The sequence below is a fragment of the Haliotis rufescens genome, unplaced genomic scaffold, assembly GCF_023055435.1.
Source record: "Haliotis rufescens isolate VD_foot unplaced genomic scaffold, xgHalRufe1.0.p SCAF_10, whole genome shotgun sequence".
Lineage (NCBI taxonomy): Eukaryota > Metazoa > Mollusca > Gastropoda > Lepetellida > Haliotidae > Haliotis > Haliotis rufescens.
The window spans coordinates 36744133-36816221 of NW_025963780.1; the positions used below are offsets into that span (position 1 = coordinate 36744133).

The 72089-nt window shown below is 41.9% G+C and overlaps 2 protein-coding genes across 2 annotated transcripts; one reads left to right on the forward strand and one right to left on the reverse strand.

Moving 5' to 3' along the window:
• Positions 1–6586: 6586 nt before the first annotated feature.
• LOC124131065 (sodium/potassium/calcium exchanger 3-like) lies at positions 6587–33777 on the reverse strand. The gene is made up of 9 exons (XM_046494150.2): positions 33462–33777; positions 26182–26358; positions 25223–25306; positions 24259–24362; positions 14076–14176; positions 12728–12993; positions 9186–9395; positions 7463–7564; positions 6587–7114 (listed from the first exon to the last, which is right to left on the reverse strand). Exons 1-9 carry the CDS (start codon positions 33679–33681, stop codon positions 6783–6785), a joined length of 1596 nt encoding a protein of 531 aa, XP_046350106.2. The 5' UTR covers positions 33682–33777; the 3' UTR covers positions 6587–6782.
• Positions 33778–36781: 3004 nt separating this feature from the next.
• On the forward strand, positions 36782–59166 carry LOC124131066 (sodium/potassium/calcium exchanger 3-like). The gene is made up of 9 exons (XM_046494151.2): positions 36782–37282; positions 41400–41579; positions 42258–42341; positions 43903–44006; positions 45925–46025; positions 46380–46684; positions 47677–47892; positions 52009–52110; positions 58143–59166. Exons 1-9 carry the CDS (start codon positions 37093–37095, stop codon positions 58466–58468), a joined length of 1608 nt encoding a protein of 535 aa, XP_046350107.2. The 5' UTR covers positions 36782–37092; the 3' UTR covers positions 58469–59166.
• The last annotated feature ends 12923 nt before the right edge of the window (positions 59167–72089 follow it).

Here is a 72089-nt window from a genome sequence, read left to right on the forward strand (position 1 = left end):
TTACAGTACATTGTCTCGGGCGTGTTACAAATTCATACAATTTCTTAGTTTCATAGCATGATAAATTAACAGAAATAAATTTCTCATAATTTCTGCCCAATCACATGTCATAAATTTACAAAATTTGTTACCATTTGGGTTGTGGTGGAAATAGTTATTAAGATATTTTGCTCTTAAATCCTTATACACTGGACAAACACATAAAAAGGGAGATTCCTTTTCAATACAATCAGTTTTACAAACCCTACAAAGCCTTTGTTCTCTTGTAATACCTACATATCTGCCTGTATCAATGAATAGATCATGTGAGCTGCAACGAATTCGAGAAAAAGCTGTTCTAAACTTATGTGATGGTGTTAGTGATTTGTGTTTAACGCCGCTTTTAACAATATTCCACTTATATCACGGCGTGTCAGCTTAATGTGGGAGGAAAGCCCGAAGTGATCTTATACGTTTACCACTTCGGTGAAACCCACGAGCACGGGTATGTTGCTGACAAACCTAGAAACATAATCGGGGCGAACCGGGATTCGAACCCACAATCATAGGTTTCTGGCGAGCCCAAGGGACGCAACTCTGCACAGCCAATCGCGGCGCCTTAGACGACTGGGACACCCGTGCCCCTCTAAACTAATGTAAACTTACAGTTAATAGATAAGGTTCTAGTATTATGGTAGTCTTACGTGTAATGCGGTAATTTGCATTTCTAGAACTGTACAAGGAACTGTGCCATTTTTGGACGAACATATCTTTTAAGGTCTGTGTCAAACGACTGAAAAAATGCTGTGGCATGTCTACATGTTGCTGTTACAAAATATATCCATATCCACATTTGTATAACATATTTTGAACTTTTGACGCCCAATATTGTTTCCCATGGCTGCCTAGAGAAGCATCATATTATACCATTTTCATGGATATCTTGAAGATGGCATATTTAATAACTTGACCCAGTATTTGATAACCTTTAAATAACTATAGATATAAATGGAAACCTTCCGCATTAACCATATTGCCCTCGCGTGTTTTACCTGCATATAAATGTATCTTTTCAGTGTTCAATGCCCCAATGTTCAGAACCATGCAATAGAATCGGGCTTAATTTTTTATCAACTATTTTAAAGTTAACATCATATGCAGTATTGTTCAAAACTCAAAGACATTGTAATATGCCTACAAAAAAATCTTTGGCTAGGTTAATTTACTTGTAAAACACACACATTACATGAAAAAATTTCTACAGGTTTCCCTCTATAATGCCGTTTTCTTATCTAGGTACGTTACCACCAATTTGTAAAAACTACAACTTTGCTTGTTTTTTTCCATATTTACACAAAATTTCGACCTGTCACAATAACTGTCTAATACAAATAAAATGTGTTTGCTTTTGTAAGCAAGGTATTGAGGTCGAGAACCGCTCATGACGGAGATCAGTTTATGGTTAACGTAAATAGAAAAGAGCTTAATATACACCCTTGTCTGACGCCCATGCTACTAAGGAAATTATCCGATATAGCGCCATTGTTCAAAACGCACACCTTCACATTCGTAGATAAAGAACACAATAACTTTCCAATTATGCTACTTAGCCCATGCCTTTGAAAGAGGGACCGCAAGTTAACCATGCCATCGTTTCTCAATTGTATGGATCGATTCTCATGATGTCAGTCACTGGATTGCCTGGTCCAGACTCGGTTATTTACAGACCACCGTCATATAGCTGCAGTATTGATGAGTGCGGGGTAGAACAACAAACAAACAAACAAACAAACAAAGAATGGGCACAAAAGGCAAAATAGTGGTGAAAAGTATATGAAGGAATCACTGAAAGTCAGTGAGTGAGTGAGTTGGGTTTAAAGCCGCTTTTAACAGTATTCCAGTCATATCACGGCGTCAGCTTAATGTGGGAGGAAAGCCCGAAGTGATGTAAGTCTCAGGTGTTTACCACTTCGGTGAAACCCACGAGCACGGGTATGGTGCTGACAAACCTAGAAACATAATCGGGGCGAACCGGGATTCGAACCCACAATCATAGGTTTCTGGCGTGCCTAAGGGACGTAACTCTGCACAGCGAATCGCGGCGCCTAAGACGACTGGGCTACCCGTGTCCCCGAAAACCAGTGATAACATCAGGTGTTTGCGTAAAGTGAAAGCCTGATTTTTGTTCTGCTCTACCGGTAGAACTCGCCACACCAAGTATTGGTATAATAGTAAGTGTCTGTAATAGTAGTATATGATGCCTGACGCCACACAGCAGTCCTCTTGCTCGTAAACAACCAAAGGAACCATGGCTATGGGAAGGGTTTTGTCGCTTTTATTGAGCTAAAGAGTTGGCGCGGTGCATATACATGTTACTGCAATCAGCTAATAGAGTAACTTCTTTGAGTGGCATTTAGAAGTTGGTGTTATGAAGTAAGTGCATAATTGTAATAAAGAAGTTGTTCATCCATAGAACTCGTCTTACTTCAGCTAATGGAGTGTATATTTAGACATTTCAAAACGAAAAGCAGCCAGAGAGACTATTGAAATGTTCTTTTGACGATAGTCATGAGTAATGTCAAGATGAGCTGAAAGCACACGGGGACCTATTGATGATGGTCTGAGAACATTTTATCACAATTTAATTTAATTTAATTTGGGTAATAATTGTGTCATTAAAAGTGTTTAAATTTTTACAATTTCGACATTTTTTTATATGGTTTCTGGTATCCGTGATTTAACCATTTGGAAATTTTACAAATACAACCCACATATAGTACTTGTCCTTGAATTCCGTAAATGTCTGAATGAATAAGAAAGTGTTTTACCTCTGTCGAAGACCTGTGTTGAAGCACTCGAAACTTGATTCGTCATGTCAACAGTCTGCTTGTCGTATAAATAACACTCCGCATCACCGCCATCACCTAAAGACACCGTGGTCACACAGTTACTGATATATAAACAATTTTCAATGCACTTTAAAGTAGTTGTCCTTTGAGTGAACCAAATAGGAGCATCCAAAAACATCCTATTTGCCATGTCCCCGCACCTTCTGAAATCGACACGCTTAATTTCACCCTGAACATATTCTCCAAGAAGAATAAGCAGTAAATTCCAAATGAAATTGACCATGGTGTTATTCTTAAGTAAACTTTGCTTCAGTCTGTCAGCACGTGCACGGGAGTCGCGTGGAAGTCTCGTGCTGCGCGAGCTAAGACTGTTGCGGCAGGTGAAACGAGTTACAATATCTACACTTCAGCTGAAAGTGAAATCGATGCAGCAGAGAGAGAATTCGCTTTCTGAGAATCAATAGTCAGTGAGGCATATTGTTGTTGTTTTTAGAGTTTATTTCGTTTGAAATAGTATACATGTAGCGTGTAACTGTTATAAAATAGAACTCATACATTTTTTCTTGATAAACAATATTGATATGTGTCAAGTGAAGAACACTTTCAGCAAGAATGGTTTTGTTTGTTGGCTGTTTGACGCCACCGAACATTTCAGCTACACATTAATGACTGTGGTCTGTAAATAATCGAGTCTGGACCAGACAATCCAGTGATTGATAATAAGAGCTATGATCCTCGTCTCCAGGGTGCGATGGCATGCAATCAACCAAGTCACCGAGACTGACCACCCGATCCATTAAGTCCCCTCGACAGACAAACTTGCTGACAGGCGTTAAAAGATAATCAGTCAGTCCGCGAAAAATTCTGCAGCTTAAATTCCGGCCGCCATGAACGTCCTATTGATATAAAAGCGTTGAGCTCCTTGTTTCAGAGATAGGAAAAAAACCTATGTCGGACGTTGTGTTTGACTGCATAGGGGAGGTCGATATATTTGTCGGTGGCAACGTACTGATGTGTCAGTAATCCTGAATCAGAAAAAACCCTTTCTTCCAAAATAATCACAGATCTTAAGAAGCTCGCAAAATTCCTCTCAATCATAGACAAAAATGTGAAATAAATAACTAATTTATTCATACTCATGCATTCCTTTATAGTGTAAGAACTGATGTGTTCCCATGTGCACTATATTAAAGTTTCTTATGATTTATTGGTATATACTGTAAATAATCATGTGGGTGCATTATTATGTGTGAATGATCATTCAACGTATTCATGTCTTTGATATACAAATGTGTGATATTTTATTTAAATATATATTTATGTAATCTTGCTTATCCTATTTTACTGAAATTTACAACTTTTCTCTTCTACCACCATTGGAGTTTTTTTTCGGAGAATAAACTAGAGTTGAGTTCAGCAATATATTGCTTATGCGCTTCTGGTCGAGTGGGCTATTGTTTCCCAATGCTTGATTCGTACTCTCATTTAGTGAATAAGACGCTAATATGATATTGAGTCTCATTACCTTAAATGTGTATCGTGTTTTTTTAAATGTCCTCATAATGGACATAGTGTCCATTTTTGTCCAGTGTGCAATATGGCATAACTCATCAAGCATTTAGATGTGCAGTAAATGTGTGCTCACCACACACCAAAATGGTGTTATGCGTTTGTGATTAGGAGTCACACAGGCGGACTAATCACACACAAAAATGGTGTTATGCGTTTGTGAGTAGGAGTCACACAGGCGTGCCAATCACACACCCAAATGATGTTATGCGTTTGTGATTAGAAGTCACACAGGCGTGCTAATCACACACCAAAATGATGTTATGCGTGTGTGAGTAGGAGTCACACAGGCGGACTAATCACACACCCAAATGATGTTATGTGTTTGTGATTAAGAGTCACACAGGCTTTCCAAGCACACACCAAAATGATGTTATTCGTTTGTGATAATGTGTCACACAGGCGTGCGGATCACACATCAAAATGATGTTATTCGTTTGTGATTAGGAGTCACACAGGCTTTCCAAGCACACACCAAAATGATGTTATTCGTTTGTGATTATGTGTCACACAGGCGTGCGGATCACACATCAAAATGATGTTATGTGTTTGTGATTAAGAGTCACACAGGCTTTCCAAGCACACACCAAAATGATGTTATTCGTTTGTGATAATGTGTCACACAGGCGTGCGGATCACACATCAAAATGATGTTATTCGTTTGTGATTAGGAGTCACACAGGCTTTCCAAGCACACACCAAAATGATGTTATTCGTTTGTGATTATGTGTCACACAGGCGTGCGGATCACACATCAAAATGATGTTATGTGTTTGTGATTAAGAGTCACACAGGCTTTCCAAGCACACACCAAAATGATGTTATTCGTTTGTGATAATGTGTCACACAGGCGTGCGGATCACACATCAAAATGATGTTATTCGTTTGTGATTAGGAGTCACACAGGCTTTCCAAGCACACACCAAAATTATGTTATTCGTTTGTGATAATGTGTCACACAGGCGTGCGGAACACACACCAAAATGATGTTATTTGTTTGTGATTAGGAGTCACACAGGCTTTCCAAGCACACACAAAAATGATGTTATTCGTTTGTGATAATGTGTCACACAGGCGTGCGGATCACACATCAAAATGATGTTATTCGTTTGTGATTAGGAGTCACACAGGCTTTCCAAGCACACACCAAAATGATGTTATTCGTTTGTGATTATGTGTCACACAGGCGTGCGGATCACACATCAAAATGATGTTATTCGTTTGTGATTATGTGTCACACATGCGTGCGGATCACACACCAAAATGATGTTATGTGTTTGTGATTATGTGTCACACAGTCGATGTCATGTGAGGACATAAAAATGCCTGTTTTGAGTTTGTTGCCAACTTAGATTTAAAGGGTCAGTGTTGCTATACACTGGGGACAAAAGGAAGTATACCCCATGTTTTGGGCAATGTATTTGATACGGGTATCACTGTTGTGTTTTGGACCTAATATTTGCAGTATCTCGACGACTGTTTTCAGCCTAAATTAGTAACGTTTTGATGACGTTTTTAATTTGTTGGTCAATCCAATTTTCAAGTGTATACCTGCCCGGGAGTTTATTGCGCCAGCAGATCCACGCGGGGATGCCAGGGTAGAACAGATCCCCAGTACCCAATAGTGTGGTCCTGATTTTGTTTATTGTACCCAAATGTGACCGCTGCCATGTCAGATACCTCAAGGGGGCACGGGTGGCCAAGACGTCTAAGGCACCGCGATTCGCTGTGCAGAGTTGCGTCCTTTGGGCACGCCAGAAACCTGTGATTGTGGGTTCGAATCCCGGTTCCCCCCGATTATGTTTCTGGGTTTGTCAGCACCATACCCATGCTCGTGGGTTTCATCGAAGTGGTAAACGTCTGAGACCTGCATCACTTCGGGCTTTCCTCCCACATTAGGCTGACACGCCGTGATATAACTAGAATATTGTTAAAAGCGGCGTTAAACCCAACTCACTCACTCACTCATCACACGTTTCCCTTAGTATGGCTGTATGGTATGGATAATTTCGAACATCTTAATGGAGGGTTGGTCAAAAGTAAATAATTTGCCTGCCAAGGCAAAAGATATCTTACTGGACCTTCACTCAGCAACACTTCAAAAACCGTCACGTATCAAAAGCCAGGGTCGATTATATGAAGTCATATTCATAGAGAAAAATGTTTGCTTGAACTTTCTAATATCACAGTTATACAACACATATGAACTTTATTCATGCACAATGATATCGTTCACCGCGGCACAGAAGTATCTATACTCATTTCTTTTTTCATTGATTTTGTCCAATGACATTGCATCATTTTATGCACTGCAACACTTCAATCTCAGACAACATGGCGGGCAGAATGCGATCTCTTTCATCCAATAGAATCGCAGCGTTTAAGTCACTCTGGTCTGGGACAAGATGGCGGGTTGAGGTCTCCAAACACATTGAGCTCGTACAAGCAGGTTAGAGCCATGACAATGACATACACAACGAGGTAGACGACACCAAGGGGTTTGTTAAGTCGCCATCCGTTGATTGTGAGGGACACGATCAAAAAGACCACAGTTCCTAGCAAGGTCAAGGACGAGTACACAAGCCCGCTGCTGGAGATTGATAACGATTCGCCCGGGGTGACAGCGGCTGTTTGGAGTAACCATGGCAACCCCAGGCAAATAAGGATGTCGAACACGTTGCTTCCGATGGAGTTGGAGACAGCCATGTCCCCCCAGCCTGGAAATAAAAAGACGTTTACATGTCACTGACATAATAATACCTTGAGATCTGGTTTGTGAATTATTAAATTTTATATTTACAACTGTGGGATCGCGATGGGATCTCCGCGATATGATGGCCTTTTTTTCTTTTTTACTTTTTTTTTTTTGGGGGGGGGGAGGGGGGGGGGGACCATTGCAATCTCTTTAAAATGAAATATTTTACTCAGATGCAACACCTACGCGACAAGATAACGGCATTACGATGTTCACGTAACGTAAAAGGCGATAGTTTTCATTATAATAAAAAATTACGTCTAGCAGACCCGATATGCAGCAGGAAAGCGTCATTGTGACGTTCACGTACCGTCCCTGGCGACAAAGACGCTGGACAGACAGTCGGGGACGCTGGTGCCAGCAGCGAGGATGGTGAGCCCCATGACGGTGTCGGGGATGTTAAGGGCGTCCCCTGTAGTGACGAAACAGCATAAAAAAGTGAGTACGTGACAACCCTAGCTAAAACATAATACTTTTTGTTTTTATAAGAATGTCTTGAATGTATAGTTTTGCCCTTCTGTAACAGTTGTTCATGTATACATGCGTCATGTAGCAGACAAGGAGTAGGAATGTTGTGCCTCATCTTATTTGTAGATATGATGGATGAAGTAACAAATATTCCAGAACATTCAGGTAGCTGCAGGGCCTCGTGGCGCCAGGTGAAGCGCAAGGTGAAGTGCCTGTGTTAAGAGTGAGTGAGTATGGTTTTATGCCGCTTTAAGCAATATTCCAGCAATATCACGACGGGGGACACCGGAAATGGGCTTCACACGTTGTACCCATGTCGGTAATCGAACCCGGGTCTTCGGCGTGACGAGCGAACGTTTTATCCAGAAGGCTACCCGACCGTCCCTGTGTTTAGATCAATAACGCAAACACGTCTCAATCATCCTCAGCCTTCTGCATTTGCATGGGGCCAGATTAGTTCATTTTCTCAAAAAGTATATTTATAAGTAAGTGACTGAGTATGGTTTTACGCCGCTTTTAAAATATCTAAGCAATATCACGGCGGGGGACACCAGAAATGGGCTTCACACATTGTACCCATGGGGAGAATCGAACCCCACCGCCCCTATATTCTAAAATGCCAACTGAAGTCAAGGGTAAGTTCAGTCGTCTGTCCACATGGCCCAAGCTTAACATGTTTTAGTCACGTGTTTATCTTATATTAACACAGAAATATATCTTATGATATTAATCTCTTTGGAATTAAACAGGTTATTTCGAATGGGGTAAATATTTGGATCTTAACATTGAATAACTTCTTTGCAAATGAACATAAAATGGTATTCATCACCTCTAACACCTCGGTGACAAGTTGTACATAAAGAATTTGATTAATCTACTGTCTAACATCAGATTCTACATTTTCAATAAGACTCTTGTAACGCTAACATAGATTGTAAACATAAAATGGGTTATCGTCGTGCCAAATTTGATAAAATTTGAAAAGAAAAGGAAACACCGGGCGTTTTTCATTTGAAGTTTATGTTGTTGAAATTATGGACGAAAATAGAATAAATGTTGAAGTCGATGTTTCCAGAGAGCTTGTTTGTGTAAACAGTTTTTCAGTTATTAATCTGCGCATCAGTTAAATCAGCACTGCGACAGACAAGGCCTTAGAGCTCATGTATTTCAAACCTAATTATTTAAAGGAATAGAATTTTATGATTGCCAACTTCTTTATTGTGAAGTACACGTTTAGTATATGCTTCCTCCTTCATCAGGTGAATGAATGCTATGAGGCAGATAGCATACATATGTACATGAAAGAACAACAAAAGTAATAAGATAACAAAAGGCGGAAACTTAACAAGGAAAGTCAACAGATAATTGGCGCTGATAGGTGAATAGCAATAGACAATACCCCAGATCAAGTTGACATCCATAAAATTCTCTGCCTTATGTGTATCAGTTCTAAATGCCTTTCAAAGACTATTATGTAAAGCAAAACTGTTTTGAAATGTTGTCAGGCACCGAAACGTATTTGCTGTCGTTGTCATGGTGACGGTCACCATGTTAACCATTATTACCTGCGATTGTTACCATCCACACCATGACGTAAGAGAAGGCGGCAATCCACACTATGGACAAGGTGAAGGTCAGGGGGTACGTCTTCCGCCACTTCCCGGGACGTCGACAGTCAGGCACCGTGAAGTGAAGCAGACATCGGATTGGTACCATGGCAAACCAGTAGATCCGGTGGACCACCCCATTAGGTACGGTCCAAGGAGATTCGTACTCTGAGGGAAAAGGTTGATTTTGATTTTGATTTTTGAATTTCAGGCAAAGCTTGTTCTAAAGAGAGATATCCTCCAAAATCTGACGCCAGTGTTTGGTCTAGATATTAGTCCCCTGAGTGCAACTGTTAAAGAAATAATTGTTTTCTGCTGGATTAATGACAAAAACATACTCTGAGCTGACAGATACCAGTGAACACCTTGAACACACTCGCTGGGGCTCCAAATACACCGGAGTCATAATTCTATTTCAAACCTTGAGATCGATAATAACAAAGCAAGTTAGATTTATGTTAACCGTTCAGTTGTCGTTGAAGATGTGTTTTGTATGAGACCTATTTGATTGCAAATAATCAATATTTTTTAGGTGTCAATGTAGACTTTCAACGCATTTGAACGTTCAGCCGTGCGTATGGGGCCAACCAGTGCGCTTCAATATTCACGAATACGACTCTTTTGGTAGATAAGTCCATGGTTACTATGCTTTTATTAACATTCGACTAATGAGAATCGATTTGTTGCAATATGTCATATGGTACCCAAAATCAACGTTTGGAAATTCATTGGCCTCTTTTTTCATTAATCCCCATAGCGTCCAGACTCCAATATTTACAGGCTGCCATCAAATAAATGGAATATTAAAGAACGAAGAAACCAAAACCAATGCAAACTTTATAATTTCACACCTTCCCCCGTGGGGATTTCGATCCAGTATACGAGGTTTCAGGATCAACACCTAATGTGTCTTGAGAGTCCGTTAAAATGTGTATCTCCCTCAGGATACAATTGGTCTCTGGAACCTAGCGTCCGTAATCGTCTAGTATACCCGTATAAATCCGGGCCCAGTGACGAATCCAGTTAGAATATTGCTCTTTATCATTCTATGTCCGTCGTAAGAGGCGACTGACGGGATCACGTGGTCAGACTGTCTTTGTTGATGTATATCATCGTTTCCCAATTGCGTAGATCGATGCTCATGGTGTCAATCACTAAATTGTCATGTCCAGACTCGATTATTTACAGACTGCCGTCATATAGCTTAAATATTGCTGAGTGTGGCGTTACACAACAACAACAGCAACAACAACAAAATGTTACTGTCAAAGCGACCGGTTCATGACAACGTTTGTCTGATTGGACATTAAATGCCAAAGGTGAAATATTTTATAGGTATTTAGAAATTGGATGAACATGAGGGGGAGGGGCAGGAAGTCGCCCTGAAACGTCGTTACAAACAATAAAGAAGCTGAAATCCATAAACACGTGCTTTTCATTCTTATCACCATTGTATTGTATTCTGCGCCATTCTGCTTGTAACGTGTTGGCCAGTTGTGGGCGTGGCTGTGGCGTGTTCTGACGTTGACGTACACGTCGATCGAGTTCATCCCAGAGGTGTTCGATTGGGTTGAGATCTGGAGATCTCGACGGCCAGGGCAAGACGTTGATGTTGGCATTATGGACGTTGTCTACCATGACACGAGCTGTGTGCGGTGGAGCGTTGTTCTGTTGAAACAGCTCCCTCTGGCGGTCAATGATTGGAAGAAGGTGAGGTTGAAGAATTTGATTAATGTAGCGATTCGCTGCCAAATTTCCCTGAACCACAACCAAGTCAGATCTCGTGGTGTACGATATGGCCCCCTACACCATGACACTACCGCAACCGAAATTGTCGAATTCAAGTACACAGTGTGGGGCAAAACGCTCATTTCGACGACGATAAACACGTTGTCTTCCATCTCGCCTGTGAAGAAGAAATCGTGATTCACACCCGTCTCCTGTTTCTCAAATTCCAAGGCTGTAAGGTATGGCACCAACGCAAGCGTCGCTGTCGATGAAATCTGTTGCAAAACAGGGACGATAACTTGTCTCCTTGGTCGGATTCAAGCCTCGCGAATATGGTTCCTGACAGTCTGGTCCGATATCCTCCTCAAACCAGGGATGCGTCCTGCAGGCATCGTAGCTGTGGCATGGCGATGACGTAGGTGGAACAGCCGAATGTAGCGATCCTGTGCAGGGGTGGTAACTCTTGGACGGCCGGTTCTCGGGAGGTCTGCAGTGGAATTGAACTGTGTGTATCGGTCCCAAAGGCGGCAAATGGCGCTGTGGTGGACGCTGAAATGGCGTGCAACAGAAGACTGCGGTTCCCCTCTTTGGATACGTCCTGTGGCGATGTTCCGATCGGCAGTGCTGAGTCTCGGCATTTTCGAACTTGTTGGCAATTGAATGACAAATTATTGGCTTATGCTTGCCTTTTTATAGCCACTACCACGAGTTACGAATGCCATAGCTTGCACGTGCATTTTGCTTTACTGTTTTCCTCCATGACATTTTTTAACAAGTGTGAAAACAATGATGTTTAAGACATTGCAAATCGACAATGGCTGCGTTTTGACGCACCGTTTGTCGAATATCAGGCCACCAACATTTTCCAATAACATATATCCAATTAATGTACCGGATTTTTTGTGTTGTCAGGTTCAATGAACTACATACTACCTATATGGTTCTTTTTTTGAAGAGTGTATATACCTTATTGCCCGTTTAGTTTCTTTACAGACCATCGCCAAGCACCTTGAATATACATGTGTACGGCGTTAAACAGCAAACGTACAAACAAACAGTTATGGATCGCGTGGTATGGGTCCGTGACTTGGCTGATTGTGTGTCATCAGACCCCCTTTTTTAATGACCGCCGCTATATAAACTGGGGATCAAAAGAAAGTATACCGAATCTGTTTTTTATGTATTTGAAATTTGAAAGAACTGTTCTTTAGAATTTGATTATGTCTATTTAAGCATCTCTCACACCTGCAACAGTTTCTATAAAGTGGCTGGGTAATTTTGTGTTAAAATAAATTGCTTAAATGAAGACTGGGGTAAGAAATGAATCTACATGATCGTAAAATGTACATTTGTGCCGAAAAAAAAAGTTTTCAATTTTCAAAGATAACATGTCTATGATACCCAGCAGCAGTTGTGTAGTGTATTATGCGATCTTTTTTAATTCGTAAATGTTTTAAAGCAAATAATATGTGTAAACATAATAGAAAATAGAAGTATTCTTTGAGTGCTGACTAAGCGCCAGTTCAGTACATTTTTGGATATAATATTATAAAACTTAAGATATTTTCAATTGAAAATCAAACACATGATCAAATCAACTGAGAGGTATAGTTTCTTTTGCTCCTCGCTGTAGCTGCAACATTTACGGCTTAAAAAACAATACCACGTCTCTTATAATGTGTGCTGTAATGCGGCGGAAAACAACGTTAACTCACACATTGGTACGTAATATATTGGTACTATGACTTCTGCATTTATATTTTTTGTGGAACCTTTTTCGTGGTGTTGGTCCTCGAGTGACTGGCACATGGGGTCGTCATTGAAGGCTGTTTCTGCTTCTCCGTTATTTTCCGCCTTTTTCTGCGGTGCCGCTTTTCCGCCAATCAGAGGCTGTTTTACATCCGTCTTGGGATATTTCTTCCTCCACCATTGGCGGAACTTCTCGAAGTGAACTTCCGCTCTTGTCTCCAGGGGTCGGTTGAAGTACATGATGATGATGTAGAGGGCGTACATGATCAGCATCGCCATCCCCTCGTACCTGAAACATACAGGACGAATAGTGGAGTTGTGGTAACAGTAGTAGAAGTAGTAGCAGTAGTTGTAGTGGATGTGGATGTGGTAGTAGTAACCATAGTTGTAGTATCAGTAGTAGAAGTAGTAGCTGCAGTAGTATTAGCAGTGATAGTAGTTGCAGTGGTATCAGCAATGGTAGTAGTAGTACTAGTGTAGTAGTAGTAGTAGAAAACATGGTCGTATTATTATTACTATTATTATTATTACTATTAAGTAGTAGTAGTTGAAGTTGTATGAATAACAGCTTCTTTTATTCTTTGTAGGTGATGAAGGGGCATGAAGTAGGTCTGAAACGTCGTACAAAGAAAAAAAGAAGTTGCTTTCCATAAACATGTCATGTATTCATGTTCTCCCAACTTCTAAATGTCTATCAAGGATTCAGTTGAAGTTGTAGTAGCAGCAGTTGTGGCTGTAGCGGTGGTGTTAATAGAAAAAGAGGTAGTAGTAGTAGTAGTAGTAGTAGTAGAAGAAGTAGTAGTAGCAGCAGAAGCAGCAGCAGCAGTATCATTTGCAGTAATAGTAGTGGTGGCAGTATTATTTGCAGTAGTATTAGTATTTACAGCAGCAGCAGCAGTAGTAGTAGTAGCAGTAGTGGTGGTAGTGGTAGTAGCAGTAGCAGTAGCAGTGGTAGTGGTAGTGGTAGTGGTAGTAGTAGCAGTAGTGGTAGTAGTAGTAGTAGTAGTGGTAGAAGTAGCAGTAGTGGTAGTGGTAGTGGTAGTGGTAGTGGTAGTAGTAGTGGTAGTGGTAGTGGTAGTAGTAGTGGTAGTGGTAGTGGTAGAAGTAGTGGTAGTGGTAGTAGTAGTGGTAGTGGTAGTGGTAGTAGTAGTGGTAGTGGTAGTGGTAGAAGTAGTAGTAGTAGTAGTAGTAGTGGTAGTAGTAGTGGTAGTGGTAGTGGTAGTAGTAGTGGTAGTAGTAGTGGTAGTGGTAGTGGTAGTGGTAGAAGTAGTAGTAGTAGTAGTAGTAGTGGTAGTAGTAGTGGTAGTAGTAGTGGTAGTGGTAGTAATAGTGGTAGTGGTAGTGGTAGTAGCAACAGGAAGTGTGACTCACCAGTAGACCTCGGTGTCGTTGATGACGATGACGAGGGCGAGTACAGACAGGAGGTAGAACCCGGTGTCTCTGATGACCGGCCACCAGGTGAGATGGATCACCTACAACAGACAGGGGCATAAGGGGCGTCAACAGTTACACACACAAGGTCTACATTCTCACAACAAAAAACAACACGACAGAGATAAATGTTGTCTCAGCCGTCCGATGTTTGGTGTACTAACCACAAACAAAACTTAACGACCACATGATTCTTTCATATTTCAGTCGTCTAAGGCGCCGCGATTCGCTGTGCAGAGTTGCGTCCCTTGGGCATGCCAGATAACCTATGATTGTGCGTTCGAATCCCGGTTCGCCCCGATTATGTTTCTAGGTTTGTCAGCACCATACCCGTTAATTGGGTGAAAAGTTAACGCGGCATCGGCTATATTTCAACTTTAACCATTAAACTATTTCATCGATAGCCCAGACCCTTTTAGATATGCATAAACTTAAAAAGGTATGCCATATACCCCACGATGCCAAAACGGGTACTCCTAAAGCTTATGTGTACAACTGACGTTATGCCAAAATGTTTCCCACTATTTTTAAATTGATTTCAATACCTTCCAAGGACGTGAATTAGTAATGGGACCTTTTCAGTAGGAAGAGCTTTTCATTTGACAACAATAATACATAACATGTTCCAAACTCTAAACCATACTTAAACCATAATTACTTAATAAAAGTTTCATGCTGAACGGGTTATGCTCTGGAAACGTCACGTGACAAACATACGGAACCCGGTTCTAAATTTCCTTCTTTTTTTTCTTTTTTTTTTTTTGGGGGGGGGGGGGGGGTTAACGGCATGTCTTTTAATGTGAGGGAGGACTAGTTGAATACAGTTCTAGCAAACTGAATATTCCAGCCACACCATGACCCTGGGCACTAAGAACTGGCTTCACACATTGTTTTGTTTGTTTGTTTGTTTACCGCCGCACTCAACAATATTCCAGCTATATGACGGTGGTCTGTAAATAGTCTGGACCAGACAATCCAGTGATTGACATCATGAACATCGATCCACGCAGTTGGGATCAATGACATGCTTCACACATTGGGGAGATCAAACCGGGCGTTCGGCGTGACGAGCCAGTTTGTAATATTAGTAGACTAACATAGACCAACACAGGAGTGTTCATATGTCGAATATGGATTAGTCACTTTGCGACCAACAATTTAATATTCTAGGGGTGGGGAGGGGTTGTGGATGGGATTTTGTATCGACATTAGATATTTTATTATGAGTTGAATACGGTAAGAGTTTACCTGCCGCAGCCAGACACATTGCACGTGAATGTGGTGTCACGAAGTCACGTGAGCAAGGTGACGTGTAGTGTTCACTGACTGTGTTGAACCATTCGAGGTCTTCGCATTACACAGGCGAGCAGATTTGACATCTTGCTAAATATTGGCTCAAGAATTTGAGCTCACAAAGTATTGGAGTGTTTAGCCGATGGGCAAAGTTGAGCCGTAGGACAGATCCTTTTATTTGAGTGGTACGATGCGTTAGGTGTGATATGGGAAGTTGCTGGTAAAGTTACAATTGGCATCCAAAACTGAGCCAAGGAAAACGGAAGACTGAGTGAGTGAGTCATTATGGTTTCACGCCGCTTTTAGCAATATTCCAGCAATATCACGGCGGGGGACACCAGAAATGGGCTCCACACATTCTACCCATGTCGGGAATCGAACCCGGGTCTTCGGCGTGACGAGCGAACCGTTTAACCACTAAGCTACCCCACCGCCCCTAAAAACGGATGAAAAAGCAGTCACAGAGGGAGAGTATTTTAAGATAAATTTATTATGGTTATAATTTCAAACATTTCTGAATAACAACTGCAAAACTTGTTACATCATTTTTGCTTTGGCCACAATTTTATTTGGAATTGTATATTTCAGGTTACTGAAAACGGACGCGGTTTTGACAGATTCGTGGATTCGACTTGAAAGACTGTTTACGAGTTTGACGAGTGTATTTATTTGTGATTGTTACTAAACCTGCTCGCTTGTCAGCTGCGGTAGGCCTAACCCTTGAGATGCGTATGTTGTACATGGTAAATATTTTATGTTCGTTTGAACGAAGCGAATAAGAACATGATATCAAAATGTCGGCCCTTGTCTCCCACGACGTTCATCTAGGTTCATCCGAGGTGACTACCTTTCTGTCAACCTGGGTTGACTGGATTCAACCTGTGGTCAATCAAGGATAACAGGACAGTACCCGAAATAAAATGCAACCTTAGATACAATTCAACGTGGCTTCCAGGAGAAGAAGAAACACAATATCCATGTGTAATGCTCCAACACATGAGAGGCTACAGGTGTTCCTTGATTGACAAAGCTGCCATTGTACCTGAGGTACATAATGCATGTGAAACGAGAAAGTTCAAAATAACGCGCAGAACATCAATCGGAGAGTAAAGTCATGATCAAGGTGCAGTATTAATGGCCATAATGAAACTCATTGGCTTTAACTGTGGCGTTAAGTTATACACGACTTAACTTCATTGAAGTATTATGTAAATCGATGATTGACATGAGCCAAATGGTCACACATGATTAACTTGGGTGACAGCTTGGTCAATGGGTTCACCACGGTCGACAATGGTTGTGAAATCGAACGTAAGTACTGGTCCTCCGTTTGTTTCAGAAGGCCATAACAGCCATATCATATGGAAACGTATTCGTGCCACAGTCTAAAAAAAATTATAATCTGCGTAGATAATACTTTCATCTACGCGAATGATACCTACATATACGTAGATATAATAATAACATCTACGTAGATGATACTTTCATCTCCGTATGTAATATTATAATCGTACTTATCATTACTCAGACAGTGTACCCGTGAATATCCGGGGTAGAATTGGTCTTCAGCAACCCATGCTTGCCGTAAGAGGCGACTAACGGGATCGGGTGGTCGGGCTCACTGACTTGGTTGATGCATGTCATCGATTGTTTGGTCCAGACTCGATTATTTACCGACCGCCGTCATATAGCTGGAATATTGGTGAGAGCGGCGTTAAACAATAAACAAACAAACAAACAGTGATGTTGTCTTGTGCAGTTGCGACCCTAGTTGGATACAAACATTCATATTTTTAATAAAGGTGATTACTGAATTGCTGTTAATTTAATTAAATGTTTGGGAGCATGTGGGATTGTTTTTTTAACGTGTCAATCTATTAGCGCTAAAATAAAAACACAAACTGCAGAATTGTACCTTCAGTGTCTTATAGGATGATGACGAGTATTGGTTTGATATAGGTTTATAGTTTGAGTGATTCTCATGATCATCGCTTAATGTTCACGTTTTATCTCTTAAACCTAATTTCCGTTATGGAGTGAGTGAGTGAGTATGGTTTTACGCCGCTTTTAGCAATATTCCAGCAATATCACGGCGGGGGACACCTGAAATGGGCTTCACACATTGTACCCATGTCGGGAATCGAACCCGGGTCTTCGGCGTGACGAGCGAACGCTTTAACCACTAGGCTACCCGACCGCTCTTCCGTTATGGAGAAATCCTGAGGATCAACATATTCCTCCGGCTTTACCATGATCTGGTTGATAAATACTTTCGCTAAAATGTTGAATAATGACCTATAGCTGTTTATTTGTTTGTAGTTTGGAGAACAGTTTATGAGAGAGTGTGGCGTGTGTCATTCTCCAGTAACTTCGATCGAAGATAATACCTCAGTAAAGACATGTCAAGGTAGAAAGTCAAACAAATTGGCCATTAATAATCAAGCCAGTGGTTATATATCTAACCCGACCCGGAAGTAGTGTTGATTACTCGAGAAAATATTGATACCTGGATGAAAGTATCTCCTACGTTGATGGTGTTTTTAGTCTCTGGCACTAATACGCTTCCATAATATCACATTTTTCTTTCTTGTAAAATAAGTATATAGATTACTACAAGAATGCCTGTCAGATACCATTTATCTTACAACTCGTTAGATACGTTTTGAAACAACAAGTTGTAAGATAAATGGCATCTGACAGGCACAAGTGCAGTAATCTGTTTCTTACACACCCTAAAATAGCACGGTGGGACACCTTTTTAGCATCGAATCGATACATTTTGTCTGTTCTCATGATCGCAGTGGCGCATTGATACATAACACAATGGTCATGAGTGATTTTCATTCGACGTACTGCTTATGATGTAACCCTACAGCTAAACCTAAAAACGTTCCGCCATCTGTGGATTATCAAGGCGATGATGATAGTAAACAATTAGATAGGATCAAAGAACCCGCATGATGCCGAGTTAAAAAAAATCACCTCAAAGAATTTACCAAATATGTACAACAATGTTTACTACCGTATGACATCACTGCCGGTGACCGACTTCTACAAAATGGCGTGTTCACTTACACCAGTACGCGGGATCTTCAGAGGAGGATTTTCGTTGATTGACGGATGGTATTTACATAAATGTGCCATGTAAAAGAAAAAAGGTTGATTATGAAATGTCTGTCTCTGAAGAAACTGTAAAAGCTTCAAAAAGTAAAGATTGTAAATTAATTTGGAAAACAATTAAGAAATATTGCTACAGACGTGAGTTGGGATCGTCATCCATCACTGCTGATGATTGGTATGTCTACTTCAGAGAACTTTTAAATCCGCAAGTAAAACCAAATCACTCTTTTGATAAAGATGTCGCAGATTTCCTAGAAAACCATTTTACTGTAGACTGTGATGACTGTAGAAACTGCGATGAACTGATCAGTGGGGAAATATCAGACCGTAAAATAATATATGCTATACAGCATTTGAAAACTGGAAACCTGTTCCCTATTGTTACCCTTCTATAAAGGTCTTTTTAACCATATTCTTGAGGCAGGTCAATTCCCGGAATCATGGAATCTTGGACTTATTGTCCCATTACATAAATCCGGCTCGAAGGATAAGGCAAATTACTACAGAGGCATTGCCATGTTAGACATTATAAGTAAAATATTCATATCAATTATTGAATCTCGAATAAATTTTCGGGTCTCCGCACAACAGATACTGTCAGAATGCCAAGCAGGGGTTAGAGAAGATTACTCAACGACTGATCACATATTTACTTTATATTCACTGACACATAAATATTTTTGAAAGAAGCGTGGAAAATTTTACTGTACTTTTGTTGACTTCAAAAAAGCATTTGACACCGTGGATCGAAATAAACTTTTATATACGTTGCTCGTTAAAGGTATACATGGTAAGATAAGTACACTACTAAGAAGTATATATATAAATGTAAAAGCAGATGTAAGATGCAGTAAAAATACTATGACTGATGTATTCAATGCAAGTGCAGGTGTAAGACAGGTATGTATATTATCACCACTCCTCTTTATCGTGTACATTGACGAACTTGTGAAGGATATCGTGAACGCTGATTGTAGTGGAATTTTTGTAGACGAAGTTGTACAGGCATAATCGATTTTACTATTTACGGATGATGTTGTAGTAATTGCAGATTGTGGTCTAAATTTACAGTAAAGATAGATGTTCTTTATAAATATTGTGCTAAGTGGGGAGTATCTGTAAATTCTAACAAAACTAAAGTTGTTGTTTTCAAGAAAGGGGGAAAGATACCTAAACATGAGGAATGGTTCTTCGGTCCAGAAAGACTAGAAGTAGTATCATACTTGATTCTAAATTGTAGGAGGAATTCAGGGGTGCATGTTTCGCAGCTGAGTTTGAAATGTACGTAAACTTATAGGCGTTTCATAACCCGCATACGTGAAACGTGATTTTTGTCAACACTATCCAATATGGCGGAAAGTGCACTTCGGTGTTCGTGTTTTGGTATTTTCCAAAACATTCTAAACGATTCCAGGCTCCGCGGCGGCATTTCAGAATTATCATTGGTGTTTTGGTGAAAAACAGATTCCCGTGATCACTAATGTGCTGTTTTTTAAATTCAATCCTTCGACTAAATATCCGATATTTAGATTTCAAAACACACAGTAATTTTGCTTTGCCTAAAATGACAGTGGATGCTATCACAGAATTCAACACTTTTAGTGTGCGTGATGTATTTCGAATTTTAGCCGACTTCGAAGTGAGGGTTGAAGAGAAGAGACATATATATCGTCGGATCATATGTTTTCGGGCATCAAATGTTTTCAGACGGCCATGTTTATCGCGAATTACCCCCGCTATAACGAGGGTTGTGGTGTAAACAGACATTGTAAAAACTCAGATGATGGCTTGAATTTAAGATAAAGCTGTCTTTGATCAAGAATGAGATGTTTTACGGTTCTTGTGATTAGCGAATGTTTCTTAAGCGTCCGATAACCCATTACACAGGAATGTATCTATTTATACTCTAAAAACATTACGTTAGACGCCGGTGGACATTCGACTGAAGCACGTGCAACTTATCAATAACTTACGATCTGGAAAGTAGTCCGTCATAATCTGACCTCAGGTCATCACCATGGAGTATCACTGGCCTGGAAGTTGATCTCACACACATGTTTGATACCAGTTATCTCAAATGGGTTTCACACCCACAGGTGTGTAAGAAACTAAAATATGGGCTTCTGTAATTTGCCGAGTAAATGCCCGCGTTATAACAAATAACATTTTGACCTATACAGATGCAGCTATCACGCGGTGAATCAAGGCTGCCGGTGTTACGATCTCATTCGTGACCAACTCGTGTTATTCCGGGACAAGCCGAATAGCGACTCGTGCCCCTCTCGTGGCCATTTTTGCGACCGGGATCCGTCTTAGCGCAAACGGGCATACCTAAAACAATTGTCAACTCGTTGCGTAAGGGTTTACATATATTTCCCCATATATTATATATATTTCAGATGCAATTTAAAGCACATCGGGACGTGCGGAATTATACAGTATGATTGAACACATTTAAATGTGTCTTGGGTATAATTTTAGATGCAAGACATATGTCAAATCAAAAATTATTTCTGAGGGATTATTTGACAAAGAACTCGAAATCATACGCGCATTCTGATTGGTTTGTCGTATTTTCGCACACAACATTCATCGATAGGGGGACGAGTCTTCTTGCAGGTTACGGAAAGGGGCGAGTGGTGACGAATGTTACGATCCATACATATATTTTATGGCCGTTTCATTGGGAATATTTCTCAACTGTCGGACAAAAAAGAGGATTGCCATGTATGATACTTGAAAACGGATGATGATATTGTTGATACTCTCCTTATGCTGACCCCAAGTGATGAACTCAGTGGCCAAATAATTTCAGCATTGGCCAGATTTGTATGTACTGTCTACTATCCAAAAGGCCTCTCTGTGACAGATATTCCAGAGCTCAGATGGAATCTCCTCTGCAAACATATGGCAGAGAGTGACAAGCAATCACCAACACGCCGTAAAAGGCGACTATGGTTGTCGTAAAAAGGCGACTATGGTTGTCGTAAAAAGGCGACTATGGTTGTCGTAAAAAGGCGACTATGGTTGTCGTAACAGTAGACTATGGTTGTCGTAAAAGGCGACTAACGGGATCGGGTGGTCAGGCTCGCTGACTTGGTTGATACATGTCACCAATCCCAATTGCGTGGGTCGATGCTCATGATGTCAATCACTGGATTGTCTGGTGCAGGCTTGATTATTTTTTAAGACCGCCGTTATATAGCTGGAATATTGCTGAGTGCGGCGTTAAACAACAAACAAACAAACAAACAAACAAACAAACAAACACTGGGTGCTCTAAAGCAGCATATTCTGAGGGTTCATATTCAAGCGTATGTGTGGGGTCAAACCAATTTGGCCCATCAGATCCAATTAGATCCACTGGAAACGTGGATTCCATAAGGACAAAGATAACCGGATCAAACCAGCAACAATGGATGTTCTCCCAGCCCCAAAGCTATTATTGAGATGGTGAGGTGTCAGTGTAGGAAAGACTGTTTGACCCAAAGATGTACATGTCGATCAAACAACTTGTCATGTACAGAACTCTGCCTCTGCACCTCAGTGTGTGAGAACGACGATGATTGAGTGAGTGAGTTAGAATGGTTTTACGCCGCTTCTAGCAATATTCCAGCAATATCACGGCGGGGGACACCAGAAATGGGCTTCACACATTGTACCCATGTCGGGAATCGAACCCGGGTCTTCGACGTGACGAGCGAACGCTTAAACCACTAGGCTACCCGACCGCCCGAGAACGACGATGACGCAAATATGTCAACTAATGATGGTGATGACAGCAATGACATGTTTGATGACTCTCTGTGAATATGACGTCAAGATACATATCACGAATTGTGATTTTATTATTCAAGACTTCAAGGGACCCTTTTGGTGTAATTTGACTATGACAATTCTATTTGACATTTTGAAAATTTAAATGCCAAGGCATGGATACAGATGGCTCTTTTGTTAGAACTCTTATGTTGCTGAGTTGCTGGAGAAACATATAACCATAGGTAATTATTGGATATATGACAGTTTTTAAGTGGTCATATTATAATTAAGGTACAATATATTCTTTAACAATTTTACTTTGTGATAGACAGTTGTAACGTGTATAGGATTCCATCCACACTACTGATAATATTGCAAATTCCAACTAAGATATTAGAAAAGTTGAGGTAGTTATTTGTTAAGAATGTTAAATCATTACCTTAAGCATGTCTTTATTACATATGAGTAGGCATAGTATCACATATAAACAATCAAATGACAAAACAAATACCTCAGAAACCTTAGACTTGACAAATAAGGGCAAAAATGGCCGCCATCTTGAAATCCAAGATGGCCGCCAAATTAATGATGGGAAAATTTGGAAACATTGGTTTTCATCATCTGTACATTGAAAGCTTTCAGAATATCTCCAATTGTTTACAAAAGAACAGGAGGAACTGGACTAGTGGTTAAAAATGAACTATACAAGAAATGAATATTCGATGGTGAATGTATTTGATACCAGTATCACGTTTTGGACCTTAAGTTTGCAGTGTTTCGGCGACTATTCTCAGAGTTGTAACGTTTTCATAACGTTCGTAATATCTTGGTCAATTCCAATTTTCAAGTGCATACTTTCTTTTGCCCGACAGGTTAGGTTCTGTTGCCATGGCTGCATTTCACACCACCATCACTAACTGTGCGGCTCACTGTTTATTGCTGTTTTGTTTGTTTGTTGTGTTTGTTGTAGCAATATCCCAGCTATATAACGGCGGTCTGTAAATGATAGAGTCTGGACCAGACAATCGAGTGATTGACATCATGAGCATCCATCCACGCAATTGGGATACGATGACATGCATCAACCAAGTCAGTGAGGCTGACCGCCCAATCCCGTTAGTCACCTCTTACGACAAGCATGGGTTGCAGAAGACCTATTCTCTACCCGGATCTTCACGGGTCGTTTATGGCTGTACAGTATGATAATGATAATAAAAAACAGTTTTCTCATGACATTTAACAATTCGATAAAGGCTTTGATTTTGAATGTAGTTCTATGCCAAACTCGTATTCAGAAGCACCAATTTGATTGGTTGTTCATTTTAGGCTCATGCACGAGAAAAGGTAACGACACTTCCAAAACGAGGCTAAGGTGGGAATGGGTCGAGGGTATTGATAAAAAAGAATGGAGTGTGATACACTGGATAATGGAAGACGAAGAACGCCATTCGTCTTGAACCGAGTGTTCACGAAGTGGAGACCACAGGATAAGTGGGTGAGTATGATTTCAGCAATACCTTAGCAATGTCCATTTAGGGAATCCAACCCGGTTTTCGCGCGACGGATGAGCGGTCAAGCCTACGGATGTGTTGGACAATTTACGATATTAAGATAAATAAAGATAAATAAACATGAGCTTCAACAGTTATGCTTCATTAATTTGAGGGCACGTGTGCTCCTGTCCTTTTCGACGCATCATTTCGCTGTGCTGAGTTGCGTTAAGGCGTGCCATTATAATGATTATTGGTTCGCCAGCACCATACCCGTGCTCGTGGGTTTCACCGACGTAGTAAATGCCTAAGACCTGCATCACTTCGGGCTTTCCTCCCACATCAAGCTGACACGCCGCGATACAACTGGAATACTGTTCACAACAACGTCAAACCTCACTCCATACACTACTTCCGTCTCCTAAACTCAGTACAAAGCCTCCTGTGTAAGCGCTACCTACCATACCGGCCAGGAGCCCGCAGACACCAATAATGAACAGCAAGTTGAAGACTGCCGACCCCACAATGGTGCCAACACCGACGTCACTTTTGGCGAAGAATACACCTGAAATGACAAAAAAAACATTGCTTTAATTCCCCACTTGCCTGCTTTGTTCGTTTGTTGTTTAACGCCTCACTCAGCAATATTATAGCTATTTGACAGCGGTCTGTAAACAATCGAGTCTGGATCAGACGATCTAGTGATTGATATTATGAGCAACGACCGGGGTACGACGACACGCTTTCAACCAGTCCCCAGGATCCGGGGTAGAATAGGTCGTCGGCAGCCCATGCTTGCGGTAAAAGGCGACTATGCTTGTCGTAAGAGGCGACTAACGGGATCGGGTGGTCAAGCTCGCTGACTTGGTTGATGCATGTTATCGTATTACAAATGTGCAGAACGATGCTCATGATATCAATCACTGGCTTGTCTGCTACAAACTCGATCATTCACAGACTGCCGTCACATAACGGGAATATTGCTGAGTGCGGCAATTAACAACAAACACACAAACAACATTCCACTAGCAACACTTTCTTCAACAAAACGTTTATGGTCAGATTAAAAAAATCGATAATATCATTGAGATTTGGAAATGTCAAACAAACTTATCACTAAGTGAAAATGACCCATGAAGATCCGGGGTAGAATAGGTCTTCAGCAACCCATGCTTGCCGTAAAAAGCGACTATGCTTGACGTAAGAGGCGGCTAACGGGATCGGGTGGTCAGGCTCGGTGACTTGGTTGATGCATGTCATCAACGCTCTCCGTGCGGATGCTCTACCACTAGACCACGGAGGCGATCTGATTCATGGTAACCATAGCGGTAACTATTGAATCATGCATCGCATGCTTATGGAATTTGGGGGTGGATTTGGCGCATAATAAATAAGCACATTGTTCGTATTAATGTTGCGACTGACCGATGACTGACGTGAAGAGCTCTGGGGCGGAACTCCCTGCGGCCATGAATGTGGCCCCCGCCACGTCTTCTTGCAGACCCAGATCTGGGGACAGAAGCACTCGACCTTAGATACAGTGCAGTTACAAAAGTCTGTCTCTTCTATTGTCTACAAATCAAAACACTTTTATACAGCATAACCTTAAAACCTTAGGGGGCACGGGTGGTCCAGTCGTCTAAGGCGCCGCGATTCGCTGTGCAGACTTGCGTCCCTTGGGCATGCCAGAAACCTATGATTGTGACTTCGAATCCCGGTTCGCCCCGATTATGTTTCTAGGTTTGTCAGCACCATACCCGTGCTCGTGGGTTTCTCCGAAGTGGTAAACGTCTGAGACCTGCATCACTTCGGGCTTTCCTCCCACATTAAGCTGACACGCCGCGATATAACTGGAATACTGTTAAAAGCGGCGTTAAATCCAACTCTTTCACTTAAAACCTTACCTGCATCTAAGTACACATTTTATCATTCGAAAGTAGACTTTGAATAACAACTGGTTATTTCACTTACATGCAAAACGCGCGTGCATGCGTATGTGCTTATACTTGCCGGACTGGTGCCGCTTTTATAGTGCGAGCCCACTGTGGTACCATGCCTCATTTTATCATGTATACCCCATCCAGACACAGTGTCTGGCCGACCAGGCCTTTGTTTTATCCCTTTAACGCTGAACGCCAGGCAGGGTAACAACAAATACCATTTTTCAACGTCTTTTGGTATGACGCGGCCGGGGATCGAACCACCGACCTTCCGCTTTCCTTTGAACCACGGAGGCGGTCTGCATATATTTAACCACCTTAAGAGCAGCATCCATGTTGTTGTCATTACTTAACATGTATTTCGAATCATATCATGTGCTTTAAACAAATTATATATAAGGAATGACAAAAATGCCTTCTTGACCTGATTACAATGTCACCTACTCTCACAGATGAGCTCCAGCGAGGCGACGAAGTAGTCGTCACAGATGATGGCGAGAGACGCGAAGAGATAAATGGCAATAAAAAGATGGAGCACAAAGCCGCCATCTTGAGTTTGCTCCAACGTAAAGAAGTTCCCAAAGAAATTGTCCACCGATCTCGGAGTGCAGTTTCTTTCCTCTGTAAGTGAAAGAAAATATTCTGATCATTTAAACGAGACGGTAGATTGGGTAGTTTCATCTGTCACGTGACTTCAGAGTGAAGAAATGCTGTTTTCGAGACGCAGCCATCAAGTGGAGAGTGCATCCCATTTTGAAACATTTCACACATTTATACACTGGAAACTCTCAAGGGTGATCGTGTATACTCCATGTTATATCACAACATTATAAATTACTTCATCAAATAACTCTTTGGTGCTGTGCTTTCTACAAAATAATACGACTACAATACGGTTTTTTCACTTCCATTAGTTTTACATGTTTTCAGCTTGTGGTCATAAAATACGCCCCTCATTTAAAAAAAGCTGTATACAAGCTGTTAACGTTGTCAGTATTATTCCAGCTGTTCCGAAAATAAGCATATGTCAGATGTCAACCTAATACATACTAATCACAAATAGAATAGTTGGCAATTCATTCATTCAGGGGGCACGGGTGGCCCAGTCGTTTTAGGCGCCGCGATTCGCTGTGCAGAGTTCCGTCCCTTGGGCATGCCAGAAACCTATGATTGTGACTTCGAATCCTGATTCGCCCCGATTATGTTTCTAGGTTTGTCGGCACCATACCCGTGCTCGTGGGTTTCACCGAAGTGGTAAACGTCTGAGACCTGCATCACTTAGGGCTTCTCCCACATTAAGCTGACACGCCGCGATATAACTGGAATACTGTTTAAAGCGGCGCTAAACCCAGTTCATTAATTAACTAACTAATTTATTCATTCATTCATGTTTTCGAATTCATATTATATCATACTAAACCATCATCTATACCCCAACGCGTCATTATCGCGGATTCCGGGTTATAATGGGTCCTAGGCAACCGATGCTGGTCGTAAGAGGCAACCATTTTGATCGGGTGTCAGGCTCACTGGATTGTCTGGTCCAGGCTAGATTTTTTACATGCCGCCGTCATGTAGCTGGAATATTGCTGAGCGCGGCGTAAAACAACCGTTAAATCAACATTATGGAGACCTTAGACCTACCATAGCTTCACAAACATTTATACCGAATGAAAGAGTTTAATTAAACGTCGCATCGGCATTGTCTGAACAATCTAGCGTCTAATAAATACCATGTAGACGTAGGTGTAGATAATTATATACACAAACATCTTTTTTCATGGCCAGATGGTCATTATGTAAAACAAAGCATTACAAATGCACATAATTACTGCTCAACTAAATTCAAACCGCTTTAAATTTATTAACATTCTTGTTTTTTGTCTTTTGGCCTTGTTGAGTATTCAGTCGTGTCAGCAGGTGTATTAATGTTTTTTTCATCGCGTATGTAACTGTTTTCAAAGTCTCTGAAGTGGCTAACGTTACTCGGGCTTTGACACTGGCCTCACAGATTCAGTTACACACATCATCATTTAGATGATGGCCCGTGTAGATTTATGTGAGGTCATTGTTGGCCAAGGGAGGTGCTTCATCTACACACATGCACAGGAGTATGTCCAACGTGCATCAAGAGAAAAATGCATCCCATTTTTGATGCATTTCAAACATTTATACGCTTGGAATAGTTATGGGTGATTGGCTCCCTTAAGGAAAGTTAGACAGAGTTGTCTCCCCGGACAACGCTCCACTTCCGGCGCGTATAATATTCGAAACAAAACATGACAGATGATGAATACGTGACACTTGTTTATCGATAACAAGCGCTTTATTCTTGGTATCGACGATTCAGGGTTCCTACAGATGTACCGTATTGAATTATTATACATGTTCATATGTTTTACATGTGGTTAGGACCCGTGAAGATCCGGGGAAGAATCACAGGAACTCGTTATTAGTCAGTAAATAAAAATATATACCCCCTATATGTAAGTAGAGAACTACATATAGGGGGTATATATTTTTATTTACTGACCAATAACGAGTTTCTGTGGGTAGAATAGGTCTTCAGCAACCCATGCTTGCCGTTAAAGGCGACTATGCTTGTCGTAAGAGGCGACAGACGGGATCGGGTGGTCAGGCTCGCTGACTTAGTTGATGCATGTCATAGTATCCCAATTGCGTGGATCGATGCTCATGACGTCAATCACTGGATTGTCTGGACCAGACTCGATTATTTACAGACCGCCGTCATATAGCTGGAATATTGCTGAGTGCGGTGTTAAACAAGAAACAAACATATCATATAGAGCTAAATGACTGGCAGCCTCGTTGCCTTACATGCACTCTCACACACGGGATATCAACATTCTGGAATCCTCTGCAAATATATTTTAGCAAGCTATCATATATTTATAGGATAGAATAGAATTTTAAAGATATATTACCTCGTTTGCATATTTTATAAGATTTGTTTATCGCATCCACAACACTGTCCATTATATGATAAATAACGTTATTATCTGACTAATTTGATCACATCTTTTCAACAAAATAATACGCTACCAGTCGGATAATTCCAGTTCCGTTGGTAAAACATGTTAACTTCTTGTGATTACAAAGTACAGCCCTATTGCTGTATAAGCACTTGCACAGTCATGGGTATATCACGTGTCCGGAGATACGCAAATGAATAACAACACTTCTTATCCAGAAAATATTACACAGATAAATGTCGTATAACATATTCGGAAAAAGCAAAATATTTAACTTCCGCGTTCCTCCGGTAAGAATATTTACGTGTTTAAAAAAATCTTAATCGAGTGAATAATGAAGCAAGTGACTCTATAATGTGAAACATGTTAGTCTGTCATGTGAAGCAAGTGACTCTATAATGTGAAACATGTTAGTCTGTCATGTGAAGCAAGTGACTCTATAATGTGAAACATGTTAGTCTGTCATGTGAAGCAAGTGACTCTATAATGTGAAACATGTTAGTCTGTCATATCAAGCACGTGACTCTATAATGTGAAACATGTTACTCTGTCATATCAAGAAAGTGACTCTATAATGTGAAACATGTTAGTCTGTCATATCAAGAAAGTGACTCTATAATGTGAAACAGGTTAGTCTGTCATGTGAAGCAAGTGGCTCTACAATGTGAAACATGTTAGTCTGTCATGTGAAGCAAGTGACTCTATAATGTGAAACAGGTTAGTCTGTCATATCAAGCAAGTGACTCTATGATGTGAAACACGTTAGTCTGTCACGTGAAGCAAGTGACTCTATAATGTGAAACATGTTAGTCTGTCATGTGAAGCAAGTGACTCTATGATGTGAAACATGTTAGTCGGTCATATCAAGAAAGTGACTCTATAATGTGAAACATGTTAGTCTGTCATATCAAGAAAGTGCCTCTATAAAGTGAAACAGGTTAGTCTGTCATATCAAGCAAGTGACTCTATAATGTGAAACATGTTAGTCTGTCATGTGAAGGAAGTGGCTCTGTAATGTGAAACATGCTAGTCTGTCATGTGAAGCAAGTGACTCTATAATGTGAAACATGTTAGTCTGTCATGTGAAGCAAGTGTCTCTGTTACGTGAAACATGTTAGTCTGTCATGTGAAGCAAGTGACTCTATAATGTGAAACATGTTGGTCTATTATGTGAAGCAAGTGACTCTATAATGTGAAACAGGTTAGTCTGTCATATCAAGCAAGTGACTCTATGATGTGAAACATGTTAGTCTGTCACGTTAAGCAAGTGACTCTATAATGTGAAACATGTTAGTCTGTCATGTGAAGCAAGTGACTCTATGATGTGAAACTTGTTAGTCTGTCATGTGAAGCAAGTGACTCTATAATGTGAAACATGTTAGTATGTCATGTGAAGCAAGTGACTCTATAATGTGAAACATGTTAGTCTTTCATGTGAAGCAAGTGACTCTATAATGTGAAACAGATTAGTCTGTCATATCAAGCAAGTGACTCTATGATGTGAAACACGTAAGTCTGTCACGTGAAGCAAGTGACTCTATAATGTGAAACAGGTTAGTCTGTCATGTGAAGCAAGTGACTCTATGATGTGAAACATGTTAGTCGGTCATATCAAGAAAGTGACTCTATAATGTGAAACATGTTAGTCTGTCATATCAAGCAAGTGACTCTATAATGTGAAACAGATTAGTCTGTCATATCAAGCAAGTGACTCTATGATGTGAAACACGTAAGTCTGTCACGTGAAGCAAGTGACTCTATAATGTGAAACAGGTTAGTCTGTCATGTGAAGCAAGTGACTCTATGATGTGAAACATGTTAGTCGGTCATATCAAGAAAGTGACTCTATAATGTGAAACATGTTAGTCTGTCATATCAAGCAAGTGACTCTATAATGTGAAACAGATTAGTCTGTCATATCAAGCAAGTGACTCTATGATGTGAAACACGTAAGTCTGTCACGTGAAGCAAGTGACTCTATAATGTGAAACAGGTTAGTCTGTCATGTGAAGCAAGTGACTCTATAATGTGAAACATGTTAGTCTGTCATATCAAGCAAGTGACTCTATAATGTGAAACAGATTAGTCTGTCATATCAAGCAAGTGACTCTATGATGTGAAACACGTAAGTCTGTCACGTGAAGCAAGTGACTCTATAATGTGAAACAGGTTAGTCTGTCATGTGAAGGAAGTGGCTCTGTAATGTGAAACATGCTAGTCTGTCATGTGAAGCAAGTGACTCTATAATGTGAAACATGTTAGTCTGTCATGTGAAGCAAGTGTCTCTGTTACGTGAAACATGTTAGTCTGTCACGTAAAGCAAGTGACTCTATAATGTGAAACATGTTGGTCTATTATGTGAAGCAAGTGACTCTATAATGTGAAACAGGTTAGTCTGTCATGTCAAGCAAGTGACTCTATGATGTGAAACATGTTAGTCTGTCACGTGAAGCAAGTGACTCTATAATGTGAAACATGTTAGTCTGTCAAATCAAGCAAGTGACTCTATGATGTGAAACATGTTAGTCGGTCATATCAAGAAAGTGACTCTATAATGTGAAACATGTTAGTCTGTCATATCAAGAAAGTGCCTCTATAATGTGAAACAGGTTAGTCTATCATATCAAGAAAGTGCCTCTATAATGTGAAACATGTTAGTCTGTCATGTGAAGCAAGTGGATCTATAATGTGAAACATGTTAGTCTGTCATATCAAGCAAGTGACTCTATGATGTGAAACATGTTAGTCGGTCATATCAAGAAAGTGACTCTATAATGTGAAACATGTTAGTCTGTCATATCAAGAAAGTGCCTCTATAATGTGAAACAGGTTAGTCTATCATATCAAGAAAGTGCCTCTATAATGTGAAACATGTTAGTCTGTCATGTGAAGCAAGTGGATCTATAATGTGAAACATGTTAGTCCGTCATGTGAAGCAAGTGACTCTATAATGTGAAACATGTTAGTCGGTCATATCAAGCAAGTGACTCTATGATGTGAAACATGTTAGTCTGTCACGTGAAGCAAGTGACTCTATAATGTGAAACATGTTAGTCTGTCATATCAAGAAAGTGACTCTATGATGTGAAACAGGTTAGTCTGTCATATCAAGAAAGAGCCTCTATAATCTGAAACATGTTAGTCTGTCATGTGAAGCAAGTGACTCTATAATGTGAAACATGTTACACTGTCATATCAAGCAAGTGACTCTATAATGTGAAACATGTTACTCTGTCATATCAAGCAAGTGACTCTATAATGTGAAACATGTTACTCTGTCATATCAAGCAAGTGACTCTTCAATGTGAAACATGTTACTCTGTCATATCAAGCAAGTGACTCTATAATGTGAAACATGTTACTCTGTCATATCAAGCAAGTGACTCTATAATGTGAAACATGTTAGTCTGTCATATCAAACAAGTGTCTCTGTTATGTGAAACATGTTAGTCTGTCACGTGAAACAAGGGACTCTATAATGTGAAACATGTTTGTCCTGTGACTTTATCATGTGAAACGTGTTTGTCTGTCATGTAAAGCAAGTGACTATAATGTGAAACATGTTTGTCCTGTGACTTTATCATGTGAAACCTGTTTGTCTGTCATGTAAAGCAAGTGACGATAATGTGAAACATGTTTGTCCTGTGACTTTATCATGTGAAACCTGTTTGTCTGTCATGTAAAGCAAGTATATCAATTACGTAAAGCAAATAGCTCTGTTGTGGGTTATCTATCTGTTATAGGCGACTGTCAACCATGTCAGCTTCCAAGAGATGACTCATGCCATGTGTTGACATTTCCACTACACTGCCAGCTCACCTCAACTAGCAGCACGCCAGATCTCCTCAAGCCGACATTAGACACTACATCAAACTCTAAGGATAACACGGTCTACCACTACTAAATATACGAAAACCTCATGACAGATGCCTTGACATATGGCTTTTGTTAATCACTTGCTGTAAATTGCCTGGTAAGGATTCTTTGTGGACAGCTTATTAGATTCTGTGACGTATGCAGAGTTCTCCAAAAGCCAATAAACGAGACGTATTGTCATCAGACATGAGATCTCCCACTTAAGCGCTCTGGAAGCTCTGTAGGGTGTATAGTAACGATGATTCTCGAGATTGGTAACTACCCTTGATTTGCGGTATTGAGGGGATTAAGGCGACTTCATTCTGGCAGATACATATGGCAGGCACAGATTGTTTGAATAAAGTATTGAAACACGATTCGAAATATGAGATGCACTGTCTATGTGTGGGCAGAAATATAGGAAAGTACGTCAACAGATAAAAGGAAAGATGGCAATAGATAGGTGATGAAAGTGCATATTTCAAACTGGACACGCATAGAATCTCTCTCTCTCCCTCTCTCTCTCTCTCTCTCTCTCTCTCTCTCTCTCTCTCTCTCTCCCTCTGTGTGTAAATATAGATAGATAGATAGATATTTATATAATTATAATTTTATATATTGACATATACATATATATCTATACTAGTATATATAAATGAACAGATAAAGATATAAATCGAGAGAGAGAGAGAGACAGACAGACAGACAGACAGACAGACATGAGTGCAAATGTTCCTTCCTTAGGTATTGAGGGTTAGCCTGCGAGAGATGGGGCTGGTGGAGTGGAATGGACAGGAGGGGAGGGGGTGGGGGGTGGGGGTGGGGTGGGGTTGTTGTTAAGATGGAGAGAGGAATTACACAGAGAGCAACGTTTACCTTCTTCGAGGTCGGCGGCCCTTCTTACTCTGTATTCACTATATTCGTCCTCCTGTGTAATCACATCTTCTTTCTCTCCTCGTATCACGCGGACTCCAACTGTGACAGCAACACCTAAAAGATACACACACGCAACAAGTACAAGCTTGACAAGTCTACTCCTCTGTCTAGTCCGTCTAGTGAGTCTAGACCGTTCTGCAAATCTAGTCCCTCCCTCCATTGTCCGTTTCCTCTCTCAACCCATTAGTCTTGTATCAATGTATTAGAAATACACAACCCTCCGTCACATGACAGACAACCCGAATAATACACGTGGCACAGGTGGGCGAAACTATTTATCGCTTCTCATCGATGGATTCCATCGTAAGCGTCACACGCGTCAACAAATATTGTAAATGAGATTCTTTTTTAATTAGATCTTTCATCGCGTTAGTTGCGTTACTTTCGAAGGGAGGTAACTGGTGTCGAGTAGTGTATATTATTTGCTGGAATATCTGCTGATATCTAGGCAAATGTGCGGGTATTATCTTTGTAGAAACGCGTGTTTATATGTGTACACGGTGCGATAAAATCATGATCCAACCTGAGTCGGACAATGTCACAAGGCAGTAAAAATAAACAATATCTACTTTTTTTGGTAATATGTTGTTCGTATTTTAATGTTTATGGAATGTAAATAATTTCCTGTTACCGGGAAATGTTTTCCTTTTCCTTTTTTCGAGAATAATTTAATTTTGTGTTCATTATATTCATGTGAAATGCTGTATTTTTTTCAAATGAAAATTTAAACACGATTGAGTGAGTGTGTGATTGATTGATTCATTCATTGAGTGAGTGAGTGAGTGTGGGTGAGATCGAGCGAGCGAGTGAGTGAGTGAGTGATATTTCGGCGCACTCAGCAATATTCCAGTTTAATGACGACGGCCTGTAACTAATATAGCATATACCAGGCAACCAGTGGTTGATAGCATGAACACCAGGCCACGACTGCATGTAATAGTCCAGGTTTTCAGCAAGGCGAGGGACTACAAGAAAAGGGCTTCACGATGGACCCATGTCTGGCATCAAACCCTGGCGTTAGGCGTGTACGAGCGAACGCTTCAACCACTAGGCTACCCAGTTGCCTTAAATACACTTTAACGAACACAGTTAGAATGAAAGACTAATTGTCATAGCTTTGTCGTTTTTGATTATGACGAACAAACTAACTGCGAGGTCGCAATATCAGTACTGTAATAGAGTTACCTCCCTTGGCAAGATGAACCACCGATAATGCGATTTCGCTACTAGTATATGTTTTAATAATCTGGAATATATCATTTCATTTCATAATTTACTCTTTTTTTTATAAATATGAAACAATGAGTTTGTAAATATTTTAATGCAAATAGTGCTAGCACGCCATATATACGTATACTCTCAGGATTGCAACTGGATATATTTTTCGAGTTTCATAAATATTATAAATAGTGGAATGTATAGGTAAATTATTGCTGTACAATATACACTTAACAAAACAGGTGCAAAGACGTCCGGGAAAGGTGGAAAGTCAGTAACGAGTACAGTCTCCTCGAGCTGCTATCACCTCATGGCAGCGACTGCCAATAGATGCAATCAAGTCGAGATAACAGCCCGGGGGATGTTCTGTCACTCCTCCTCTAGTTCCTGAAGTGTCTGTGGCGGTGGTTGACGTTGACGGACACGACGATCCAGCACGTCCCACAGATGTTCAATAGGGGACAAGTCTGGCGAGCGGGCAGGCCAGGGTAGCGTAGGTACGTTGTTCTGACGCAGAAACTCTGTGCAAACACGTGCGACGTGGGGTATGGCGTTGTCCTGCTGAAAGATGCCACCATTGACGTTGATGAAGGGGACAACGTGGCGCTGCAGGATCTCGTCTCGGTAGCGTAGACCATTCAGAGCACCATCCACTCTCACAGCTCCTGTCCGGCCTCCGTGATGAATGCCTCCCCACACCATGACGCTTCTCCCTCCAAAACGATCCATTTGCGGAACGCAATTTTCAGCGTAACGTTCGTTTCGACGTCGGTACATACGGGCACGTCCATCAGCACGTCTCAGCGGAAAACGGGACTCACCCATGAACAAAACACGTCTCCATCTTGCTTGAGGCCATGTCACCGAAAGGACGTTAAAAGATGGTACTTGTTGTTACCCTGCCTTGCGATCGGCATTGGGGGGATCAAAGAAGGGCTGGTCGACTCGGGGTCAGTATCAGGGTCATGGTATCTGAGTGCGCTAGCACTAAGAAGCATGCATACGCCAGGCTAGTGCAAGCAGACAAACACACACATACACAAACTCACAGCAATAATCAAGTTATATCACACCAAGGGGGCGGTCGGGTAGCCTAGTGGTTAAAGCGTTCGCTCGTCACGCCGAAGACCTGGGTTCGATTCCCGACATGGGTACAATGTGTGAAGCCCATTTCTGGTGTCCCCCGCCGTGATATTGCTGGAATATTGCTAAAAGCGGCGTAAAACCATACTCACTCACTCACTCACTCACTATATCACACCAAGAATAGATCCCCTACCTCCAAACTATAGTCAGTTTGCGAAAACTGTTTACATGTATATCCACAATCACGTGACGTCTTGCAATAGGCGCGTGACATCAGCTGCGCCACTGATGTCATCTTGGTTCCATGTTGGTTGCTGTGTATCATGAGCGATGGGTTTAACGCCACTTTCGGCATTTCACTTTTATCAGCTTAATTTTGGGGAAAGTCAAAAAGTGGTTCTTGTTGTTGAAACCCGTTTTATAGTGCTAGCCCAATGAGATACCATGCAGCAGTTTAACATGAATACCCCACTCAGACACAGTTCTGTTGGCAGGCCATCACAGCACCCGTGGAGATCCGGTTTAGAACAGATCTTCAGCAACCCATACCTGTCGTAAGGGGCCGCCAACGAGTCGCTGAATTGGTTGATGCATGTCATCGTGTCCCGATTGCGTGCGTGGATCGATACTTATGATGACAACCACTGGAATGTCTGGTCCAGACTTGATTATTTACAGACCGCGGTCATTTTGTTGGATTATTACGCGGCGTTAAACTACAATGGCAAAATATATTGCAGCGAATCTTGGATTCTGAACCTGGAAGAGGTGAACTTGACACTGCGAAGGGACACAACTCTTCAACACTTACACCACTGAGTCATCCGTGCCCCTAAAACGACATCCCATGACGAACCCACTGTCCGCAGTACTGCCTGTACGGGTTGCTATCATATGAAGTTTATCAACACTTGAATTCAAGTCTCCATTTGTCATGATTAGATAAGTTAGACAGAACTGGATGGACCACGTCCAAGTACAGTCACGTCTGAATCTGTTGTAGTCCGTCCTAGCAGCGGCTGACAACCTTGACGGCACAGACAATGGGGAGGTGATAAACGGAGATAATCTCACATCTTCTCGGATATCTTCAGCGTCCTGTGACCAAATCACCGATATTCTCTTTGTTTACATCAAATAACATCTCCGTGGCCTGTGATTCACTCATGGTGTACAGACACATGACCCAACTGGCGTAAAGAACCATATAGTCCATAGGAGAGCAACGTGCTTGGGTGTCTACCTATTCAAAGTCTAAAAAGGTCCGATGGGGAAATATTCTTCCAATGATGTATTATTGAGGAGGGCGGCATCGTTGTGCTGTATATCCTTTATCTATTTAGCATTATCGGGATTAGCGTTAATCTCGCGCTACTGGATCCAGGGATCTAGTGATGAAGCAACCTCCCTACATCCGGGCATTAGAAGGCATGCCAGAGACTTGGAACTTGTGGAAGGTTAGTATTTTTTTGGATCACATTGATACGATCACCATTTTTTTATTTTTAAAGATTAAGTGTAAGTGAGTATTTATAGTGCTAGCTCACTGAGATGAATGCCCCACTCAGACACAGTATACTGACTCCGTGGTCCCTTTAATGTCGAGCGCTAGGCAGGGTAACAGCAAGTACCATCTTTAACGTCATTCGGTATGCCACGGCCAGGGCATCGAATCACCGGCCTTCCGCTCACCGGGTAAATGATATCAAGCAGTCACTGATTATTCCCACCCCTCGGTATCCACTTACCCACGATGAAATGTCTTGAAATATTGTGTAGCTCGAACAAGCCCAAATCTGCCTTGATTCACATATACCCTTTCTTAAAACTACGGGACGCCACGTCCAACCCCATTTGACCTCACCCTAAAACTGGTTTTCTCCCGCGTTTACGACCACCGTAAACATACTCCAGTTTGCTCACTCTCAACACAGTCGGCAATTTGGGCTGAACATTGCAAGGTTACGGAAAGGGACGAGCTTTGCCGATCTCAGTTTGCTGTCCGTCGTTATTGGCCGTGCTGCATTCGTGACCAATTCGTCCCATTCCGGGACAAGCCTTGTTGTAGGTTACGGAAACATACGAGTGGTGACGAATGGGTGATGCCAGTGTACGATCCAAAAAGTGTGTGTGTAGTAGTAGTAGTAGTAGTAGTAGTAGCAGATGGTACTTGTTGTTACCCTGCCTGGCGCTCGACATTAAAGGGATCACGGAGTCAGCATAGTCGTCGTAGTTTTGTGTTTCAAACTCGATTTTGACGTGTGAATGGTTGACAACCATAAGTTGGTCGCATACAACCAATCACATAATGCGTGGATATGATATGACTTTAACATTCATCTCCTTCAAAATGTCGTCAGCTTTTGAGAGAAGTGAAGAAGAACTAGGTGACAACAGCAACAACAACAACAACAACAACAACAACAACCTTGTGTAAACACAAGTAGACTTGTAGACTTATGGCGCCTTCAGCTCACAAGCAGGGGCGGTCGGGTAGCCTAGTGGTTAAAGCGTTCGCTCGTCACGCCGAAGACCCGGGTTCGATTCCCGACATGGGTACAATGTGTGAAGCCCATTCTGGTGTCTCCCGTCGTGATATTGCTGAGATATTGCTAAAAGTGGCGTAAAACCATACTCACTCACTCACTTAGCTTATAATATCCGGCGTTGAACCCAGACGTGTCTATAAACATGGAATAGGTCCAGACTGATTACAAGTAATCCACACGGGATCACGTGACACTTCCTGTCAGCACCAACTGTGATCGAGAGTCATTATATTCATGTTAAGTGTACAGAAACGGTCATGGGCATTTAGGGGCTTCAAGCGATTATTGAAATCTGATGCCTTTAATTAGCTGTTTAAACGGATACATTTAACCGTTATTGCCCAGAGGGCTGAATAACGCAGGGCTGCGTGCACCCCGTGGGCTTAATGATATATCTGTTCCGAGTTCGTTATTGGTTTCAAAAAAGGTAGAAATAAAATTACATGTTTATAAATTCGTTTTGTTATTGTTTGCTGTTCAACGCCGCACTCGGCAATATTTCAGCAAAATAACGGCGGCCTGTAAATAATCAAGTCTGGACCAAACAATCTAGTGACATCATGATCATCGATCTATGCAATGAAATACGATGTTATGCATCAACCAAGTCGGCAAGCCTGACAAACATGGGTTGGTGAAGATCAGTCAGTTCTAACCCTGATATTCACGGAGTAGGAGTTAGTTGACTGACTGATTATTGTTTAACGCCCGTTTGAAATTTCTTTTCGGAAACTGGAAACGCCTCATCAGCAATAGTCTAGCAATATCTGAACACGTGGATTCTATGGAATACTGTAAGGGACATTTTCGCGATCGCGCATTCTCGCGATCTCGACCTTTGGAAACGAGGTAAATATGCCCAAAACACGAGAATGCGAGATCGCGAGAACGCGAGATTAGGCCAAAATCTCGCGTTCTCGCATTCTCGTGCTTTTGGTACATAGCACTATTTGTCAAAAGTCGACAACGCGAGAATGCGACATTTGGACATGATGCAAAATCTCGCAATCTCGCAATCTCAACTTGTCAAATTAGGCCACAAAATAACGAAATCGCGAGAACGCGAGAATGCGACATTTCATTTTCTCGCGATCTCGCGTTCTCGTGTTCTCGCGTTTTAGACGCTGTCCGTGCGCATGCGTAATATCATAAGGTCAAGGCCCATGCGCACGTTAGTAGTCCTTTGGTCATGCTTCTTTCATGCTTTTCATTCTCCAAGTAGCATTTAGCAAACTTATGACTTGAGCTTGAAAATGCTATGTAATTTACATACACAAAGTCTGAGTCATCTCCCGTTGTAACAGTTTCCTATGTACTTTATAATAAAACCCTCAACATACTAAATATAATTTAACAAAAGAAATTGTGTATATGAATGTCCAATGATGGTGAAAACATTAATGTGTCCGAAAGCTGGAAACAAAACTATCACCGTCAGTGAGTGAGTGAGTAATATTGTTTAAAGCCGCATCAGCAGTATTTCAGCTATTTGCGGCTACACTGTCAGTTACAGAAATAATCACAAGCCAGTGAGTTTCTCAATGAGGCAATTTTATACACGGCTAGAATATTCATTAAAATAAAATTCTCACAGACCAATTTGTAGATAAAATGATATTGTCCGATGTTGTTTTTGTGTTTTTTATACGATACCATATTCGCTACTTTAATTAATAGATTTTCATCCGCTCCCGCCTGACAACAAAACATCCTGCCTTACATTATTCTAATGCCCTTAAATTTCTAGAAATAGAAGTATCGTTAATATGAGTGTTCCTACTTTCTTTATCTGATAAAATACTCCGTACACGTAGCCCTACTGAACACACATGATGCATGTGAATCGCATCCGTCGACAGCAATTGTACACAAAAGCCTAAAGTAGGTCTATAAGAACAAAATAAAACGTTAAAAATAAAATGCCTCCTGTCTCCCATGATTTTAAAAAATCAATCAAACTGTAACTATTAATTTATTGCGGCCTTAACATCCAAATGACAGGCATGCTTATGCTGGAAAAGTACCCCCAATATCCATCCTGGGGGACCGGCATGGCTCTGAATAAGTGAGTGAGTTTGGCTTAACACTGCTTTGCACAGTATTTATATTTCAGTTATAGCCCGGTTTGTCGGTTTAAAGGGACACTAATCTTCTTCTCGGCTGTCTAACACTGTCAGCTGGGGCTCACTATCTGCCGTGAGTCGATTTGCTCGCTGACGCAACTGAGCGTGACAAGAGACTGGACTACCATGTTCAAGAACACTGATTGGTTACCTGTAATCTCTGAATGTCAGACAAAGGGCGCATGTTCTGAGCTAACGAGTGGTTGATAGCAAAGATATACAATCAAGCAGGTGACGCATTGACATTTTAAAGTTTAAATCACTTGGTACAAATCTGTCAAGTTATTTATTGCGTAGGCGGAGTCGCTTTGCTTCGGAGACGAATTGTTAATAAAGCCGTAAGCAGTGCTTGCAAATTAAATCCTTGATAGATTGTAACTTAAGACTTGAAATGTGGTCTTATCTGGCGTTATATTGGATGTGGAATCTGGACCATAGGGACAGATTCATATATGGACAGCGCTCGTTACAGATGGCTGCATACTTTCCCAACATCCTATTACGGACCCCGTGGCCTAGTAGTGTCTTGAGAGCGGAAGGTCGGTGGTTCGATCCCCTGCCCGCGTCATACTAAATTACGTCAAAAGATGGTGCTTGTTGTTACCCTGCCTGGCCCTCGGCATTAAGGGGCTGAAACAAGGACTGGTCAGCTCGGAGTCAGTAGACTGTGTCTGAGTGGGGTTTCAATGTTAAACTGCTGCTAGTTCCATAAATTCCGAACTAGCACAAGCAGCTACGCACACACACAAACCTCCTCACACGCACACACGCACGCACACACACAAACCTCCTCACACGCACACACGCACGCACGCACACATGCATATGCACGTCGTGATATAAGGGCAGTAAGCTTGAACGTTAAACCCCATTTCACCTCCCCTCATCATCCTCTGTTCTAGGTGACGTCCTCAACTGTACACCTAGGTCCGTGGACAACTTCCTTGGCAACTTCATGACGCTGCAAGACACCCAGGACGGCGGCGTGGTTATCCACATCCTCATCGCTTGCTACCTCATCGGGGCACTGGCTCTCCTCTGTGACCATTACTTTGTTGTCTCCCTTGAGAGAATATGCGAGGGTTAGCTATCTTACTTGGTCATTCTTAATATACAGAAGGGCAAATTGACAGTCTCGGCCATTTTGATTTATGTTATTCCAACACCGCCTCTTCTACGTGATTTTTCATATTTGATGATATCAGCTATCCATGCTTGCCGTAAAAGGCGACTATGCTTGTCGTAAGAAGCGACTAACGGGATCGGGTGGGCAGGCTCGCTGACTTGATGGATGTCATAGTATCCCAATCGATGCTCATGATGTCAGTCACTGGATTGTCTAGTCAAAACTCGATTATTTACAGACCGTCATATAGCTGGAATATTGCTGAGTGCGGGGTTAAACAACAAACAAACAACCAAACAAATCAAAGCCGCGGTAATACCAACAATACCAAATACGAAACTAGAATAGCAGTCCATGCAGGCTACTTCTCAGAATTTTCTATCTCAGTAAATATTTGCAATCTGGAGATTTTCTTCCCTTTCTTTGTCTCGATTTGGCTGTGGCGATCATCGCTTTTCTCAAACAAACAACAAGAAGTGTATAGCTTCTGCATCCAACTTACCTTGACATTTGAAACACTCGAAACTGCAACAGCTATGACGTAGAATATATATTTATAACATAATTTAAAATTGTATATGGTTGGTGTACATGATCAGATCTGAAAACAAGTTGATTATACAATCTGTTTCAGATTTACAAATTGAGGCGGATGTTGCCGGGGCAACTTTCATGGCGGCGGGAAGCTCAGCTGCAGAATTCTTCACATCTATAATAGGTGAGAGACTACACCAGAGAGAGCTTAAAGAGAGAGAGATTCGGGGGAGAGAGGATATATAATGAATGGTGCATTTTCCAACTGATAAATATCAGTTTGATGTACGTTTATTTGCCGAGTATATATTACCAGTGAATATTTAAATTTATGTGACGTTTGTACAAGGATGGGGGTGAGCGCACTAGCGCCTGTGGTTATGTCGTCCTCCGTCAGATGGTGAAGGTGGGGTGAGGGGAAATGGGGTTTAACGTCGCGTCCAAGATTATTACATCCACGCAAGTGTGTGTGTGTGTGTGTGTGTGTGCGTGTGTGTGTGCGTGCGTGCGTGCGTGTGTGTGTGTGTGTGTGTGTGTGTGTGTGTGTGTGTGTGTGTGTGTGTGTGTGTGTGTGTGTGTGTGTGTGTGTGTGTGTGTGTGTGCTCTCGCGTGCGTGCGTGTGTGCTCTAGTCGGGACTTACGCCGGCTTTATAGTGCTAGCCCGCTGAGATACCATGCCGCAGTTTAACAAAGATACCCCAACATCCGGGCTATCCGAACGACCAGTGGAGTTGACTTCAAAAGTTGTTTGATCAGGGTTACATTAGTAAAGCGTTCAAACGTTTCATGGCAGACATTCGGAGACTATTTCCCAATTTGACACGTCAGTGACACAAATTTGTCCGATGCAATTCACTCCTTTGACTTGTGTCACATGTTACCGCGTTTATTCAGGTGAACAATTGACTTGCCTGTGCATGTGTTTGGGACGAATGCAACCGTTGGCGCAGGATACATGCAACCTGTATCATCACCATGTGACACTGATTTATAAACACAACCTAGGTTATAGTCGCAATCATACAACCGTGTACAACAAAGTGTCACGTTTATTCAATTGTCAGACTCTGTGACCGCTGATGGCTTATCGTCGAGCCTCAGGGGCACGGATCGTTGCTCATGTCTTCAATCTCTGGTTTCCCTGCCCAGACTCACGGACCGCCGAGATACAGCTGGAATATATTACTAACTGCGGCGTTCAACAACAATCACTCATCAACTCTTTATCGTACAGGAGCGATGGGGTAGCCTAGTGGTTAAAGCGTTCGCTCGTCACGCCTACAACCCGGGTCCGATTCCCACATAGGTACAATGTGAGAAAACTCACTATATCCTTTCTCATAACTACAGAGCGGCAGGTTGGTCTCACCTTAAACCTGAGTTTATCTCCCGTGTTTACGAGCATAGAAAGGAACTCCAGATTGAGCAACTCACTCACTCACTCACTCACCCACTCACTCAATCACCCACCCACTCACTCACTCACTCACCAAAACACCCACCCACCCACCCACCCACTCACTCACCCACTCACTCAATCTACCACTCACTCACTCACTCACTCACCAAAACACCCACCCACCCACCCACCCACTCACCCACTCACTCACTCACTCACTCACTCACTGTGGTGGCACCATCAGGTTGTAGCAGACCGCTGAACATCCGCAACCTGGCATAGAGTTAATATTTATAATTTGTAAATTCACCAACTTGAGTCCATCATTATATTCTGTTCGCAACAGGTGTGTTCATCGCCAAGAGTGACATCGGGGTCGGCACGATCGTTGGTTCAGCAATATTTAACCTCCTCTTTATAATCGGCGTCTGTGGTATATTCGCTGGCGTGGTATGTATATCATTAACTTTTTGCCGCATACATTATATTCCTTTTAGAATACTCAATCATTTTTTACACAATATTTTATTCTGTGTACGCAACGTGAATATCAAACAGGAATAGTTGACATGCCTGCCAGGTGTCATACGGCCTGACTGATGTGGAAGGTTTTGGGTGTTTTTTGCTTTGCACCGGGTTTCTTTGATCAGCCTACCCGTGAAGATCCGGGTAAGAATACGTTTTCAGCAGCCCATGATCCTTGGTTTGTAAGTCCAATACACATGCTGGTTGGTTTTACAAAAGAGGGACCGCCTCCGTGGTCTAGTGGTAGAGCGTCCGCCCGGAGAGCGGAAGGTCCGGGGTTCGATCCCCGGCCGCGTCATACCAAAAGACGTTAAAAGATGGTACTTGTTGTTACCCTGTCTGGCGCTCGGCATTAAGGGGCCAAAACAAGGACTCACCTCACCTCACCTCACTTCACCTCACAAAAGAGGAGAACGACTTACGTTATGACGTGTTATGACCGGAACAGTGTTCAAAGCGGCGTGACGCGTGAAGATCAGGGTTAGAATAGGCCTTCAACAACCCATGCTTGCCGTAAAAGGTGACTATGCTTGTCGTAAGAGGCGACTAACGGGACAGGGTGGTCAGGCTCGCGGACTTGGTTGATGCATGCCATCGATCCCAATTGCGTGGATCGATGCTTGTGATATCAATCACTGGATTGTCTGGTCTTGATTCGATTATTTACAGACCGCCGTCATATAGCTGGAATATTGCTCAGTGCGGCGTAAAACAACCAACCACCCAACAACTGATCACAGCCATTGATGCAAATAATTACCATATGTCACACCTGGCGAAACACAGTAAAATTGTACTGTCGTCACTTTCGGTACCCGTAGGTGTCATGGTACTGCATACGCTTAACCATTACATGCAACATATACATTCTGTTTCACAACCCAATACATTATGTCTGTACCAGATACCCGAGAGACAGGTTATTACAAGTTGTAAACATGAACCTCTACTTCAGCGGAGTTACATGTCATTATGAAGTTAGTAGGAACCCCATCAGAGGTGAGGTGGGGTTGACGATCATCAGAGGTGAGGTGGGGGTGACCAGGCAGTGACGATCATCAGAGGTGACGTGGGGGTGACGAACATCAGAGGTGACGTGGGGGTGACCAGGCAGTGACGATCATCAGAGGTGACGTGGGGGTGACCAGGCAGTGACGATCATCAGAGGTGACGTGGGGGTGACCAGGCAGTGACGAACATCAGAGGTGACGTGGGGATGACCAGGCAGTGATGATCATCAGAGGTGACGTAGGGGTGACCAGGCAGTGATGATCATCAGAGGTGACGTGGGGGTGACCAGGCAGTGACGAACATCAGAGGTGACGTGGGGATGACCAGGCAGTGATGATCATCAGAGTTGACGTGGGTGTTGACCAGGCAGTGACGAACATCAGAGGTGACGTGGGGATGACCAGGCAGTGACGAACATCAGAGGTGACGTAGGGGTGACCAGGCAGTGATGATCATCAGAGGTGACGCGGGGGTGACCAGGCAGTAACGATCATCAGAAGTGCCGTGGGGGTGACGATCATCAGAGTTGACGTGGGGGTGACGATCATCAGAAGTGCCGTGGGGGTGACCAGGCAGTGACGATCATCAGAGGTGACGTGGGGTTAATCAGGCAGTGACGATCATCAGAGGTGACGTGGGGGTGGCCAGGCAGTGACGATCATCAGAGGTGACGTGGGGTTAATCAGGCAGTGACGATCATCAGAGGTGACGTGGGGTTAATCAGGCAGTGACGATCATCAGAGGTGAACCAGGCAGTATCAATCATCAGAAGTCAATCATAATACGTCAGAGGTCACAGGAGGCTTGTACTAAAAGACTCACGTGTTTACAGGTGGTGCAACTCACGTGGTGGCCCGTCTTCAGAGACACTCTGTTCTACCTGTTTTCTGTACTGGCACTGGTCATCGTCATCCAAGATGGCGTCGTGGAATGGTAAGATTACAAGGACATTAATGGGAATTTAATATAGATTCACCTCACAGTTTGCAAATTTAAGATTTCGTGTGCAGCCAGCAATATATGGGTACCAGGTAGGACAGAATGGAAATATACATTGATAACACGTTGAGACAAACGGTTTGGCTGGCATTTGGATATATCAAATATTTCGCAAAGACATTAAAGCCCTGGCTGAATTGGATTCTAGACTGGATAGGAAGGATCTATGATCGATAATTTTGGTTTCAAATCCAAGATTCGCTTTTTGTGATTCTTTTGTTAACATTATCAAAATATGTTCAAATACTGTTCGACGTCGCATTAAACCTAACTCCGTCACTGTTGCAGGTTCGAGGCCATGACTTTGTTAGTGATGTGTATTATCTACTTCGTTATTCTGGCCTTTAACCGGAAACTTGAACACATCGCACAAAAGGCGGTTAACGGCTTCCGGTCATGCGTGAAGGGATCATCTGACCTGGACGACAGCGAGGTTAAGACGCCCTTGCTGCGGGGAAAACGGAGACGTTCGATTTCAAGCGAAGGTGTTGACGTGGAAACGAGTTATTCCGATGTTGAAAGTCGTTCCACACAATCGGAGGCCATCAGCGAATCCCACGAAATCAGCGCCTCCTCATCTTCTGACAAGTCCTGTAAATATATCAACAAACCTTCCTAAAGTTCCGTGGTTCCTAAAAACGTCCTTCATGAAATTAATAGCATATAATCTTTAACAAAACTGATATAGAAAATTCCCCGTGAAGGGGATAGGTCTTCAGCAACCCATGCTTGTCGTAAGAGGCGACTATACTTGTCGTAAGAGGCGACTATGCTTGTCGTAAGAGGCGACTATGTTTGTCGTAAGAGGCAACTATGCTTGTAGGAGGCGACTATGCTTGTCGTAAGCGGCGACTATGCTTGTCGTAAGCGGCGACTATGCTTGTCGTAAAAGGCGACTATGCTTGTCGTAAGAGGCGACTAACGGTATCGGGTGGTTCGCCGACTTCGTTGATGCATGTCATCGTACCATAATTGCGTAGATCGATGCTCATGATGTCAATCACTGGACTGTCTTGTCCAGACTTGACTATTTACAGACTACCGTCATATAGCTGAAATATTGCCGAGTTCAAAACAAACAAAAATGACATAGAAAATAGTATAAAAGTGTCACTTTGAGGTCCCAGTTTAGGGAATTAAAGGCGACACGTGTGTTCAGCTGACTAATTCATAATTCAAAACGAACAGGGGGTATTCTCTGTTGTTAAAAAACATTCATACACAAAGTATACAAATACACATACACAACGTATACACCCGTGTGTACAAGAAGTTTTTATACGATGATGGTGTATTTGTGGGTATCACAGCCGGGACCTTAACTTTGCAGTGATATAGCAGTGATATAGCGACTGTTTTCAGCCTAGTAACGTTTTGATAACGTTTGTAATGTTTTGGTCAAATCCATTTTTGAAGTGAATACTTTCTTTAGACCGGTAGTGTATAATTTTCCTTGTACATGGGGCGGTGGTAATATCGTTCACTTAACGTTGCTGTTTAACAAAGCCACTTGGGATGTTCCTACCTTCGGCATTGCTGAAACACTCACTCAATACCTGTAAAATTCTGCTGTTTGTTTTTACAGTGCCCAATCACCATTCTCCTTGGATTATCCCGGATTCCATCTTCCTGAGAATATTTTGGGTTGCCATGGTTCCCGTGAAAGTGTTGTTGTTCCTGACGGTACCGGACTGCCGACGTCGGACGACGTGGAGGAAGATGTACCTCGTCACCTTTTTCATGTCTGTTCTCTGGATCGCCATCTTCTCCTATTTGTTGGTCTGGATGGTCACGATTGCGGGTGATTTTCTCCCTTGGTTCAACATTAATGTATACTACAGTAAAACACGGTTATAACGAACTCAAAGGGACTATTATTTTTAGTTCGTTATAAACATAGTTCGTTATAAGCATATATACAGCATAATTACAGCAAATAGTCGGGACTAAAAAGTAAGTTCGTTATATCCGTCAGTTCGTTATAAGCGTGTTCGTTATAACCGTAGTTTACTGTACTCAAAAGAAGTTAAGGATCACCCGATACTTTCATAATGGTAAAGCTAATCTGACATGAGAGATTAACTATAGTAATATGAAAGAATCCGGTGATCCTTAACTTCTTTTGAGTAGTATACATGGCGTGCATCCACGTATTACCACCACACATGTCACTGAGCAGGCATGTGCTCTTAATTGTCACTCGTTAACAGCCGGCCTGGTAGCTATGTGGATTTAGCACCGCTTTGACCAGTGTTTCGGTAATGCCACGACATGTCATGAATTTAAGGCCGCCTCCGTGGTCTAGTGGTAGAGCGTCCGCCCGGAGATTCGATCCCCGGCCGCGTCACACCAAAAGACGTTAAAATATTGTGCTTGTTACCCTGTCTGGGGCTCGGCATTAAGGGGCTAAAACAAGGACTGGTCGGCACGGAGTCAGTATACTGTGTCTGAGTGGGGTATTCGTGTTAAACTGCGGCATGGTATCCCAGTAAGATAGCATTATAAATCGGCATTAGCCCGGACTAGTACAAGCAGCCACACACACGTGCATGCACGTCGCTATATGAGTGCAATAATCTTGGACGCTACGTTAAACCCAATTTCGCCTCACTAACCAGGTGTTGTTGTGTAACCAGGTGTTGCTTTGTAACCAGGTGATGTTGTGTAACCAGTGTTGTTGTGTAATCAGTGTTTTTGTGTAACCAGGTGTTGTTGTGTAACCAGGCGTTGCTGTGTAACCAGGCGTTGTTGATTAATCAGGTGTTGTTGTGTAACCAGTGTTGTTGTGTAATCAGTGTTTTTGTGTAACCAGGTGTTGTTGTGTAACCAGGTGTTGTTGTGTAACCAGGTGTTGTTGTGTAACCAGGTGTTTTTGTGTAACCAGGTGATGTTGTGTAACCAGTGTTGTTGTATAATCAGTGTTTTTGTGTAACCAGGTGTTGTTGTGTAACCAGGTGTTGTTGTGTAACCAGTGTTGTTGTGTAACCAGTGTTTCTGTGTAACCAGGTGTTGTTGTGTAACCAGGCGTTGCTATGTAACCAGGCGTTGTTGATTAATGAGGTGTTGTTGTGTAACCAGTGTTGTTCTGTAATCAGTGTTTTTGTGTAACCAGGTGTTGTTGTGTAACTAGGTGTTGTTGTGTAACCAGGTGTTTTTGTGTAACCAGGTGATGTTGTGTAACCAGTGTTGTTGTGTAATCAGTGTTTTTGTGTAACCAGGTGTTGTTGTGTAACCAGGTGTTGTTGTGTAACCAGGTGTTGTTGTGTAATCAGTGTTGTTGTGTAACCAGGTGTTGTTGTGTAACCAGGCGTTGCTATGTAACCAGGCGTTGTTGATTAATCAGGTGTTGTTGTGTAACCAGTGTTGTTCTGTAATCAGTGTTTTTGTGTAACCAGGTGTTGTTGTGTAACCAGGTGTTGTTGTGTAACCAGCTGTTTTTGTGTAACCAGGTGATGTTGTGTAACCAGTGTTGTTGTGTAATCAGTGTTTTTGTGTAACCAGGTGTTGTTGTGTAACCAGGTGTTGTTGTGTAACCAGGTGTTGTTGTGTAACCAGGTGTTGTTGTGTAATCAGTGTTGTTGTGTAACCAGGTGTTGTTGTGTAACCAGGTGTTGTTGTGTAACCAGGTGTTGTTGTGTAATCAGTGTTAGTGTGTAACCAGGTGTTAGTGTGTAACCAGGCGTTGGTGTTTAACCAGGCGTTGCTATGTAACCAGGCGTTGTTGTGTAACCAGGTGTTGCTTTGTAACCAGGTGTTGTTGTGTAACCAGGTGTTGTTGTGTAACCAGGCGTTGCTATGTAACCAGGCGTTGTTGTGTTACCAGGTATTGTTGATTAATCAGGTGATGCTGTGTTACCAGTGTTGTTGTGTAACCAGTGTTGTTGTGTAACCAGGTGTTGTTGTCTAACCAGGCGTTGCTATGTAACCAGGCGTTGTTGTGTAACAAGTGTTGTTGTGTAACCAGGTATTGTTGTGTAACCAGGCGTTGGTGTTTAACCAGGCGTTGCTATATAACCAGGCGTTGTTGTGTAACCAGGTGTTGTTGTGTAACCAGGTGTTGTTGTGTAACCAGGTGTTGGTGTTAACCAGGCGTTGCTATGTAACCAGGCGTTGTTGATTAACCAGGTGTTGTTTTGTAACCAGGTGTTGTTGTGTAACCAGGTGTTGCTTTGTAACCAGGAGATGCTGTGTAACCAGTGTTGTTGTGTAATCAGTGTTTTTGTGTAACCAGGTGTTGTTGTGTAACCAGGCGTTGCTATGTAACCAGGCGTTGTTGATTAATCAGGTGTTGTTGTGTAACCAGTGTTGTTGTGTAATCAGTGCTTTTGTGTAACCAGGTGTTGTTGTGTAACCAGGCGTTGCTATGTAACCAGGCGTTGTTGATTAACCAGGTGGTGTTGTGTAACTAGGTGTTGTTGTGTTACCAGGTGTTGTTGTGTAACCAGGTGTTGTTGTGTAACCAGGTGTTGCTTTGTAACCAGGTGATGTTGTGTAATCAGTGTTTTTGTGTAACCAGGTGTTGTTGTGTAACCAGGTGTTGCTTTGTAACCAGGTGATGTTGTGTAACCAGTGTTGTTGTGTAATCAGTGTTTTTGTGTAACCAGGTGTTGTTGTGTAACCAGGCGTTGCTATGTAACCAAGCGTTGTTGATTAATCAGGTGTTGTTGTGTAACCAGTGTTGTTGTGTAATCAGTGTTTCTGTGTAACCAGGCGTTGGTGTTTAACCAGGCGTTGCTATGTAACCAGGCGTTGTTGTGTAACCAGGTGTTGTTTTGTAACCAGGTGTTGTTGTGTAACCAGGTGTTGTTGTGTAACCAGGTGTTGGTGTTAACCAGGCGTTGCTATGTAACCAGGCGTTGTTGATTAACCAGGTGTTGTTGTGTAACCAGGTGTTGTTGTGTAACCAGGTGTTGCTTTGTAACCAGGTGATGCTGTGTAACCAGTGTTGTTGTGTAATCAGTGTTTTTGTGTAACCAGGTGTTGTTGTGTAACCAGGCGTTGCTATGTAACCAGGCGTTGTTGATTAATCAGGTGTTGTTGTGTAACCAGTGTTGTTGTGTAATCAGTGTTTTTGTGTAACCAGGTGTTGTTGTGTAACCAGGCGTTGCTATGTAACCAGGCGTTGTTGATTAACCAGGTGGTGTTGTGTAACTGGGTGTTGTTGTGTTACCAGGTGTTGTTGTGTAACCAGGTGTTGTTGTGTAACCAGGTGTTGCTTTGTAACCAGGTGATGTTGTGTAATCAGTGTTTTTGTGTAACCAGGTGTTGTTGTGTAACCAGGTGTTGCTTTGTAACCAGGTGATGTTGTGTAACCAGTGTTGTTGTGTAATCAGTGTTTTTGTGTAACCAGGTGTTGTTGTGTAACCAGGCGTTGCTATGTAACCAAGCGTTGTTGATTAATCAGGTGTTGTTGTGTAACCAGTGTTGTTGTGTAATCCGTGTTTCTGTGTAACCAGGTGTTGTGTAACCAGGCGTTGCTATGTAATCAGGTGTTGTTGATTAATCAGGTGTTGTTGTGTAACCAGTGTTGTTGTGTAATCAGTGTTTTTGTTGTAGCCAGGTGTTGGTGTGTAACCAGGCGTTGCTATGTAACCAGGCGTTGTTGATTAACCAGGTGGTGTTGTGTAACTAGGTGTTGTTGTGTTACCAGGTGTTGTTGTGTAACCAGGTGTTGTTGTTCAACCAGGTGTTGTTGTGTTACCAGGCGTTGCTATGTAACCAGGTGTTGTTGTAAAACCAGGTGTTGTTGCGTAACCAGGCGTTGCTATGTAACTAGGTGTTGTTGTGTAACCAGGTGTGGCTGCGTAGCCAGGTGTTGCTATGTAACCAGTGGTGTTGTGTAACCAGGTGTTGCTATGTAACCAGTTGTGTTGTGTGACCAGGTGTTGCTATGTAACCAGTGGTGTTGTGTGACCAGGTGATGCGCTAGAGATCCCGGACACGGTGATGGGTCTGACGCTCCTGTCTGCTGGCACCAGTGTCCCGGACTGTCTGGCCAGCCTGTATGTGGCCAGGGATGGTGAGTCAGCGAGTCAGCGTCTGAGTGTGTGAATGTTAGTGTTTAAGTACGGAAGTCAGTGTGTGAGTGTGTAAGTACGGAAGTCAGTGTGTGAGTGTGTAAGTACGGAAGTCAGTGTGTGAGTGTATAAGGCAGTGTGTAAATACGGAAGTCAGTGTGTGAGTGTGTAAGTACGGAAGTCAGTGTGTGAGTGTGTAAGTACGGAAGTCAGTGTGTGAGTGTGTAAGTACGGAAGTCAGTGTGTGAGTGTGTAAGTACGGAAGTCAGTGTGTGAGTGTGTAGTTACGGAAGTCAGTGTGTGAGTGTGTAAGTACGGAAGTCAGTGTGTGAGTGTGTAAGTACGGAAGTCAGTGTGTGAGTGTGTAAGTACGGAAGTCAGTGTGTGAGTGTATAAGGCAGTGTGTAAATACGGAAGTCAGTGTGTGAGTGTGTAAGTACGGAAGTCAGTGTGTGAGTGTGTAAGTACGGAAGTCAGTGTGTGAGTGTGTAAGTACGGAAGTCAGTGTGTGAGTGTGTAAGTACGGAAGTCAGTGTGTGAGTGTATAAGGCAGTGTGTGAATGTGTAAGGCAGTGTGTGAATGTGAGTGTGTAAGTACGGAAGTCAGTGTGTGAGTGTGTAAGGCAGTGTGTGAATGTGTAAGGCAGTGTGTGAATGTGAGTGTGTAAGTACGGAAGTCAGTGTGTGAGTGTGTAAGTACGGAAATCAGTGTGTGAGTGTGTAAGGCAGTGTGTGAATGTGCCAGTGAATATGTGTGTGAGTGTGCCAGTGAATAAGTGTGTGAATGTGCCAGTGAATAAGTGTGTGAATGTGCCAGTGAATAAGTGTGTGAGTGTGCCAGTGAATAAGTGTGTGAATGTACCAGTGAATAAGTGTGTGAGTGTGCCAGCGAATAAGTGTGTGAGTGTGTGGGGCAGTAAGTGTGTGAGTATGCCAGTGAATAAATGCGTGAGCGTGCCAGTGAATAAGTGTGTGAATGTACCAGTGAATAAGTGTGTGAGTGTGCCAGTGAATAAGTGTGTGAGTGTGCCAGTGAATAAGTGTGTGAATGTGCCAGTGAATAAGTGTGTGAGTGTACCAGTGAATAAGTGTGTGAGTGTGCCAGTGAATATGTGTGTGAGTGTGCCAGTGAATAAGTGTGTGAGTGAGTGGGGCCGTAAGTGTGTGAGTATGCCAGTGAATAAATGTGTGAGCGTGCCAGTGGATAAGTGTGTGAATGTGCCAGTGAATAAGTGTGTGAGTATACCAGTGAATAAGTGTGTGAATGTACCAGTGAATAAGTGTGTGAGTGTGTGGGGCAGTAAGTGTGTGAGTATGCCAGTGAATAAATGTGTGAGTGTGCCAGTGAATAAGTGTGCGATTGTGCCAATGAATAAGTGTGTGAATGTACCAGCGAATAAGTGTGTGAGTGCCAGTGAATAAGTGTGTGAGTGTGTGGGGCAGTAAGTGTGTGAGTATGCCATAGAATAAATGTGTGAGCGTGCCATTGAATAAGTGTGTTAATGTGCCAGTGAATAAGTGTGAGAATTTGCCAGTGATAGATAAGGTATTTCTTCAAATTCCATATAAAGTGGCAGAAAGACAGTATGATGCTTTGCCAAGTATCGTAATAAATTTAGTCAATCAAGTCAAGAACAGTGAATAAGTGTGTGAGTGTGCCAGTGAATAAGTGTGTGAGTGTGTGGGGCAGTAAGTGTGTGAGTATGCCAGTGAATAAATGTGTGAGCGTGCCAGTGGATAAGTGTGTAAATGTGCCAGTGAATAAGTGTGTGAGTATACCAGTGAATAAGTGTGTGAATGTACCAGTGAATAAGTGTGTGAGTGTGTGGGGCAGTAAGTGTGTGAGTATGCCAGTGAAAAGATGTGTGAGTGTGCCAGTGAATAAGTGTGCGAATGTGCCAGTAAATAAGTGTGTGAATGTACCAGCGAATAAGTGTGTGAGTGTGCCAGTGAATAAGTATGGAATGTGCCAGTGAATAAGTGTGTGAGTGTGCCAGTGAATAAGTGTGCGAATGTGCCAGTGAATAAGTGTGTTAATGTGCCAGTGAATAAGTGTGAGAATTTGCCAGTGATAGATAAGGTATTTCTTCAAATTCCATATAAAGTGGCAGAAAGACAGTATGATGCTTTGCCAAGTATCGTAATAAATTTAGTCAATTAAGTCAAGAACAGTGAATAAGTGTGTGAGTGTGCCAGTGAATAAGTGTGTGAGTGTGTGGGGCAGTAAGTGTGTGAGTATGCCATAGAATAAATGTGTGAGCGTGCCATAGAATAAGTGTGTAAATGTGCCAGTGAATAAGTGTGAGAATTTGCCAGTGATAGATAAGGTATTTCTTCAAATTCCATATAAAGTGGCAGAAAGACAGTATGATGCTTTGCCAAGTATCGTAATAAATTTAGTCAATCAAGTCATGAACATCTGCACCGATGTGTATCAATCAGACATGAGAAGAAATGACTTCATAGTCACAGCAATGTCTATTGCAATGGTTGCATTCTTTCGACACGTTTGCTCTTGATCCGATTTTAATACAAAGTTGCAGGGGTTGTCGTAATTGTGGATAGAGATGCATTGTCTCTTTGCTAGTCTATCTCTCATTATGCTAGTCTATCTCGAATTAGTTGGGAATGAACCACTATCAGTGTATTTTTGGTATAGTTATCTAAATGATATTCTTTAGCAGTATACAGAAGGATGTTACATATGCCTACAGCAAGGCTAATATTGACAATATCGTTGGTAACCGAGTGAGCACAAAATAGATCCTTTGTTATTGAGTTACAATCGTTATTACAGAGCCTTCCTAATAATAGTGTGAGTGGGTAAGTCAGTAAGTGTGTGAGTGTGTACGTCAATATGTGTGTGTTCCAGTGAATATGTGTGTGAGTGTTTAAGTACGAAAGACAGTGTGTGAGTGTATAAGCCAGTATGTGAATGTGTGAGTCAGTGATTTTGTGTGTCAGTGAATATGTTTGTGTGCCAGTAAGTGTGTGATTAAGTCAGTAAGTGTGTGAGTGTGTGTGTGTAAGTCAGTAAGTGTATGAGTGTGTGTGTGTAAGCCAGTAAGGGTGTGAATGTGTGGGTGTAAGCCAGTAAGTGTGTGTGTGTGTAAGCCAGTACGTGTGTGAGTGTGTGTGTGTGTAAGTCTGTAAGTGTGTGTGTGTGTGTGTGTGTGTAAGCCAGTAAGGGTGTGAGTGTGTGTGTGTGTAAGTCAGTAAGTGTGTGAGTGTGTGTGTGTAAGTCAGTAAGTGTGTGAGTGTGTGTGTGTAAGCCAGTAAGGGTGTGAATGTGTGGGTGTAAGCCAGTAAGTGTGTGAGTGTGTGTGTGTAAGCCAGTACGTGTGTGAGTGTGTGTGTGTGTAAGTCGGTAAGTGTGTGAGTGTGTGTGTGTAAGCCAGTAAGTGTGTGTGTGTAAGCCAGTAAGGGTGTGAGTGTGTGTGTGTAAGCCAGTAAGGGTGTGAGTGTGTGTGTGTAAGTCAGTAAGTATGTGAGTGTGTGTGTGTAAGCCAGTAAGGGTGTGAATGTGGGTAAGTGAATATGTGTGAGTGTGTGTGTAACTCAGTGTGTGAGAGTGCCTCTTTGAGTGTGAGTGTGTGTGTGTAAGTCAGTAAGTGTGTGAGTGTGTGTGTGTGTAAGCCAGTAAGGGTGTGAGTGTGTGTGTGTAAGTCAGTAAGTGTGTGAGTGTGTGTGTGTAAGCCAGTAAGGGTGTGAATGTGGGTAAGTGAATATGTGTGAGTGTGTGTGTAACTCAGTGTGTGAGAGTGCCTCTTTGAGTGGGAGTGTGTGAGTGTGTGTGTGTAAGTCAGTAAGTGTGTGTGTGTGTGTGTGTGTGTGTGTGTGTAAGCCAGTAAGGGTGTGAGTGTGTGTGTGTAAGTCAGTAAGTGTGTGAGTGTGTGTGTGTAAGCCAGTAAGGGTGTGAATGTGGGTAAGTGAATATGTGTGAGTGTGTGTGTAACTCAGTGTGTGAGAGTGCCTCTTTGAGTGTGAGTGTGTGAGTGTGTGTGTGTAAGCCAGTAAGGGTGTGAGTGTGTGTGTGTAAGCCAGTAAGGGTGTGAGCGTGTGTGTGTAAGTCAGTAAGTGTGTGAGTGTGTGTGTGTGTGTGTGTAAGCCAGTACGTGTGTGAGTGTGTGTGTGTAAGCCAGTAAGGGCGTGAGTGTGTGTGTGTAAGCCAGTAAGGGTGTGAGTGTGTGTGTGTAAGTCAGTAATTGTGTGAGTGTGTGTGTGTGTGTAAGCCAGTACGTGTGTGAGTGTGTGTGTGTAAGCCAGTAAGGGTGTGAGTGTGTGTGTGTAAGCCAGTAGGGGTGTGAGTGTGTGTGTGTAAGCCAGTAAGGGTGTGAGTGTGTGTGTGTAAGCCAGTACGTGTGTGAGTGTGTGTGTGTGTAAGCCAGTAAGGGTGTGAGTGTGTGTGTGTGTAAGCCAGTAAGGGTGTGAGTGTGTGTGTGTGTAAGCCAGTAAGGGTGTGAGTGTGTGTGTGTAAGTCAGTAAGTGTGTGAGTGTGTGTATGTAAGCCAGTAAGGGTGTGAATGTGGGTAAGTGAATATGTGTGAGTGTGTGTGTAACTCAGTGTGTGAGAGTGCCTCTTTGAGTGTGAGTGTGTGAGTGTGTGTGTGTAAGTCAGTCAGTGTGTGAGTGTGTGTGTGTAAGCCAGTAAGGGTGTGAATGTGGGTAAGTGAATATGTGTGAGTGTGTGTGTAACTCAGTGTGTGAGAGTGCCTCTTTGAGTGTGAGTGAGTGAGAGTGCGTGTGTGAGTCAGTCAGTCAGTTTGAGTGTGCTAGTGAGTGATATAAGTTAACATTAATATTGTACGATACATCGTACATGACAGGATACTTTGCATATGACACATGGTACATTAGATACGGAACACGGTACATAATATACGACACATGGTTCATTAGATACGGAACACGGTACATTATATACGATACATGGTACACTACATAGGGAACATGGTACATTAGATACGGAACATGGTACATTGGATACGGAACATGGTGCATTATATACGACACATGGTACATTAGATACGGAACATGGTACATTATATACGACACATGGTTCATTAGATACGGAACATGGTACATTATATACGACACATGGTTCATTAGATACGGAACATGGTACATTATATACGATACATGGTACACTACATAGGGAACATGGTACATTAGATACGGAACATGGTACATTATATACGATACATGGTACATTATAAACGATAGATTATTCTTTATATACGATACATGGTACATTAGATACGGAACATGGTACATTATAAATGATACATGGTACATTATATACGATACATGGTACATCACATTCGATGCATGGTACATTATTTACGATATACGGTACATTATATACGATACATGGTACACTACATACGGAACATGGTACATTATAAACGATAACTGGTACATTATATACGATGCATGGTACATCACATTCGATGCATGGTAAATTATAAACAATACATGGTACTTTAGATACGGAACATGGTACATTATAAACGATACATGGTACATTATATAAGATACACGATACATTATAAACGATACATGGTACATCACATTCGATGCATGGTACAATATAAACGATACATGGTACATTAGATGCGGAACATGGTACATTATAAACGATACATGGTACATTATATAAGATGCACGATACATTATAAACGATACATGGTACATCACATTCGATGCATGGTACATTATAAACGATACATGGTACATTATATAAGATACACGATACATTATAAACGATACATGGTACATTAGATGCGGAACATGGTACATTATAAACGATACATGGTACATTATATACGATACATGGTACATTATATACGATACATGGTACACTACATAGGGAACATGGTACATTAGATACGGAACATGGTACATTATATACGATACATGGTACATTACAAACGATACATGGTACATTGTATACGATACATGGTACATCACATTCGATGCATGTTACATTATATACGATACACGATTTCTTTTATTGCCATCTCCTTCTCTATAGGCCTCGGTGACATGGCCGTCTCGAATTCCATCGCAAGCAACGTCTTCAACATTCTCATGTGCCTGGGGTTACCATGGTTACTGGAGACCGCCGCAGTCAACGTAGGCGAGACCGTCACCATCAGCAGCGGGGCCCTGTTGTACGACTCCATCATCTTGCTGGTGACGGTGGCGCTCCTCATCGCGGCGCTCTTCGTCAACCGCTGGAAGCTGAATGTGAAGCTCGGCATGTTCTGCATATTCACCTACGTCGTCGTCATAGGAGTGTCGTGTCTCTTCGAGATGAACATATTCGGCGACCTGAACCTCCCGGCATGTCCGAGATAACGTGGATACGGTTGAGCCACTGTTGAGCCAATGTTGTTGTGGGAACCTCGCACATGTATCCTCGCCATGACACTGGCCGGTTCCACGTGTATACATCGGGGGATATACAGCGAACATACACAATCTATCGGGTTAAACATAGTTCGTCACAAACGGAGTACTGATAAGGTTTCGCTCGTTTGCCTCAAGTGACATCGTCTGAAACGACATATAGTTCGTAGTTAGAAGTTTCACTGTATATTTATATGACACTCTCTGGTAAATCTGAAACCCTACCATACATCGAGCGTGCTCTTGAATTTTAACTTCATCTCTTCACGAGATTTTTATGAACATTAATTTTATCAGAAAACAATATTCTCTGTACTAGGCGGGGTAATTCAAGCAGTGGTTGGATGCTTCTCATATCCTCTGAAAACTGATTTTACTTCATGGAATTGTGATCAGCGAGTCCTACTCCAAGTCCTGCTATATGCTCACACTCACTCACTCACTCACTCACTCACCCACTACGAGCCAAGCATAACCAGTATAACACTGGGGGATGCATGAATGACACACACAAGACTAAATGGCCCACTAACATAAAGCCAGCTTAGAGCCACGAGACCCGTGAAGATCCGGGGGAGAATGGGTCTTCAGCAACCCATGCTTACTGTGATAGGCGACTATACTCGTCGCAAAAGGCGACTAACGGGATCGGGTGGTCAGGCTCGCTGACTTGGTTTTTGCATGTCATCGATCCCTATTGCGTGGATCGATGCTCATGATATCAACCACCGGATTGTCTGGTCCAGACTCGATTATTTACAGACGGCCGTCATGTAGCTGCAATATTGCTGAGTGCGGCGTTAAACAACAAACAAACAAACTTGAGCCGCGATGAATGTTACTCCCATACTCCTAAGGTATATACTAAGGTAGTCGTAGCGCTAAGATCGCTTTGTGCAAGTGGACCCAGTGGTCTATAACGGTATATCATCAAACAAAGATATACAAACCATCCTTGCAAGTCTTTGAAAGGCTTTTAAAAGTGATACACATAAGGAAGAGAATGTATGGATGTCAACTTCTTTATTATGAGGAACACAAAGTTTCGGGGTCTTTACTTACTCCTTCATCAGGAGATGTTATGAAGTAAAGAAGTTAATACGGCGATGGAGTCAGTATATACTCCGAAACGTTGTGTTCCTCATTAAAGAAGTTGACATCCATACATTCTCTTCCTCATCCTTGCACGTCCATAATAGTTTTGCAAGTCTAGATTTTTCTCAGTGATTCTAAAATTCTCTCGTCTCTTTCTACCTGAAAATAAATATTAATTCAACCATTACAATATGTTTATGTCAGTGACGAATGTATTTTGGGGGTTAGAGTACCTTGCTCTCATTGTAAAGCCATCTTCAGATGACTGGGGGGCACGGGTGGCCCAGTCGTCTAAGGCGCCGCGATTCGCTGTGCAGAGTTGCGTCCCTTAGGCACGCCAGAAACCTATGATTGTGAGATCGAATCCCGGTTCGCCCCGATTATGTTTAAGGTTTGTCAGCACCATACCCGTGCTCGTGGGTTTCACCGACATGCATCACTTCGGGCTTTCCTCACATTAAGTTTACACGCCGTGATATAACTGGAATACTGTTAAAGCGGCGTTGAACCCAACTCACTCACTCACTCTTCAGATGACTAAAGTGATTACAATTTCTATAAACTGATAAGTGGACACCAGTGAGCGAATGTTGTTTTACGACTGCATTGCCACTACGTCAGCAATTTCATGACAGTCTGGAAACAACAGAGTCTGAACCAGACAAACCAGTGAACGCTGTAATCATCAATCATCGTAGACCCGTGAAGATCCGGGGTAGAATAGGTCTTCAGCAACCCATGCTTGCCGTAAAAGGCGACTATGCTTGTCGTAAGAGGCGACTAACGGGATCGGGTGGTCAGGCTCGCTGACCTGGTTGATGCATGTCATCGTGTCCCAATTGCGAGGATCGATGCTCATGATGTCAATCACTGGATTGTCTGGTCCAGACTCGATTATTTACAGACCGCCGTCATATAGCTGGAATATTGCTGAGTTAAACAAACAAATAAACAAACAAACAAACAATCAATCATCTTAGTCTCTACCATGACAACCACGGGTAGTTGACCCGGAATCCCCTGAGGGCAACAGTGATGGAGGAGGTTGTTTTTGTACATCTTTTTTATTCCGACCATTTCTTATTTGATGAAAACGGCCTGGTACTACAAAGCTGTATATTTGATTAGTTACGAGGGGCGGTCGGGTAGTCTAGTGGTTAAAGCATTCGCTCGTCATGCCGAAGACCCGGGTTCGATTCCCGACATGGGTACAATGTGTGAAGCCCATTTCTGGTGTCCCCCGCCGTGATATTGCTGGAATATTGCTTAAAGCGGCGTAAAACCATACTCACTCACTGATTAGTTACGTCTACTGTATGGACCTCCGTGTCGGGGTGGAGGGGGTGGAGGCTCAAGCGTTTTTTAAGAAAACTTCTTTGCACCACGACCTCCTAAGCTAAATCATACACCTCTTAAATATTTCTGTTTTACACAGCTCGAAATCTGGAACATATTTTCTTGTCAAAATTAATTCATTTTGTTCTTAGTATTTCAAAACAAACACTCGGCGGCTAGACTGCAGTATGTTCTCAACCAGAAGGAACGTTTATCGTATATACGATCGAAACCCTTTCATACACGCGCGCTTCGGTACTAAAATGTATCCTAACGGATTTGGACACGCTTGCACGTGTTCATTTATATAATACTCAAAAGAAATTAAAGAACGCCCGCGCGATTCATTCATATTGCTAAGTTAATCTGCATGCATTACTCAAAAATGATGACGATGTCGTATTGGCCAACGCAACAAAAAAAAAAAAAAAGCATTTCTAAAATTCTTATATTAAAAGTATAATGTGAAGTTTTAATTTCCCGAAGGCGTGACAAGCGAATCAGAAAAGAGGATGGATCGCTTACATGGTGCTATAAAATGTCCTGTACTGATCAGAGGTACATTAGAGCTTGATATTCGGAATTATATCGGCTCAAATGACAGCGCCAGTGGACACCGACCAGGGATTCATCAGTGAACACTGAACCAAAAGAATAACATCACTTCTTAATTGTCCTTGTTGTTGATTAGTAGCTGGTAAAGTAATTTGAGATCAATCTATTTCTGACATGGCTAACGGCCAGGGAGAACTGCTTGAACCTGATTCCACCTCTTAAAGACTTTTTAAGGCAGAGCTGTATAGATTAGAAAATATTGTGCTGAATAGTTAGAAAACAACTTCCTTAAATACTGTGAAGGCGACGTTGCGGTATAGATCCTTATACCATTTTCAAGTAAGACTGACTGATGTAAGCGCCAGTTAGAAAGAAAGTCGGGTTGTCGCGTCACTTTAGGTCACACCACAAATACAAGTTTGGTCGTACAATGAGTGAATATGGTTTCACGCAACTTTCAGCAATGTTCCAGCAATATCACAGAGGGTGAAACCAGAAATCGGTTTCACATATTGTACCCCATGTTGGAAATCGAACCCGGACCTTGGCGTAACGAGTGACCGCTTTAACTATTAGGCATCCCCACCGTCCCGTTTGTTTGTTGTTTAACGCCACACTGAGTAATATTCCAGGTATATGACGGCGGTCTGTAAATAATCGAGTCTGGACCAGACAATCCAATGAAGGACATCATGAGAAACGATCTACGTAATTGGGATACTATGACATGCATCAACAAAGTCACCGAGCCTGACGACCTGATCCCGTTAGACGCCTCTTACGACAAGCACAGTCGCCTCTTCCGACAATCATAGTTGCTGAAGACCTATTCTACCACGGATCTTCGCGGTATCCTGATAAAAAATACTATGTTAGCTCAACATAAAGTAAAACTCAAGATAGATATATATAAAACTAGCGCCCAATACAGGGAAGACAAGCCTATCGACAAATCTATTTTTAAAGCGACTGTCAGTTGCCTTTGTTATGACTTTTCAGAGCGTTCCCCTCCCGTGTCACGTGACCTGATGGAGTCGAACCATCGACGGCGAGCGTCCTCCGAGAGACCACTTCGTCACAAGATGAGGAAGCGAGATAAAATAGGACCAATAATTGTTCGATAGATATTTAGGCTTTCAAATACGCTTTCCGAAATTTGACCCTATTTAGCTTGATATATCATTTCAATTCTATTAAACGAAAATATAGTAACAGACCCGTGAAGATCCGGGGTAGAATAGGTCTCCAGCAACCCACGTTTGCCCTAAAAGGTGACTAACGGGATCGGGTGGTCAGGCTCACCGACTTGGTTGATGCATGTCACCGTTCCGCATTGCGTGGATCGATGCTCATATCAATCACTGGATTGTCTGGTCCAGAATCGATTATTTTTACAGAGGCATGTTCTGACCACTCCCAGGAAATAAAGCATGTTCTGACCACTGGCTCTTACGTCGTTGCTTAAATATTTCTAGATCAATTAATATCACGGGTGTCAGAAATGCACTATCCTATTAGACCCCCTGAAGATCCGGGGTAGAAATAGGTCTTCAAAATAGAACAGCGGAAACAGTAAACAAATAGAGAGCTGCTTTCCGACACACCTCCATTCTGTGCGGGACTGGTGGCGGCTATTTGTGCCCTGTTGGCTTCAAAGTGGCGAGTGTACGGCTTTCGGTCGTTATTATTTCATAGCAATAAAAAAATTGGGATATTGTCATGAATTGGAATTATTAGAATAATCACCCTAGACAAGGAAGATATTAAGTCTTTGTGCAGGATTTGCGATTTCACTTTAGAAATTGCGATACAAGGCGAGCCGTGCTGTACGGAGTGTCTGGCCTTGTTTAAACGTATAATCAATTAACGATATTAATTGATCGAGACATATTTTAGCAACGACACAAGGGCCGGAGGTTCTGAACCGATCTGTAACAGGAATGTTCTAACCCCCTCAGCAACACAGGAGTATTCCGACCCCCTCACCAAAACGGGAATGTTCTAACCCCCTCAGCAACACGGGAATATCCTGATCCCCTCAGCAACACAGGGATATTCCGACCCCCTCAGCAACACACGAATATTCCGACCCCTCAGCAACACAGGGAATATTCTGACCCCCTCAGCAGCACAGGGATATTCTGACCCCCTCAGCAGCACAGGGATATCCTGATCCCTTCAGCAACACAGGGATATTCTGATCCCTTCAGCAACACAAGGATATTCTGATCCCCTCAGCAACACAGGAATATTCTGACCCCCTCAGCAATACGGGAATATTCTGACCCCCTCAGCAACACAGGAATATTCCGACCCCCTCAGCAACACGGGAATATTCTGACCCCCTCAGCAACACAGGAATATTCTGACCTCTTCAGCAACGCAGGAATATTCTGACCCCTCAGCAACACAGGAATATCTGACCTCTTCAGCAACACAGGAATATTCCGACCTCTTCAGCAACACAGGAATATTCTGACCTCTTCAGCAACACAGGAATATTCTGACCTCTTCAGCAACACAGGAATATTCTGACCCCTCAGCAAGACAGGGATATTCTGACCCCCTCAGCAACACAGGAGTATTCTGACCTCTTCAGCAACACAGGAATATTCTGACCCCTCAGTAACACAGGAATATTCTGACCCCTCAGCAACACAGGGATATTCTGACCCCCTCAGCAACACAGGAATATTCTGACCACATCACCAAATATTCTGATCCCCTCAGAAACAAAAGTATGTTCCTGACCCCCTCAGCAACACAGGAATATTATGACCCCCTCAGCAACACGGGAATATTCTGACCCCCTCAGCAACACAGGAATATTCTGACCCCCTCAGCAACACAGGACTATTCTGATCCCCTCAGCAACACAGGAATATTCCGACCCCCTCAGCAACACAGGAATATTCTGACCTCTTCAGCAACAGGGATATTCTGACCCCCTCAGCAACACAGGAATATTCTGACCCCCTCAGCAACACAGGAATATTCTGACCCCTCAGAAACACAGGAATATTCTGACCCCTCAGCAACACAGGGATATTCTGACCCCCTCAGCAACACAGGGATATTCTGACCCCCTCAGCAACACAGGAATATTCTGACCTCTTCAGCAACACAGGAATATTCTGACCCCTCAGCAACACAGGAATATTCTGACCCCTCAGCAACACAGGGATATTCTGACCCCTCAGCAACACAGGAATATTCTGACCCCTCAGCAACACAGGAATATTCTGACCCCTCAGCAACACAGGGATATTCTGACCCCCTCAGCAACACAGGAATATTCTGACCTCTTCAGCAACACAGGAATATTCTGACCCCTCATCAACACAGGAATATTCTGACCCCTCAGCAACACAGGGATATTCTGACCCCCTCAGCAACACAGGAATATTCTGACCACATCACCAAATATTCTGATCCCCTCAGAAACAAGTATGTTCCTGCCCCCCTCAGCAAAAGGAATATTCTGACCCTCTTCACTGACAGCAATCGTGTGACCTCAGCAACACTGGCATACTCTGACAACACCCCTGTCTGCAGAAATTGTATGGGAAGTTGCTTTTATGAGACAGAGTGCCCTCATTTCCTAAAAAGACTATGTGAGCCAGAGGGTTGAATGCATTTACCATAATAGGATGGAACCAACACACCAGAGAATTGACCATTACCAGTAACTATCTCCTACATGCATCCAGGTGAAACAGTTGATAAATCCTACCATAAAGGTGAACCATCATCATCATCATGAAGCAATACATTAGGCAACCTCTCATGACCAGCACAGGTTCCTGGGGACTAATTATTTACCCTGTGTGATACATCCCCATACAGTATCTCATGTATCATTATACATCACTGTGTAGTACCATTGTTATACCTATGCCATACATCCCCATACAGTATCTCATGAATCATTATACATCACTGTGTAGTACCATTGTTATACCTATGCTATACATCCCTATTCAGTATCTCATGTATCATTATACATCACTGTGTAGTACCATTGTTATACCTATGCCATACATCCCCATACAGTATCTCATGTATCATTATACATCACTGTGTAGTACCATTGTTATACCTATGCTATACATCCCTATTCAGTATCTCATGTATCATTATACATCACTGTGTAGTACCATTGTTATACCTATGCTATACATCCCCATACAGTATCTCATGTATCATTATACATCACTGTGTAGTACCATTGTTATACCTATGCTATACATCCCCATACAGTATCTCATGTATCATTATACATCACTGTGTAGTACCATTGTTATACCTATGCTATACATCCCCATACAGTATCTCATGTATCATTATACATCACTGTGTAGTACCATTGTTATACCTATGCTATACATCCCCATACAGTATCTCATGTATCATTATACATCACTGTGTAGTACCATTGTTATACCTATGCTATACATCCCCATACAGTATCTCATGTATCATTATACATCACTGTGTAGTACCATTGTTATACCTATGCTATACATCCCCATACAGTATCTCATGTATCATTATACATCACTGTGTAGTACCATTGTTATACCTATGCTATACATCCCCATACAGTATCTCATGTATCATTATACATCACTGTGTAGTACCATTGTTATACCTATGTGATACATCCCCATACAGTATCTCATGTATCATTATACATCACTGTGTAGTACCATTGTTATACCTATGCTATACATCCCCATACAGTATCTCATGTATCATTATACATCACTGTGTAGTACCATTGTTATACCTATGCCATACATCCCCATACAGTATCTCATGTATCATTATACATCACTGTGTAGTACCATTGTTATACCTATGCTATACATCCCCATACAGTATCTCATGTATCATTATACATCACTGTGTAGTACCATTGTTATACCTATGCTATACATCCCCATACAGTATCTCATGTATCATTATACATCACTGTGTAGTACCATTGTTATACCTATGTGATATATCCCCATACAGTATCTCATGTATCATTATACATCACTGTGTAGTACCATTGTTATACCTATGCTATACATCCCCATACAGTATCTCATGTATCATTATACATCACTGTGTAGTACCATTGTTATACCTATGCTATACATCCCCATACAGTATCTCATGTATCATTATACATCACTGTGTAGTACCATTGTTATACCTATGCTATACATCCCCATACAGTATCTCATGTATCATTATACATCACTGTGTAGTACCATTGTTATACCTATGCTATACATCCCCATACAGTATCTCATGTATCATTATACATCACTGTGTAGTACCATTGTTATACCTATGTGATATATCCCCATACAGTATCTCATGTATCATTATACATCACTGTGTAGTACCATTGTTATACCTATGCTATACATCCCTATTCAGTATCTCATGTATCATTATACATCACTGTGTAGTACCATTGTTATACCTATGCCATACATCCCCATACAGTATCTCATGTATCATTATACATCACTGTGTAGTACCATTGTTATACCTATGTGATATATCCCCATACAGTATCTCATGTATCATTATACATCACTGTGTAGTACCATTGTTATACCTATGTGATATATCCCCATACAGTATCTCATGTATCATTATACATCACTGTGTAGTACCATTGTTATACCTATGCTATACATCCCCATACAGTATCTCATGTATCATTATACATCACTGTGTAGTACCATTGTTATACCTATGCTATACATCCCCATACAGTATCTCATGTATCATTATACATCACTGTGTAGTACCATTGTTATACCTATGTGATATATCCCCATACAGTATCTCATGTATCATTATACATCACTGTGTAGTACCATTGTTATACCTATGCTATACATCCCCATACAGTATCTCATGTATCATTATACATCACTGTGTAGTACCATTGTTATACCTATGCTATACATCCCTATTCAGTATCTCATGTATCATTATACATCACTGTGTAGTACCATTGTTATACCTATGCTATACATCCCTATTCAGTATTACATGGTCAAATGTATCCTAATACACCAAGTAGGGGCGGTGGTGTAGCCTAGTGGATAATGCCTCCGCTTGCCAAAGGACTGGGTTTGATTGCCTATATGAGTACAATGTGTGCCCTTTTCTGGTGTCAAAAGAGGTGACTATGATTGTTGCAAAAGGGCAACTAGCTGGTGGTCAGGCTCACCGACTTGGTTGATGCATGTTATCGTATCACTGCACATGATATCAATCACAGGATTGTCTGGTGCAGACTCGATTATCTACAAACCACCCTCATATAGCTGGAATATTGCTGAGCGCAGTGCTAAACAACAAAAAAACAAAACAAAAACATTTCTGGTGTCCCTTGCCACGATATTGCTTGAATATTGCAAAATATGGGGCATAAAACCAAACTCACTCACTCATCCACCCAATACATCAGTATGTAATACCACTGTTATATCCTGGACACCCATCCCATTGTCACATGAGCATCCCATGGACATAGTTTCAGAATGCATCCTCATGAGTGCCACTGGCATACCTTGTACATCTCTGTACAATATCTCATGGTCACATGTACCGATATATCCCCACAGCAACACCATCGTTACACCCCATGTTTCACATCCCTATATACTGTATCTCACCCCATGTTTCACATCCCTATATACTGTATCTCACCCCATGTTTCACATCCCTATATACTGTATCTCATCCCATGTTTCACATCCCTATATACTGTATCTCACCCCATGTTTCACATCCCTATATACTGTATCTCATCCCATGTTTCACATCCCTATATACTGTATCTCATCCCATGTTTCACATCCCTATATACTGTATCTCACCCCATGTTTCACATCCCTATATACTGTATCTCACCCCATGTTTCACATCCCTATATACTGTATCTCACCCCATGTTTCACATCCCTATATACTGTATCTCACCCCATGTTTCACATCCCTATATACTGTATCTCACCCCATATTTCACACCCTATATACTGTATCTCACCCCATGTTTCACATCCCTATATACTGTATCTCATCCCATGTTTCACATCCCTATATACTGTATCTCATCCCATGTTTCACATCCCTATATACTGTATCTCACCCCATGTTTCACATCCCTATATACTGTATCTCACCCCATGTTTCACATCCCTATATACTGTATCTCACCCCATGTTTCACATCCCTATATACTGTATCTCACCCCATGTTTCACATCCCTATATACTGTATCTCACCCCATATTTCACATCCCTATATACTGTATCTCACCCCATGTTTCACATCCCTATATACTGTATCTCATCCCATGTTTCACATCCCTATATACTGTATCTCACCCCATGTTTCACATCCTATATACTGTATCTCACCCCATGTTTCACACCCTATATACTGTATCTCACCCCATGTTTCACACCCTATATACTGTATCTCACCCCATGTTTCACATCACTATATACTGTATCACACCGTCCTTGTATCATTACACCCCATGTTTCACAAATTATACCCATGTGGTGAATCGAACATTGGTCTTCGGTGTGATGAGCAAACGCTTTAACCACTAGACTACCCCACCGCCCCCTAAAATTTAAGGTTTTTCAACTGTCATTGTATTTTCAAGGCTTTTTTTAGTTGGGCTATTATTATTAGCTTTAGTCTGTCAAAACTTTCTTCCCATCCAACGAACTTACTTCAGCCATATTACTATTATGAGACCTAAAAAGAAGTATGAACATCACAAATTTTTCAACAAGACAAATAAAATAAATTATGTCTCATAAATTGTAATGCTTTTTTCAACAAGTATATGTCTTTTTGCACAAATTCAATGCTTTTCAAGATATTTTGGTTACTTTCAAGGCTTTTTCAAGGTTGACACACAAAAATCTAGACTTTTCAAGATGGACCTTAATACAAGGCCTTTTCAAGCCTGTATGAACTGTGCTATGTGAGTGAGTAAACACAGCTTCACACTGCTTCAAACAATATTACAGCAATGTCATCGTGCCATATCCCTATGTAGTACCATCATAATACAGTGTCATACATCCCCATACAGTACCACTATGTAACATTTTGTCATACCACATGTCTCACATTCCTATACGACCTGTGAAGATCCGGGGTAGAACAAGTCTTCAGCAATCCATGCTTGCCGTAAAATGCGACTATACTATACAGTATCACTATGTAATGCCTTGTTTACCATGTGTCATACATCCCTATACATTATCACTATGTAACTGTAACACCTTGTTATACAATTGGCCATACATCCCTATACAGTATCATTATGTAATGCCTTGTTATACCATTAGCCATACATCCCTATACAGTATCACTATGCAACACCTTGTCATACCATTGGCCATACATCCCTATACAGTATCACTATGTAACACCTTGTCATACCATTGGCCATACATCCCTATACAGTATCACTATGTAATGCCTTGTTATACCATTGGCCATACATCCCTATACAGTATCACTATGTAATGCCTTGTTATACCATATGTATCATGGCATATACTGATGTAGTACCATGATAATACTATGTCATATTCCCTATACAAGATCACTATGCAACGCCTTGTCATACATTCCCTACCCATTATCACTATGTTACGCCTTGTTATACCACGTGTCATACATCCCTATACAGTATCACCATGTAACACCTTGTTATGCCATGTCATCCATCCCTACCCATTATCATTATGTAACACCTTGTTATACCATTGGTCATACATCCCTATACAGTATCACTATGCAACACCTTGTCATACATCCCTGTACAGTATAACTATGTAATGCCTTGTTATACCATCTGTCTTACATCCCTATACAGTATCACTACGTAATGCCTTGTTATACCATGTGTCTTACATCCCTATACAGTATCACTACGTAATGCCTTGTTATACCATGTGTCATACATCCCTATACAGTATCGCTATGTAATGCCTTGTTACACCATGTGTCATACATCCCTATACAGTATCGCTATGTCATGCCTTGTTATACCACGTGTCATACATCCCTATACAGTATCACCATGAAACACCTTGTTATGCCATGTCATCCATCCCTACCCATTATCACTATGTTATGCCTTGTTATACCATGTGTCATACATCCCTATACAGTATCGCTGTTATGCCTTGTTATACCATTGGCCATACATCCCTATACAGTATCACTATGAAACACCTTGTCATACATCCCTGTACATTATCACTATGTTATGCCTTGTTATACCATTGGCCATACAGCCCTATACATTATCACTATGTAACACCTTGTCATACATCCCTATACATTATCACTATGTAACACCTTGTTATGCCATGTCATCCATCCCTACCCATTATCACTATGTAATGCCTTGTTATACCATGTGTCATACATCCCTATACAGTATCGCTATGTCATGCCTTGTTATGCCATGTCATACATCCCAATAGTACTACGATGTAACGCCTTGTTATACCATGTCCTACATCCCAATACAAGATCACTATGGTACACCTTGTTATACCACGTGTCATACATCCCTATACAGTATCACAATGTAACACCTTGTTATGCCATGTCATCCATCCCTACCCATTATCACTATGTTATGCCTTGTTATACCATTGGCCATACATCCCTATACATTATCACTATGTAACACCTTGTCATACATCCCTATACATTATCAATATGTAACACCTTGTTACACCATGTGTCATACATCCCTACCCATTATCACTATGTCATGCCTTGTTATGCCATGTCATACATCCCAATAGTACTACGATGTAACGCCTTGTTATACCATGTGTCTTACATTCCTATACAGTATCACTATGTAATGCCTTGTTATACCATGTCCTACATCCCCATACAGTATCACTATGGTACACATTGTTATACCATGTCCCAGGGTTGGTCGGGTAGCCTTGTGGTTAAAGCATTAGCTCGTCACGCCGAAGGCCCGGGTTCGATTCCCGACATGGGTACAATGTGTGAAGCCAATTTCTGGTGTCCCTCGCTGTGATATTGCTGGAATATTGCTTAAAGTGTCATAAGACCACTCACTCACTATGCCATGTCCTAAATCCCAATACAGAATCACTATGTAACACCTTGTTATACCAATTTATACATCCCTTTACAGGACCACAATGAACCTTGCTATGTGAGTGAGGAAACATTGCTTTACACCGCTTCAAGCAATATTACAGCAATATCACCATGCGATATCCCTATGCACTACCACCATAATGCCTTGTTATACCACGTCATACATTCCTATACAGTACCCCTATGTAATGCCTTGCAATACCATGTCATACATTCCTATAAAGTACCCCTATGTAATGCCTTGTTATAACATGTGTCTTACAACCCTATACAGTATCACTATATAATGCCTTGTTATACCATGTGTCTCACACCACTATACAGTATCTCATGGTCATGTTTATCAATACATCCCTATGTTGTACCATCATTGTACCCAGCATCTT

Coding starts and splice junctions, on each gene's coding strand:
- LOC124131065 (XM_046494150.2), bottom strand. CDS start 33,681: ATGGAGGGAGGGACTAGATTTGCAGAACGGTCTAGACTCACTAGACGG. Junction 7,565..9,185: donor GTGGATGGTAACAATCGCAG/GTAATAATGGTT, acceptor TCGTCACTACAG/GGGACGCCCTTAACATCCCC. Junction 7,115..7,462: donor CGTCTTTGTCGCCAGGGACG/GTACGTGAACGT, acceptor TTTTATTTCCAG/GCTGGGGGGACATGGCTGTC.
- LOC124131066 (XM_046494151.2), top strand. CDS start 37,093: ATGGGGAAATATTCTTCCAATGATGTATTATTGAGGAGGGCGGCATCG. Junction 41,580..42,257: donor CCTTGAGAGAATATGCGAGG/GTTAGCTATCTT, acceptor AATCTGTTTCAG/ATTTACAAATTGAGGCGGAT. Junction 44,007..45,924: donor GTGGTATATTCGCTGGCGTG/GTATGTATATCA, acceptor ACGTGTTTACAG/GTGGTGCAACTCACGTGGTG.